We start from the raw sequence: 72,089 nt of genomic DNA, 5'->3' as shown, positions 1-72,089 counted from the left end.
TTATTTACCTTAAATGTTTCAGTTGTTCCCGGGGATCGCTCATTAGTATGCAGATGGCTGTTGGTTTCAGTGCTGTCTGGGTTTCTGCAAGTTTTAATACACGGGAAACTTTGCACCTGCTAGTTTTTCCTGGCTTGACTGAATTTCCCTGCATTCTTTGCGGATCTCCATTTTAAGTCGGGAAGTGGCCAACCCAGGTGGCTACACGTTGCCCCTGGATTTTGGGCATGCTGCTCGGACAAAATTCCAGCTTGTTTTACTGTCTCATGAAATTAATGATGTAATCGGTCGTACTTAAAAGACGTACAAGCAAAAATTGCATCTGGTTGCTGGTGATGCTTTAGAAGGGGTTATGGTGCGGAAGGTCAAAGCTAAAATGCAAAATATGCATTCTCTTATTTTAAGAAACTTGCTCAGATGTGTTAAAATAGTCGCAATAAAAGGGCAGCACGGTGGGGCAGTGGGTTAGCCCTGCCGCCTCATGGCGCCGAGGTCCCAGGTTCGACCCCGGCTCTGGGTCACTGTCCATGTGGAGTTTGCACATTCTCCCCGTGTTTGAGTGGGTTTCGCTCCCGCAACCCAAAGATGTGCAGGGTAGGTGGATTGGCCACACTAAATTGCCCCTTAATTGGAAAAAATTAATTGGGTACTCCAAATTTTTTTTTTAAAGTCGCAACATGCAAATTATTCACAAATAAATTTAGACTATCACATAATAATAAGCATCAAAATAAAGAATTTTGAAAGTTAATGGCTCAGTTGGATAGTAATCAGCATGCCTGTGTTTTTCTGTATTAAACCTGTGTTTCATATCCATTATTGTTTTGTCTATGAACAGACTGAATCATTTTTATATCACTTTCAGCTGGGGTGTCCTGAGAGTTTCAACATGCGGTTCACTGACAATTAATAAGGAGTTCAATAGGAAGATGAGCATAACACCCCGCTTCCTAATCAGGTCCCCTGTCGATGCGGTGCAAATTAGGAAGATCAAAATCTAACGAGGCTCGTAATTTGCCGCACACACTCTCATTTGCTTAAGCCTTTATTTTGTAAATTAAAACGTTTGGTTATTGAGAGAGAAAAAAATGAATCAAAACTTTTCAGGCTGAATATTTCCAAAAAGCATTTTCCGTGACTAGTGGTCAGAGTCACCTGGTGGGCAGATTGTGTGATTACAGTGTGACTCGAGTACAACACTTGGACAATTTCCATTTTAAATGTAGACGTAAGAAATTGTAATGTGAAAAAGTTGACACCGAGGTTGGATGAGAAACCGTAATAACAGGAAGTAAGATTTTGTGGCGGCAACGTGTACTCAATAAGATATAGCTTGTGAAGAATTTACAAAGACATGAGCATCATGCTTTCTCCGACAGCGCTACCTAAAGTATAATCAGTGACCTTAGTTTAAATGAGATGGAAGTCCCAGGCAGACTGTAAGGAATCCATAAAAGTTAATCACCAGGCATAAAATGTAATCTTAAGAGAGATCAGTGAGATTCATGCCATTAACAGCTATTCAAGAATCAGAATAGTACAGCACAGAAGCAGGCCATTTGGCCCATCGAGTATAAGCTGGCACTTAGAGCTGGTTACTTGATAATGGAGAGGTACATTTGGGAAATGGCTTACATAGTGCCCATATTCAAAAAGGAGACAGCTACCAACCCAATGGTTCCACTTCCATTGCGTTTGAAACAATCTAATCAATTATAAGGAATGTGTTGGTGGGATGAGAAAAGGGGTGGTGCTGGATTAGGAATTGCTTTTGGAATCATCACTGTTTCCAACTTACATCAGGGATCTGAATTCAAAAACTCAGTCCAAATTGGCCATATTTAAAAATGATACTAAACAGGCAGAATTGCAACAGACAGGAGTTACAGAATTGGATAAAATGTATATTTCTCTCTCTTGGGCAGTCCCTCAGCGTCAAGGATGACGTGTTTCCACTCCGGGGAGGTGGGTTCTGCGGTGGCTGAATAGTCCGATCCTGGATCCGCAGGCTCTGCAACAGGTTTGGCAGGTGGTGCTTGATGAGGTGGGTAGGTGGGAGGCTCTGGATTCTGCGCTCTCCTTCCGCTGTTTACGCTTGGCCTTGACATGCTCCATCCTACAACACTCGAGGTGATTGGTGCCTTTGCGGATGCTTTTTCACCAGCTTGTGCATTCTAAGGCAAGCGATTCCTATGTGTCGGTGGGGATGTTGCATTTATTTAGGGAAGCTTTCAGAGTGTCCTTGTAGTGTTTCCTCTGCCCTCCTTGACACGGCCGTTCATCCAACGGGAGGAGTTCTCTTTATTCTCCCAGGTACATAACGTATACACCCGGATCGACTTCTTTGTAGTGGGGAAATCAGTGTTCCAGGGATAGTAAGACCGGAATACTCCGTGATCGTAATCACCGACCACGCTCCACATTATATGGATGTGAGGTTGGAGACAGGCCGTGCCCAACGCCCCACATGGAGGTTGGACATGACCCTCCTGTTCGACGAGGCTTTCTGCGAGAAAATATCACAGGCCATAGATGAGTATATTACTAACAACCGGAATGGGGAGGTCTCACCCTCAACATTCTGGGAGGCGCTGAAGGCTGTGATCAGGAAAGAGAGGGCGGCTAGGCAACAGCTAGTAGACTCCATGCTGGAGGTGGATCAGTGATACTCCGCGGCCCCGACCATTGAACTCCTGTCGGAGAGGAGGAAGGTATAAATGGACTCCACGAGGAAAGCAGTGCACCAACTCTGCCAGGCACAGTGGACCTTGTATGAACACGGATACAAAGCCAGCCGCCTGCTGGCTCACCAGCTGAGAAAGCAGGCAGCCACGAGGGAAATAGCCCAGATTAGAGACAGCAGAGGCAAACTAGTAGCGGAGCTGGAAAAGGTCAATGAAGCATTTGAGGCCTTCTACCGGGGACTGTAGACATCCGAGCCCTCCGAAGGTGACTTGGGATGAAGGAGTTCCTCGATGGACTGGACATGCCAGTTGTGGGGGAGGACAGGAAACCAAGGCTGGAAGCACCATTAAGAGAAGTCACGGAGAGAATTAACTCCTTGCAGGCGGGGAACACGCCGGGACTAGATGGTTTCCTGGCAAACTTCGACAAAATACTCGCAACGGCACTGCTCCCGCACTTGCGGGAGATGTTCGCGGACACGCTGGCGAGGGGCACCTTGTCACCTACGCTAGCACAGGTCTCAATCATGCTGATACCCAAAAAGGACAAAGACACAACAGAATGCGGTTCCTACAGGCCCATTTTGCTGCTCAATGCAAAAATACTGGCCAAAATCTTAGCCAAGCGACTGGAGTACTGCATACCAGAGGTGATGGCAAAAGACCAGATGCTCTTTGTTCAGGGTAGACCGCTAACGTTGAACATCAGACACCGGCTGAATGTGATAATGACTTAATCCGGGAGAGAACACCAAAGGTAGTCATCTCTCTGGATGCAGAAAAGGCCATCGACAGAGTCAAATCGAAGTTTTCGCTGGAGCGATTCGAGTTTGGAACAGGGTTCATTCACCGCCTGGGTGAAACTCTTGTACAACACCCCCAAGGCGAGGGTTCGGACCAACACCACCAGCTCTAAGTACTTCCAGCTGCACAGAGGCACAAGACAGGGATGCCCGTTGACCCCGCTGCTGTTTACCTGAGCGATTGAGCCACTAGCGATTGGGCTCAGAGCCACAAAGAATTGGAAGCGGATCCGGAGAGGAGACAGAGAGCACAGAGTCTTGCTCTGTGCAGATGACCTGCTCCTCTATGTCGCGAACACACAAAGCAGCATGGAGGGAATCTTGGAGATCTTGGAAGAGTTTGGAGCCTTCTCAGGCTACAAACTCAACCTGAGCAAAAGCGAGATCTTCCTGGTGAACCTGCAAGGGAGAGGGACAGAGCTGGAGTGATTGCTACTTAAACAGGCCCAAAACAAATTCTGCTACCTAGGGATCCAAATCGCACATGAATGGACACTGATCCACAAGTGGAACCTGACCAGGCTGGTGGAGGAAGTTAAAAAGGATCTGCAGAGGTGGGACATACTCCCACTCTCCCTGGCAGGGAGGGTTTAGACAATCAAGATGAATGTACTGCCCAGGTTCCTCTTCCTATTCCGATCCATATCAATCTATTATCCCAAATGCCTTTTTCAACTCAGTGGAAAAAATGTTCATGCCGTTTATCGGGGGGGGGGGGGGGGGGGGGGGGCGCAAGAAAGAACCCAAGGATCCCCAAAAAAGTCCTGCAAAGAACAAGAAGCATGGGGGCCATCTCAAACCTGCATTATTACCGCTGGGCGGCAACAGTGGAAAGAGTAAAGGGATCGACAAAGGAACCGGAGGTTGACTGGGTAAGAATGGAGGACTCCTGCACGGGGACATCCTTCTGGGCCCCTGGCCATGGCAGTCCTCCCATCCCCACCGAATAAGCACTCAACGAGCCCAGTAGTGATAGCCACACTCTGGTCGTCGAACCAACTATGGCAGCACTTTGGTCTAATGGAGATATCCATTAAGGCCCCCATCTGCAACAACCACAGGTTTGGGCCAGCCAAAATGGACACCACCTTCAAAAGGTGGAGACAGGACAGGGGGGACGTTGGCAGTAAGGGACTTTTACACAGACTGACAACACTAGAGGAACTGACAGAGAAATTCCAACTGACCGGGGGAAACAAATTAAGATACAGGCAAATTAAAAACTTCCTACGTAGGGCAACAAAGACATTCCCACAGGTGTCACAACAATCACAATTCGAGGACCCATTTGAAGTGGACAACCTGGGGGAGGGGGGACATGTTGGGACCTGTGTGGGCAACTATGGGAAAGGCATGCTCTCCACTGGACGAGACAAGGGAAAAATGAGAGGAGGACCTCTGGTTGGAAATAGGGTGGGCACTTGGAGCGAGGCACTGCACAGGGTCAACTCCACCTCCACTTGCGCGAGGCTAAGACTCATGCAGTTTAAAGTAGTACACAGACCACACTTAACCAGAACATGAATGAGCAGGTTCTTCCCAGAGGTGGAGGACAAATGTGGACGGTGCAGGGAGGCCCGGCCAACCACGCCCACATGTTCTGGTCATGCCCCAGACTTGTCGGGGTTTTGACAGCCTTCTTCGAGGCCATGTCCAAGGTTGTGGAGATGAGGGTGGGGCCGTGCCCGAGAGTGGCAGTCTTCAGGGTATCAGAACAGCCAGAACTCTTTATGGGGAGGGGGGCAGATGCCCTAGCCTTTGCCTCCCGAATCATAATCATATATGACTTATTGTCACAAGTAGGCTTACATTAAAACTGCAATGAAGTTACTGTGAAAAGCCCCTAGACGCCATCTAGGTGTAGCCATCTGGGATGACCACTTACAAAGGAAACATAGATGCTTGCAAAGACTCAAGGGAAATATGGGCAATACAGGATTCAGGCAAACTCAGAGCCTAAATGTATATTTGCTAACAGAGAACCAGGCAGTATCGAAACCCCCAGCCAATTTGCATTCTAATGGCCCATTTCCCCAGGACAAAGGCTGGTACTCAGGTATCAGATACAATTCCAGACACATCGGCGCCACTCCCTTCACCCAGGAAGCCCAAACAGCCAAGGTCAATGGCCGCTCAGGACACGCCGAGCCATCAAGGCACCCACCCCTTTATTGGCTCAAATCGAAGGCAGTAATCGAAGCCTGCCGAATTATTGGGTCCAAAGCTAAGGACCGCCCAAAAGAGCGCAAAGCCCAAAGGATAAAGAGAGACACTGCCATGTGTTCGATCTCTTTTAGCCCTGGCACATCGGCACTCTTCGGCCCGGCCTATACCTGAAGCCAACTGCAGCACCACGACCAGAAGCAAGTTCAAGATCAACGATCGCTCCCAGACGGATGAGCTCAACAGAATCAAAGTTACTTCTCCAGACCCAGCCACTCCAGATCCGAACAAAGGCCTTGTTCCTCTGCCAAAGCCGGGTGCCTGAAATTAAGTACAGGTTGTTGTAGAGTTAGGTGTAATTTAGCTTGTAGCGTTTTTATGTTGCATGTGTGAGTTAATCTTGTGTGTAAATAAACTCTTATTGAACTTGAACTAACTGACTGGTTGGTGGGTCTTTGATCAATATCCAGTTGACCCTTGTGGTGGTATCATTTGATACTTGGCGACTCTGAAAGCAATATCCTCATTAATAACGGTCAGACTAATATCTGACTAAAGTAGATACCTCAGACTTGGCAACATTATCGGCGTTTCCGAGCCGAATTAGCAACATTATTGGTGATGCTGATGGGATAGTATTCCACTCATTAAAAGAGCAACACCGGTGCCTGTTCGGGTACATAGAGGGAGAATTCAGAATGTCCAAATTACCTAACAGCACGTCTTTCGGAAATAAGCGATTTACATTACATTACATACATTACTTGTGGGAGGAAACCGGAGCACCCGGAGGAAACCCACACAGTTATAGGCCATTTCGCCCATCGAGTTTGCACAGGCCCTTGGAAAGAGCACCCTATCCCTGTAATCCAGTAACCCCACTCAACCCAACCCAACCTTTTTGGACACTAAGGGCAATTTAGCATGACCAATCCACCTAACCTGCACATCTTTGGACTGTGGGAGGAAACCGGAGAACCCGGAGGAAACCCACGCAGACACGGGGAGAACGTGCAAACTCCACACAGACAGTGACCCAAGCCGAGAATCGAACTTGGGAGCCTGGCGCTGGGAAGCAACAATGCTAACCACAGTGCTATCGTACCGAAGAATCCTGCTCGGCTGACGATCGGCAGCACCACCCAAAGCTGCGGACTGGCAGTCCGACCAATCAGAATTTCTCCAAATGGAGAAAGTTAAATTCACCATCCGGGGGTCGGAAAAGGGCTTCCACAAAACGTGGGAGCCATTCGCCAATCTGTTCCAAAATCTGTTTGTGGCAACAGCCAATAAGCCAAGGGGAAGGGAATCCACAGAAGAACCACAGGCACAAATGGAAAGAGAGGGGGAGTGGAGAAGGAGGGAGGCAGGGAACAAAGAGGAACAGAACCCCACACAAGCAACCTAACAGGAAGCAGCATACATAGCACTACGATACCCCAATGGGTCTAGGTTTGATGAACCAACAAACAAAAAATTCACCTGAGGAAGGAGCTGCACTCCGAAATCTAATGATTCCAAACAAACCTGTTGGACTTTAAGCTGGTGTTGTAAGACTTCTTGCCATTTGCGATTGATGAACAAATTCAGTGTCAGTTTAAAATATTTTTTGGGAGGTTCACTAGACTCTGTTGTGACAGACACGGATACAGCATATTTATTTTGGGAAGAGATGGGTGCTGTGCAGTGCACAAGCAGTGCTCCCAGACTATTCTGTCCTCATTTTATTTGAGACACCATAGTGGCATCAACTTGAGCGAAGGGATCCTGATCAGGGACAAAGTTTACTTGGTGGTCTTCCTCACCATTGGCAACTCACTCGTTTTTCTCTGACTATGCTCCTGTGAAGTAGCTAGAGGCATTTTACTACTTTAAAGTCGCTGGAGAAAACTATGTTGTTGAGTTTGCATCTGCAATTTCCGAGAGCAGCACATAGGAGGCATTCAAACCCTTGATGTAGTGCTGATCCCTGGGATCAAAAGTCTGAGTTATGAAGATAGACTGGTAAAATCTGCACATTCCAGTCTGAAAAGCGTCTGATACACAATACTATGGAGGTATAAAAGCATTTATGGCAATGGGATAGGCAAATCAAAATATTGTTTCAAATATTGTTTGAATTAATTAGCTGAGGAAGGACAAAACATTATAATCTAATAAAATATAAATTTTGAGCTGATATAAATTATTTTTCAAAGTGATTAATCAAAGCAAAACCCTGGAATTTTAAAGGAACGTTTAAAAGCTGAAGTGAGGGTTTTTCCAGCTGTTTCCAGATTGATCAACTAAATTTCTAGCTATCCTGTTACGGCAAGCAGGCAGCTGCTAATTTGGAGACATGGATAGGCCAGGTGGCCCTGGAGAAGCATGCGGTCTCTGCCAGCCATGGAAGGCCTCACTTGTACATGTCCACCATCTCCAGGGCCATCTGGGCATGGCCAAGGCTGCAAAAGTGTGACAGGAAGACAGAACAACTGTTATAACCTGCCTGATTACCATTGGCTGGGGACTAATGACAATCCCACAATCCTGTGGGAGTATGAGCTTCCCCAATGAGGTGGGGGGGGGCAGAGAAACCATTAGCAGACTCCCTGTATAAATAAAGCTGTCCAGTTTGGAACCAACCAGGAAGGAATAAGCAGCAAGCGAAGTTGCTGCTGCTGTCGTATATATATGTTATTGTAAATAAATGTTATCTCTTTGTATCCTTAAAACTTGTGTTGGATTCTTCGTGGCCCTCACAAACCTGGCGATGAGGGTTAAAGTGAATAGCTGTCCACACTGCTGAAGCCACCTCCCTGGATTTTTGTTGGATACAGGTTGGAAGTTGTTTTCTATTACACCATGCCTCTGTACGGACGTTTGGATGTTTTGATGCTGCGCTGGAAAACTGGAACCAGTACGCACAATGGATGCGTTACTATTTCTGGGCAAACAATATCACCGAAAACGAGCGCCAGGTGGTCATATTGCTCACCGCCTGCGGCCCGCATACATTTGGGGTGATTAGGAGCCTTACGTACCCAGCTGCACCGGACACCAAAACGTTTGATGAACTTGTGAATTTAGTGGGGCAACATTTTAACCCAACCCGTCCACGATAGTTCAACGTTACCGGTTTAATACTGCTGAGAGGACCCCAGGAGAATCCCTTGCTGACTTTCTATCCAGGCTACGCAGGATTGCGGAGACTGTGACAATGGTGAGACCTTGTCAGAAATGTTACCCAACCGTTTGGTTTGCGGTATTAACAATGCGGCCACCCAGAGAAAGTTGTTAGCTGAGCCAACATTGACTTTTCAACAGGCCATTCAAATAGTATTGTCCCGAGAGAGTGCAGAACGAGGAGTGCAGGAGCTACAGGGAATGGAGGTGCATGCCTTGGGGTGCAACCCCTTCCATCCGAAAACGTCCCCCCGCACTCCTGCGGTACCTTGGGCGAGGCGACGTCCGGATCGACGCCAGTGGCCGTCGGACATTCCTCCCCAAAGGGAGCCTTCTCCATAACCAATGGATGAGGAGCCATGTCCCTGTCAGACTTGTAGGCGCCGACCCCGTCGCAGACCCCTGTCCTGGGGGCGCCAGAGGCGCCGTCGTTCCGACCGAAACTGGGACCAGCCCAGGGGCCGTACCTTTCATGTGGATGAACCTGCGGCGACTACTCCTGAGGACGTGGAGACGGAGGACGACTGCCTGCAGCTGCATTGTGTGGCAGCTCCCCATGTGGCCCCCATTAAGGTGACAGTAAGGGTCAATGGTCACCCGCTTGAGATACAGTTGGACACTGGCGCAGCGGTCTCCGTGATCGCCCAGAGGACATTCGACCGCATCAAGCAGGGTATACAGACCCTTACATTAACCGACACACAGGCCAGGTTGGCCACCTACACGGGGGAACCATTGGACATTGCAGGAACTACGATGACCCCTGTTATTTATGGACGCCAGGAGGGGCGTTTCCCACTTATCGTGGTGCGCGGCCATGAGCCCAGCCTGTTGGGTTGGGACTCGTTGCGCCATTTGCGGCAGCACATCCTCCAAACAGTTTCTGGAGGGTTGACTGAGGTGCTAGGATGATACACAGATGTATTCCAGCCCGGTTTGGGGAAAATAAAAGGGGCCGTAGCCCGTATCCAAGATGAACCAGGAGCCACGCCGCGCTATTTCCGGCCGCGCCAGTGCCTTACGCCTTGCTCGAGAAGGTAGAAGGGGAGCTCACTCGTTTGGAGACTTTGGGTATCATCAGGCCCGTCTGTTTCGCTGACTGGGCAGCACCAATCGTACCTGTAATGAAGCCAGATGCCACAGTTCGCTTGTGCGGCGACTATAAACTTAGTGAATACGGCTTCCCGACTCGACCGATATCCAATGCCTCGCATAGAGGATCTCTACGTGAAGCTTGCAGGCGGACTCTCGTTCACAAAATTAGATATGAGTCACGCCTACCTGCACTTGGAGCGGGACCCTGCCTCCCGACCATATGCAACGATTAATACACACCGGGGCCTGTATGAATATACACGGTTGCCCTTTGGAGTATCCTCTGCCTGCGTTATTTTTCAACGCGTTATGGAGGGCATTTTGAGAGGTTTACCGGGTGTCGCTGTCTACTTAGATGACGCTTTGATCACAGGGACGTCGGAGCAGGAACATTTGGAAACTCTGGAGGCTGTCCTTAGACACGTTTCGGAGGCTGGAGTCCGTTTACGTCACACAAAATGCGTATTTCAGTCAAAGGAAGTAGTCTACCTGGGTTATCGGGTGGACCGCGAAGGTTTGCACCCCGTCGCAGAGAAGGTGCGCACGATTCAACAGGCCCCTGCCCCGACTAACACTTCGCATCTTCGTTCTTTACTCAGCCTCGTAAAATATTACAGGAAGTTCCTCCCCAATCTGGCAATTATGCTGGCCCCGTTGCACCTTCTGCTAAAGAAAAATCACACCTGGGTTTGGGGTCAGCCGCAAGAAACCGCTTTCCGGCGGGTAAAGCAACAATTGTCGTCGTCTGGGTTACTAACCCACTATGATCCTGGAAAGCCTTTGCTCGTCACATGATGCATCCCCGTATGGTATTGGGGCCGTCCTGTCCCACAAGATGGAGAACGCGGCCGAGTGGCCGATAGCTTTCGCCTCCCGCACATTGACTGCAGCGGAGAAAAAGTACGCGCAGATCGAGAAGGAGGGCCTGGCAGTGGTCTTTGCAGTGAAACGTTTCCACCAGTACTTGTATGGCTGCCACTTCACTATCGTGACTGATGATAAGCCTCTGCTGGGACTTTTCAGAGAGGATAAGCCAATACCGCCCATTGCTTCCGCACGGATCCAGCTCTGGGCTTTGTTGCTCGCTGCATACGAGTATTCTCTGGAGCACAAACCAGGAACGCAGATAGCGAATGCCGACGCACTGTGCCGATTGCCTTTATCGACCGGCCCCATGTCGACCCCCACGACCGGGGAGGTGTTTGCAACCCTAAATTTTAAGGACACCTTGCCTGTCACGGCATCACAAATCTGTGAGTGGACCCAGATGGAGTCAGTCCTGTCAAAGGTTCGGCACATAGTCCTGTGTGGTGGGCAGCATAGACAGCTCCCAGGCGAGTTGCGGGCATTTTTCTCCAAGCTGTCAGAATTCAGCGTGGAAGACGGCATCCGCGTGTGACTGTCACGGAAAAAGGACAGGAGCAGATACTAAGAGACTTGCACAATGGGCATCCAGGAGTGACCAAAATGAAAATGTTGGCCCGGAGTTATGGCTGGTGGCCAGGCCTCGACACCGACATTGAGAAGGTGGCCCAAAACTGCTCCATTTGCCAGGAGCCGTGCCCCTACATCACTGGGAATGGCCAGGGTTGCCTTGGACGCGCTTGCATGCGGATTTTGCCGGCTCTTTTCTAGGATCCATGTTCCTTCTATTAATCAACGCCAGTCTAAATGGCTAGAGGTGCATAAGATGCTAGGCACAATGTCCTGTGCAACAATTGAGAAGATGTGTTTGTCTTTTACTACGCATGGCCTCCCGGAGGTGCTGGTCACGGATAACGGCACTCCATTCACAAGTTAGGAGTTTGCGAGGTTCATGAAGATGAACGGCATACGCCATATCCGCACTGCCCCTTACCACACCGCTTCAAATGGGTTGGCGGAGCGCGCAGTGCAGACATTCAAACGAGGCCTAAAGAAGCAGTCTTCCGGGTCAATGGACATGAGACTGGCTCGCTTTTTGTTTTCGTATAGGAACACCCCCCATGCGGTGACTGGGGTAGCTCCCGCAGAACTTCTAATGGGCCGGAGACTTTGCACCCGGCTTAGGGTTTTCCCGGACATTGGCGCAAAAGTACGCCGCACACAAGAACGGCAGGGACATGGTTTTTCTCGGCACCAGCTGATTCGGCAGTTTGCGCCCGCTGACCCAGTGTTCGTTCGGAATTTTGCTGGTGGTGCCCAGTGGGTCCCTGGCGTAATCTTTCGCCAAACGGGCCCTATATCTTACCAGGTGCAAGCCCAGCGCAAACGCATTCGGTCCAGAAGACTTTCCCTCCCAAAGATTCCCCGCCCCCGGTGCTCATTTCTACAGCCACAGAGACCAGAGACAATGGAAAGTATTCCTCACAATCTTCCTCTGGTGCCTCACTCAAAGCCTGCGCAGGTCGTTACAGAACCGCATGGAGATAGAGACACCGAGATGACGGAGGCAGCAGACTCTGACTCCGAAATGGAGACACAGGACGCATCAGAGGGGGAATACTCGGGCCCGCGGGCCATGGATGTACGACCGTTACGCCGTTCATCACGGTAGCGCCGGTCTCCATCTCGTTACACGCCACCCGATCCAGCGCCTCATGCAAATGGTGTCTGGCCTGCGGCAAAGCGAGTCCTGCGCCCTCCTTTGCCAGGGTCTTCGGTGGATTCCTTGGACTTTGGGGGGGGGGGGGATTTTATAACCTGCCTGCTTACCATTGGCTGGGGACTAATGACAATCCCACAATCCTGTGGGAGTATGAGCTTCCTCAATGAGGGGGGCGGAGAAACCATAGCAGACTCCCTGTATAAATAAAGCTGGCCAGTTTGGAACCAGCAGGAAAAAGTGAGCAGCAAGCGAAGTTGCTCCTGGATATATATATGTTATTGTAAATAAATGTTATTTCTTTGTATCCTTAAAACTCGTGCTGGATTCTTCATGGCCCTTACAAAAACAACCAACCTCACAGAGCCATACCAAAACATTGGCTTGTGAATGGGGACCTTAAACAAGATTTGGGCGGGCACAGACTTGTCTGCTGCTCCTGCAGTGTGGCTGAAGATCGGAACCCTGCAGATGTTGTCTGACCTGTTGAGCATTATTTACTTTCATCATTGAAAAAAAATTGGCAATTACCAAGAAAGTAATGTTACCCCATTATTAAATGTCATGGCTCCTAATCTCTACTTGACTCAAACCTTCGTGCCCAAAATATTAATTCATGAGGATTATTGCAGAGGAATACATTGACTAAAATGTATTCCAATAACATTGCTGATGGTTTTTTTTTCTGGTTAGTGACGGGACCTTTGGTTGTCTTGCTGGTTGGCCTGATGCTGTGGGAAGCTGTAGTTTCAATGAAACGAACAGAGACCGCGGTGAAACAGTTACTGCATTCCAAGAAAGCACGTGCTCCTGTCATTTCCGTGCCAGGCAGCCGCCCCGCCGCGCTATCGCCATTGGTCGCCTGGCCTCAAAGCCGGCGCATGCGTCACAAAGGAGCGGCTGTCGCTGACGTCAGTGGCGGGCAGCGCGCGCTTCCGCCGCCCCCAGATGCAATAGGTTCCGGGCACCACTCCCTCCGCGGAGGGGGGAGGTAAAGAGGCTGGACTTTCCAGAAATTACGTCACGGCATTTCCCCACCGCAATTGTGAAACTCGCACCATCCCCTCACGCAGGAGGGAGGATAGGCAGCTTGGGCGAAATCGGAATCACGAAAGCGGCATCCCCGCGTCGTTTTCGAGGTGTTTTGCTCGCCGATTTGCAGTGTTTTTGTGAGGGTCTATATTGCCGCGGGGATCGATACGGCTCGGAGCTGTGGGTTGGGTGGCGCGCACTGCGCCTGCGCCGCGCCAGCTGCCCTTTTTTTTCCCCATTTTATTTTTTGTTGGAGACAAAATGGCGGCGAGTGAGGGGATTCTGATCGGGGACAAGGTTTACTCGGCCGTCTTCCTGACCATCGACAACTCGCTCATCCCCGAGGAGAAGCTCTCGCCCACCCCGTCCATGCAGGATGGCCTAGACCTGGAAGTAGAGACCGACCTGCGGATCCTGGGCTGTGAACTGATCCAATCGGCCGGGATCTTGCTGCGTTTACCGCAGGTGGGTATCGGCGGCCGGGCGGTGGCGGTGGGGCGGCCGCGCCTCGTTTCGTCCTCGGCTTCCATCTCGCTAAAACTCTGCCCATTCTCTGCCCCGCAGGTGGCCATGGCTACGGCCCAGGTCCTGTTCCAGCGCTTCTTCTTCTCCAAGTCCTTCGTCAAACACAGTTTCGAGGTGAGTCCCCGCGGGGAGGGGGAGGGCCTCTCGGCGGGCCCGCCTGCCCCGGGAGGGCCTGTTTGGGCGTCTTTACTTTGTTCGGGCCCGGCAGAAACCTGCTGCAAATGGAGGGTAGGCCGGGTGGTTAATCCAAGATGGAAGCGGCCTTGCGGCGAGTGTTCACCTGTCCCCTCCCCGAGAGAGAGCCTGCCCCGGGCGTGTTCCGTTTCTAGCTTTCTCTGTCAACACCAGGGTTCTCACTAACTGTAAAACTTGTGGAGTTTGGATTACATTTTCGCCGTAACTTGCTGTGTGATATATTGGGGAATTTCCTGTTCCACCGCTAAATTTGTATAACATTGGGTGTGAGCCAAGCTGCCCCATTCAATTGCATCATGTCTGGTCTGATTCTTAACTCCTGCCCGCCTGGATTCCATAAACTCGGTGCCCATCTTAATTCCATTTTTGCAATTTTCAATTGATCACTTCATTACAACTTCTTGCTAGGGTCGAGAATGAGTTCCAAATTTTGATGGCATTTTGTGTGATGAGGTGCTTAATGAAATCGCTCTTCCATGTCCTAGATTAATTTTCAAGTTAATACCCTCCTTCCCATCAGAGGAGACTAGTAGAAAGAGAAAATACTATCAAGTGTGATAGGATGGTGGTGATGGATTCAGTTATGCCTTTTGAAAGGAATTGGATCCATACCTAAAGATAAACACACAGGGTTACAGAGAAAAAGGGCAGTGGAGTGGAACTAATTGAATCACTCTTGTGGAGACCTGTTACAGACTCTATAGGCTGAATGGCCTTGTATGCTGTAATTGTTCTGTGATAATATAGCTACTTTGTAATCATAAAATATGTCATAGATCATCTTTCACTTTAAAACTAACAGGTGCCCTGTCATCAGGCGGTCATTAGCGTGACAGTGGCTGGCTTCAAATACTTTTGCTTTTCATCCTCTTAAGGGTGGGGTGGGGGGGACCCTAAGCTATTAAGCAAATCCTCGTCCAGTTAAACTTCATCCTCTAACCATGCTTCAGATTCACAACAATGCAATGCCATGAGATTTGTTTTGAGATGTATCCCATACCTGTGCAATGTTTTTTTAAAAAAACATTAAATCATGTTGCGATATTTGTCACAACAAAAATACACCATGTAGTCTCTGATCAAATAGTGCTTTTTCTGTTGCATGGTACATTGTCCCTGTTAAAAAGTAATCCACTGACCCATGTGGATAAACATGGCAGATCAGCTGGTAATAAAAATTGATTATTTTTCAGATTGTTGCAATGGCTTGTATCAATCTTGCATCAAAAATTGAAGAAGCTCCTCGCCGTGTGAGAGATGTGATAAATGTATTCCATCATTTGCGTCAGCTAAGAGGCAAAAGGTAAGCCCTTTTCTTCAACTCCAGTGTTTGGTGATCAAAAAGCATTCCTTAACATGCCCAAGCTTTCAGGAGTCTTACAAATCAGTTGCACCTGGTCTTCACTGTTGGCTGAGTGGGGAAAATCGTGATGTAATGAGCCATGCAGACCAGGATGGCCCCAGGTTCAATTCTTGGCCTGTGTGGAGTTAGCAGATCTTAGTACCATCGGTGCTACACTTGGTTACAATGACCCAGTGTGTTGGGGAAGGATGAACTCACATAATCCATTACTACACTAACTCCCAGTGTGTTGGTGGGGAAGGATAAGCAGGAAGAATTCCATACTGCCCAATAATTCCTGCTGGAAAATGTTCAAGGGATAGGCTGCATTTAAGTTTCTGACCAACTCGTCCGCTAACGTTCATTGTCTAAGCTTGTGGGCGAAGAGTAGCCACTTTTTTAAAGTGGTGTAAGTGATCTATCACAATGAAACCTGTGCTTTGGGGTGAGTCATAATCTTTAAAAACACAAAATTTGGATGGGGAACAAGCTCAAAAGATAGTCAGCGATGACCAGTTGATCTGACTAGAGGGAATTTTACAACTTTAAGTTTAGCTTTTGCAATAACACATTAATTTTAAACAGCAAACTAAAATAGAGAAACTAAGATAAGTTAGGGAGTCATAATATATTTGAGTTGTACTGTGTCAAATTGATAGCTGTAAGACATCAAATTAAGTTGAAAGGAGATATTTCTCCTTTACCTTAATACTGTGAAATAAGTTAGGTAAGAATGGCATATCACTGTTATTAATGAACTTTGTTCTGTTGTGATCAGGTTTAACTACACTTTTAGCACTATGCAGGAGTGTTGCTGTTGGAGGGAGGCTGGTTTTCCTTCTGTAGATTGCGCACTCCTTGTATAGTTTAAACAGCTCCAGTCTAAAATGTGGGTCTGCGATTCTGCCAACAATGTAAGTGCAAGGAGGGAACACACAAGCATTGGTCTTTTGTGACCCAAACTATGGCACCAAATATAAAAGTTCCTTTTAGTTAGCTTGCAAAAATGCTGACCTGAATCTAGAATTTGTTAATTGGCCAAGTAGATGAGAGCTATGTAAAAGGAACTAATGGCATTCTGGAGTTCACTGGAGCGTTCGTGTCGTGATGCTCCTTCCCATCTCAGAAGAAGGCAGTCTGGAAACACTGGCACAAGACAACACGTAACTAGATAAATGGCAGTATGAATCTGTGTAGAAGCGTCGAGCTGAGCCTGACTATTTAAATCTGCTCCGAACACATTACCACTTCAGTCTGCATATGTAGTAAAAAACAAAATATTTACAAATATTGACTTCCTAAAGTTTGAAGATCTGTAAGCAATTGCATTCTAATGCTCTATTTTGTGAATTTGTATTTTTTATATATCGGCTGCTTAACTGAAGCTAGTAAAAATTTTACTTAATTGGTGAACCACCGAATTGTGTAAATAAGATAATCTTCAGAATTTTAAATTCTATGGTAACCTGTTGTATCACAGTTGTGGGCAAAGGGAGAAAGTTGACCCCTTTTTCTCCATATTTATTGGCTTACTGATCCACCAAGAAGAATTCTTTTGTCAAAAAAGGAATAATATGACAAACCATAATTTCACAGGATTTCTGATAGATTCAAAAAAATCATTGATAGAGAATGATTAGTCTTGAATAATACACTTTGTATATGAAAATCGGGATGCTTCTTACTGTAATCAATTTTACTAATGTGCATTAAGTTAAAATACAATATTGACTTTTATTCTTTTTTCCCTTGCAACCAACCTAACAGCGACCAACTACATTTACCAAAGACTGGGTGATGTGGAATGGTACGTAAAGATGAAGCTGTCGACATGGCAACAGTGAAAATAAGAAGTGCCGTTTGATCCCGATGGAGAACCAGTGCTCTTTGAACGGGTCACTGGAATCGGGGGCTTTGGAAGGTTGGGCACAGCACCATTAAAACCTAGGAACTCCTGTACTTGGTTCTCAGCTTTTTGTCTTTGCTGTCCAGGTGGTACCATCGCATTTTTGCCTTGGCTTTTTTATAACTATTTACTCAATGACAGGGAGGTTAGTATGTTTCTTCAGAAATTTGAAGCTTGTAAAAAAAAACATTGTTTTTTTGAATTTATAATAGATCCTTCAAAAGCCTGAGCTAGTGAAGTATTGTTAGAGATAGACCAAAATGTTTTTTTTTTTTTCATATTACTCTGCTTAAGCTTTAGAACATGGTTTTTGAAAGTAAGGGTAGAATTGTGATAAATTGAGGAATTCCTGTTAATGGAAAAAATGCCCCAGCGTTTGCACTTCTGTAAAAAAAAAAAAATTGCAGTGTGGTTATAGGATAGTTCTCTTATTTTATAAGTTCTTTTAGAAATGGTGGTTATAATAGTCCAAAATACTACAAGTGGATTGTGCTTGTGAAAGTGATTTGTGGTGACAAATTCTGACTAGCAATTTTCAACCTTTCAAAACCCTTGCTAAGTTTCACTTGGATATTTAACGATGCCAGCTGAAACCTAATTTGGTTCAAATTAAAGCCTTATCTCTGAGTGAAACATCGGAGTTCAAGGCTCTCTCCAGGACTTGATGGTGCAATCTAGGCTGATGTCAGTGTGATTTTTGAGGGAATGCTGCGTTGTTAGGTGATGCCTTTTTGATGAGATGTTCAACTAAAGTCCACCTTTAGGCTCAGGTAATTGCAAATCGCATTTCCAACAAGTTCTTCTAACAGTCCTGTGGAATCTTTATCAAATACCTAATGTTTACAACCCTTTTTTGTTGGGGGTTGTCTCTTGTGTAGTACTTTTCCGTCACCCAGCACCAGACATAACAGTTAACTTTGGCTGTTCCATCTCATTATTGTATCGTTGAATTTTGCTGCTTGTACTGGCAGATGTTTTGCACGCCGTTTGCACTTTCTAGGGATTGGGTGATTAATTGCTATATAAATATGTCTTTAAGATGCATTTACTCCATGACCCTAGTGCTGGTGCAAAGTAGTTTTACTGCACATTGACCCTGCAGCTGAAGTTCAACTTGGAGCCAGACTTCAATTGACACTGGAATAAGAGAAAGTGGGATTTTTTTTGGGGGGGAGGGGCACCACATTCTGCTTTAAACCAGAATCAGTTAGGATTTTTTTTACACTGGCACCAAACTTCTGTAAATGCACCCATATTTTCTTGGGGGTGTCTAAACTAAAGGAAGACTTTCCAGCCGTACAAGCCCAATTGCTCTTGCTGTAGTGTGCGTTTGGATAGCTGAATCTACTAAATTGAACTTTGTTGCCTTGGTGTCTTGGATTTGTTCATGGCACATAACTGCCAAAAGTTGATAAGTCCTAACAGCACTGCTGAAGAAACAGTGCTAGTTCTTATTAAACAAATAGACCTCAATTCAAATTGGTTAACCAACACCATCTAAAATAATTGGCTAATGCCTGGAAGATCGTCGGCAACTCGTCGAACAACAGGGACAATGCAATAGCACTTGGCTTTGGAGTAAGTAAAACTTAGCCTATGATCTTGACGCTGGTGTCCGATAATGGTAAACAAATATAAATGTGGTATCAACACGAGAATTGAAACACATTTCCTAATTTACATCAGGCCAGAATCAAAATTGGAAACATTATATCACAATACATTAAAATTTTGGAAGATTATATTTGCAAATAAACTCACGTTTGCAATATTAATTGGCAAAATAGTCATTGTGACTAATCAGTTGGTAGTGTCCCCCACTAAAATAGTTCTTCCAAGTGTGCTCTTACGGCTGAATATTTTAATTGTCAGTGAAGAGCAACACCAAATTTACTGCATGGTGTCAGGAAAAATAGTTTCATGCTTTTAATCCAACACAATATAAACAGCATTTTTAGCAGACAATTGCGTTTTTGTTATTTCCCAAGACATTTTGCAGGGAGTGACTAAATAGTCACTAATGGTTAAGGGATAGGACAAGTATATGCAGATGTCTTTTACTCCTTTATTTTACGTGCCGTTATTTTTTTAAAAATATACTAGGCCAAATGCGCAGGAGTTTCAGAATGCAGAGAAGATGTAAGTTGCAATATCAGATTATTTGCAGTCCAGCTCGAGGCATGAGGAAATGTAAAACGTGGTTGTACAATGCCACCAGCTGGGAGGGTGTAATTAATGCATAGCAATTTCACATGGGCAGTTTCCACTATAAAATGTACACCCCAGTTATTAACAATGGGAAGTTCACACCGGCAACACAAAACAAGGTCTTAAAATATTTTTCTAAGATAATCTGGATCATTATAGTGACAGGTAGATGAATGAATTTGCAGTTCTCGAAAATTGATTTTAAAATTCACCGTACATGCTTGTGATGGGTTTTCTCACTTTAAGTGACTTAATTGGTGATAATAACCCTGTGGTCCCTCAAAAATAAACTAGGCCTTGAGAGGTCGTGTATTTTGATAGATGCTGGCCATGGAGATAACTTCCAACCAAGTGACTTATTTTTTCCTCATCAGTATTCATTTTTCCAGCAGTGTATTCAGGAGCAGTAACCAATTCCGGCCAATGATTTTTTTTTCCCCTTGTACGTGCTTACCCTGTTGAGTCCACTTGTAGCAAATGCTGTCCTGGTTGATCTCTCGCAAGGTTTTTACCACAGAACTGCTGGTCTATTTTCTGAGTACTTCATGGAGGCAGCAATTTCATCAACTTTCAGAATTTATTTTGTCAAAAAAGAATAGTGGACGCTCATCAATCAGTAGTAGATTGCTAATGGAAATCTGGAGAAGATGTTGGATGACTGATAAATCTGTAAGTGGGAATGCTACTTGGGAAATTGCTTATGTTCATTAATCGCATTAATCTGTGTTTGAATGTTCCACCATTGAAACTTCATTTTCTAGTTAAACCGTTCAGTTCAAAAGGTCAAGATTCTACAGCATTGACGTTTCATTTAATACCTTGTATCTAAAAATTATTAGTGCACTACCGTAATTGTTTATCATGTTTAATTTTATGAATTTAAAATACTTGGTAAATGAGTATTTGGAAATAAACTTGGCCAATTCCCAAAAACCAAAGAGAATATTGTAAATAATGTGACTCAAAGGCAATTAGGGATGGGCAATAAATGTTGGGCTAGCCACCAAAGCCCACGTCCCTTGAATTTAAAAAAAAAAAAAGTAAAATCAATTTGACACAGCGTTTCACTATTTTGTGAATCCAAATGTTTAATATTTAAGTAGAACATTCATTTTCATACTAATCAATCATGTCACCCTTAACAGTTAATGCTTTAGCATTTAGAAACATATTTTGGACAAGTGTTCTTGTGAGTACTATAACCGGTTCAGGCAGTTGGACCTGACTGCCCCTCTATCTCGGCCGGGTGTCCCTTGAGAGGGAGCATGCATCGTTCTCGGGAACCATCAAGGTCTTCCATGCCCATTGGGCATCTCAAGGACTGGGGTGCCATATTGACCCTTTTAAACACATTTTAGCATGATGTTTTAAGTTTCATTTTTAAAAAACTTAAGGCAGTCCCCTTTATGGGTCAGTTTATTTACTTTAGTTTATTTGGTTTAATCAAAATGGTTGGGATTCCCAAGCATTGAACTCCAATGCTCATATAAGGCAATTTTTCCAGAGGAGCTGTGTTATAAATGGGGAGAGGCCTGATGCTCTGTTTTCACCAAAATAAGCCTGAAATTTGTACTCTTTTCAATTATAAAAAGTTATAAGACACAAGATTCACTAGGTAAAAGTTTCTTAAAGCAGCAACCAAGTGCCTTGAATCAGGGAGATGGGTGACACAGTACTTTGATTAACTTGTTCACTGGCATGTCATATAATCAAAACCTACACTGTAAATACGGAACAGTATCAATTTATAAATGTTGTAAGTGCTGTTGGTTGCAATTTAAATGGTAAAGTCGAGGACATGTTATATAATTAATTGGATGCATTTGTAACATCCGCTGTTGGCCCCAGCAAAGAAAAAAAATTCCAACTGAGAAGATTAGAGTCTACAGATCAGGAGTACAGGAAGTCTTCTGTGGAGTTGTATCATGTAATGTAGAAATGTGGGTTGCATGTGGTTGGGATAAGAAAAAGGTATAAAATGTGGGCACTGGAATTTACTATTGGTATATAGTAATATATCTGAGGAAGGAGCAGTGCTCCGAAAGCTAGTGTTTGAAACAAACCTGTTGGACTTTAACCTGGTGTTGTAAGACTTCTTACTATATAGTAATATACTAATAGTAAAATAAATACAAACTTATCCTCTGGTTTTGGATTTGCTAATGTGTATAAACTTTGGTGGCTGTGTTTTTTTAATATTTATTTGTTGTGGGACATGGGTGTCGCTGGGCCAGCATTTATGCCCATCCCTAATTGCCCTTGAGGGGGCAGTTAAGACTCAACCACATTGCTGTGGGTCTGGAGTCACATGTAGGCCAGACCATGTAAGGTTGGTAGATTTCTTTCCCTAAAGGACATTAGTGAACCAGATGGGTTTTTACAGCAATCGACAATGGTCTCCTGGTCATCATTAGACTTTTAATTCCAGATTTTTATTGAATTCAAACTTCACCATCTGCAGTGGCGGGATTCGAACCCGGGTTCCCAGAGCATTACCCTGGGTTTCTGGTTTACTAGTCCATTGACTATGCCACCGCCTACCCTGTTCAGTAACTACGTGCTCTCTGTGGCATCTTCATACTTTCATGTAGATTTTGGGCAGAAATATATAAAATTACACATAGTAAAAATTACTAAGTTTATGTTTCATAACCACCTTAAAGGTGCTGCCTATAAGCGAAGGAATAATAAGACTGCCCTGAAATCTGCCAATGTTTGGCGGTTGATTATCCTTTATAGTATAATAACTTACAAGTTAGTTAGTTTAGATGCAGTGAGCATCAATAAATGTTGAATTAAGATTGACTTTAAATTTATCTCTCTGGGGAGGTGGATGGAGCCGGTACGATAGCGGCATTTAAGGGGCATCTAGACAAATATATGAATAGGGTGGGAATGGAAGGATACAGACTCCGTAAGCATACGGTTTTAGTTTAGGCAGGTACCATGGCCGGCGCAGGCTTGGTGGGCCGAAGGGCCTGTTCTCTCTGCTGTATTGTTCTTTTGTTCTATTACCCAATTAGAATATTCCAGTGCTTATTGATGCATACATCTTGTAAAACATTAATAAGCTTAAGTTCTGAAGAAGGAAACATCTGCAAATGCACCATCCTATTCTGAAGTAGGTCGTTGATCAGCAGTGTTACTGACTTGTAATTGGAAGTTAGCCTTGGTAGAATAGAAATGAAATTGCCAATAAAATAGTGGGAGTCATACCCATCTACGGAAAATAACTTGTCAAAACTAATGTTATTGATATGGAAATACCATTAAACATTACCTTCAGTGGGGCTAATTATATCATGGATTGGTTGGGAGTAGGACCAGTATATAACAAGTATTGGGACAAGAGTTGCAATTTGTTGAGCGCCAAGATATTCAGTTCAGATCTGTAATATATTTAAGTCATCCGATTAAGCAGGTACTGCATTTAGGCATGTTGAATTACTGTATGTTTAAATCTGGCATTCAACAAGCCCTATTGATTTGAGGAGTATGAATAAAATGCAACTATACCTTCTAAAGCCACCATTAAAGAGGCAATAAATACAATTCTACACCATTTTTTGAATTTGGATATGACGGGACTGGGGTAGACCATTGTAGGTGAGTAGAAACTTGCCTTTTGAATAGATGCTTGTTTTCAGAGAATGCCTTTTTTAAAGACTTGCAAACGTTTGGCCTTGAATCAAAATAGTACCTAGTTTATTTTCTCAGTTGCTTTTGAAGTCTTTGTTTTAAATAATGCAGTAAGCAATTTAGACATCAGATAAGTCCGTTAGATTCTAAATTTTAATTTTTTTTTTACAGAATCTTTTCATTGGTTTTAAAATGATATTGAAAAAAGACTTGGTTGTGTAGTTTTGTGAGCAGATTGGCATCAGAAGAACAAACAAAACATTTTAATAGTTGTGTGACGAGATTACCATTCTGAATGGAGTTCTGTACATTTTGTGCATCTAAATTATATCCAATTGTCAGGTTTTAAGAAATGTGGTCTTCATTGTAGCATAATAGAGCATGGTGTTGGTTAAAATGTGAATATTAAGAAAATGCTCATGATTTAGCTTTTTGAAGTTTAGGTATGTATAATGTTCTGTGAATTCTTGACAGAAATTGCTAACCATCTATCTTTTTTAATGACCTTATTTTCTTGGATAGGTTCTACTACTCTAGAATATTATTTCATTCATAACTAGTGGTAACTGCTAAACAGGTTGTTCAGCATATTTGCTGTATAATTTTCAGTTTGAAATGGACAGCACAAGACCAAAGCTTTGGAAGCAGTTACAGGAGTTTCTTCTGGTTGGTTGGAAGGGGAAAAAATGTCCCTTGTAGAGAATTAGAAGAACGAGCTAGTTCCGAGTGTTTTTGTTTTAGACTTGCAAATAGTTTTGATTTTTTTAAACCAGGACTCCAACACCACTGATACTTGATCAAAACTACATTAACACCAAAAACCAAGTGATCAAAGCAGAAAGGCGAGTGTTGAAGGAATTGGGATTTTGCGTTCATGTAAAGCATCCACACAAGGTAAGTGTGCAGACAGTTGCATTTTACTCCTGTAGATCTGGAAGTTGTGTTTTAAAATAACAATCTAATTCTTTTCTCCCTACTAGATAATTTTTATGTATCTTCAAGTGCTTGAGTGTGAACGGAATCAAACACTTGTCCAAACAGCCTGGTAAGTTCCTGCTTTCACTATGTAAAGCCAAGGAAACTATCTGAAGTTGAAATAATATTTAATATATATCAAATTCACTGAACTAAAAATTGACGATTGGCATTCTAACTTTTGTAATTGTATCCATACAGAAACGGGTACAGACAATTCAGTGTAACAACTTTTTTTTAATGGTGTGCGTTTGTACTGTAAATTCTTGATGAACATGATCCTGTAATTTTTATATACTGTTTTTCATGGCTTGTTTGTTCACTATCATAAAGGAGAACTCAATTTAACATTGTTCTTTTTTCTACTCTTTTTAATTAAAGGGTAGTCCATGATGGTAAGTCATAGAACTCAAAGAACTCTGCCCTCTGAACTGCTTCTCAACTACATGACCTCAGGATGGCCTTTGATTGGTTGCCCCTTCAGCCAATCCAGTGCAAGCTCTCATCCGAGACAGCTATTCACTGCAGTGGTCACAAAACATCTGGCAACATCATCTAGTTCTGGCGGGGTTTTGAAGGATTTGTATTGACTTTTGGAAATGGATGTTCACCACATGTACTTGCAATAACTTAGATTATATGTCTAATGTTTCTAGTTGACTTAAGTTTTAGAATGTGAATTTTTAAAGCATGGTGAAGAGAAGCAACTCAATCTTATCAATTGCTACACTATACTCTTAAGTATTTCACATTAGCATAAAAGAATTTGCAGGATTTTAGATTATTTTACCCTAACCTTGACAAACTTTGCAGCCAAGAATTCTCTGGATGCTTCCTATTTGGATTTGTTTATTGTCATGTGTACTGAGGTACAGTGAAAAGTATAAAAGTAAGCGGCTCAACAGATCATTAAGTCCATGAAAAGAAAAGGAAATAAAAGAAAATACATAATGGGGCAACACAAGGTACACAATGTAACTACATAACACCGGCATCGGGTGAAGCATACAGGGGTGTAGTGTTAATCAGGTCAGTCCATAAGAGGGTCGTTTAGGAGTCCGGTAACAGCGGGGAAGATGAGCTCACTACTAGGGGGAACGCAGATGTGGTTATAGGAATCTGAATTATTCTGACACAATTGTGCTCAATTGTTTAATTCATGTCTCACCGTTAAGTCACTTAATTTGTTTAGTTTGTAAGTTGGTGGGTTGCATCTTGAACTAGTTCCATGTTTGTTGACTCTTAATTCTGTTTCTCTTATTGCATACAGCTCTGCTACCAGAATTGGGGTTGGATGTAGTATACAGAATGCAGGCTTGTGATCTCAATCTCAACTAAATGAGAGATGTTGTTTCTGATTCTAACTTTGTCTGACAAATAGTTGAGTGGGTAATGGGTTGTGAATTTGGCCTTGCTGTGTATCTATCCCACTTGATCGTGGGTGTGCTCTTATAGCATGGAGTTTTATTGTGAGGTCGTCATCTACCATAACTGCTTAATGTTAATACAAGTTATGGGATTTGAAAGCTAAATCTCAGTTCATAATTGAAACTAATCAAGGCCAGGTGCATTTTCTCAAGTCCAGCTACATGGAGCCAGTTTAAATTGCATTAGTTTAACAAACTTCCTTAAAAAATGTGCAAGTTGGGCAATGCTTATTGTGAATATTGAATGATGGGTACTGAATGTTGATATGACTTTCAGTGAGTGCAGCAGTTTACAACCAATACTGTGAAAGCTTTAAGGGAAACCCCATGTTTAGACAATGTGAAGTGTAAGGAATGGGTTTGTGCTGCATAGGACAGGCTCTAGTATAGATGCATGGAAGCTTTGGATGCATTGGAAGCAGAAGTTACTACTTATTCAACCAGTCTCTATTGTAACACCAGACTAAGACTGGTAGTTATCCTCAGCTTTAAAAATGTTCTGCTGAAAAATGCTATTTGCTTTGGTGGCTATGTGGCTCCAACATTCTGCATCCTAACCCATTCCACTTTATATCTCAAGTGGTTGCAGCTAAGACTGCAAGTCATCCAAATTTGGCCTATCCATTCTGTTCTGGGGAACTAAATATTTTGAACACTGGAGTCAATGAAGTGGGTGTTAATAGAATTTTACCATTTATTTTGCTGCTGGCTAAACTTGGAGTGAATCACATAATAAAATGAGCCTGCTTTCAAATTGTGATTTAAAATGAGGTCAAACTGGTCACTTTACTTGTTGCTGTTCTACACCGTTTCTATTGGACTATTACAAAAGATCTGCCAGAAAGATCTTCAATGGAATATCCTTTTTGTATGCTGGTATGTTTTTGCAGAGAAAATGGAGGCATTTCTAACCCCTTCTAGATTAGTGCAATATTCACGAGTAAAATTCATGAATAATTGAAAACCCTTTTGGTCACATTAATTTTTACCCCAATTGTGATTTTTGACAAATTGAGGGTAACAAAATTAAAACAATAAAAGCTGTCAACTTTATTTTAAAAAAAACTTTTAATCCCTTGATGCAATTTGGATATTAAAAACACCCATTATAAATGTATGAAATCTGAAATAAATGTCCTGCAAAAAACAACCGCCATTTGAGAGACTATTTTAGATGTAATCCTTTAATGGAATTGGCATAATCACATACCTTATGAAGGAGCTCTTCCAGTCTGACTGCAGGTTCTGATATTGAGATATACTAGGAAATGCTGTATCATTTCCATTCTCTCCTGACTATTCATGAAGGCAGTAACCCATGTTAGGATATGATTCCATGCAGGTTCTGAAGCCAAGTTGCCAGTTTCGATAATGCAAATTCTGCAGTAAATCATAATGGCCATTGATCATGGTCACAGCTGAGCTCTGGCACTTTTTCTGGCCTCCCACTAGTGGCACAGAGTAGGAGCACTGCCAATGTTTTTCCTGGGGTGCTGGTTGATTTGTCTCCTGCCCATACTGAGGATGACCCATGTAATGTTTGTGCTCTATATGCTGCACTGCTGTCTCGTGATGCATTTCCTACTGTAGAAACTTAGGAAAACGCGAGTCATCGTGTAGTGCCTTAATGTATCCCAAAAGTAATGAATGTAGTGTTGATGTTTTCCCTTTGACTTGGGTACATTTTGTAGATATAATTCATTGTTCTGGTGAGGAGGCAGCAAATGCCAGGAGTAGGAATAAATTATGTACTTTCTCTCATTTATTCCATTATTCAGCTTCCAGAACGGGGACTGCATGTATCCTCTTTCGGAACCTGTCTGTTTAGCTTACTTTAGATGTTGCTTTTACTTGAAAGATGCTAGAGAATTTTAGCTGGATGTTTTGGAAAATTCCCTGCATGATTCATGCAAGTGTATTTATAAATTTGAAATGTGACTTAATGTGTATACATTGTGCATTCCACATTTCAAACAATACTTTTACTATTTGGAGGTCTGTGCTGAAGATATCAGAGGGCAAATTGTTTCAACTAAGAAAAAAGAACAATGTTCTGAGTCTCCTTTTTTTACTGTATGTAGTTTGAATTAATGGGCTTCTAATAACCCTGTCTCTGTCTTTCAGGAATTACATGAATGACAGTCTCCGTACAAGTGTATTTGTCCGGTTCAAGCCAGAAACTATAGCCTGTGCTTGCATCTACCTTGCAGCTAGAGCTTTACAAGTGAGTGGAGAGTGCCTGGTTTAAAGAAAAAAAACCATCTGGAATTATATATAACTTTTTCTACCAAGTTTTTAAACTGCTTAACTTTTATCAGCTTCTGATAATTCAAAATAGGGCTGTCTCAATTTTAACATCTGGTTTAATGACTGCCAAATTAAAAGCTCAAGATATTTTGCTGCATGCTAATTGGGAGGTAAAATAGTTCCTTGCTTTTGAGTCTTAACGCCTTCTAGCTGGAAACTTGATAAATCTAGATGATTTTCTATGGTGCAGCTCCCTGAGGTAAGGGAAAATCCAAGATAGGTAGGTCTCCACATGGTTGGCAACTAAGAATTTAGCTTGTGGTATTATTTATTAATAGACACTTACAATTCAATGTTGCATGCAATTATTTATTTGTATTGCTCAGCTTCGTTGTTTTTCTTTACTTCAGATTGTTTTACCAAATCGTCCTCATTGGTTTGTACTTTTTGGTGCAAAAGAGGAGGAAATCCAGGATATCTGCATCACCACTTTAAAACTTTACACTCGAAAGAAGGTCAGTTAGATGAGTAGTATTTAAATATCTTTTTTTCAGATTGCAAAACTATCCCAATTAGTTAAAACATTGGGTGTCCATTGTGTAACACATGTAACCTTTGGGCCTACGGCACAATCTGTTCCTGAAAACCACATTGTAAGTCAGAACCAATTTTCCCATAGGAACAATGGTATAAATGGGGGATTAGCTCCGGAACAAAGACCGGAAATCACTCCTGGCGAGTGCGTCAACTCCTTGCCCTGTCCTATCAAACAGCTGAGGTGACTTTTGAAATCTGCACAAATTGACTCAAGTTCTTTAGTTCGTGTGCAGTTGCCTGTTTAACTTTGAACTTCTAAGTCTTGAGTGCTCGTTAAATACACCATACGGGAATAAATGCATTAAAATTATAATACTTGTGCCAAAACAATTAACAGAAAACTAATTTCCAACTTAATACGATTGCTCAAAATGTCCAGTTCTTCAGATGGGCTGCGCAGAACATCAATGTGGACGTATGAGTACGCTGGTGTAGTGTGGTAAAGTCAAAATGGGGTGGCAATTTAAAAACATTGTAAGTGCCATTCATCGTAGCTGTAAAGTAGAGGATTGCCTATACTGTACCTGGTAGCTTTTGATTTGTTATGTTTCATGAACAACTATGTCTTAACAGCCTAACTATGAACATGTGGAGAAAGAAGTAGAAAAGAGGAAAGTTGCATTACAAGAAGCTAAATTGAAAGCTAAAGGACTGAACCCTGATGGAACTCCTGCTCTTTCCACTTTGGGAGGCTTCTCTCCAGGTTCTAAACCATGTAAGTATGTTGAAAGGCAGTGAAATGTTTTAATGTCGATTTTGGAAAGCCGAAGGATACTAACTTTCGCTTTTGTGTAATAGTTTGCTTCTCATTTTCAGCCTGTAGCACTGGCAAGCAGCAACGGGAAAGAGCCAAATGTGTATCTCCATGCCAATACACAACCTCTCCATTGGCAAGTCCTCTGCTCTGTCTCCTCCGAGTGACGTGCAAAACTGGGTCCCTTGTGGCTCTCTGCTAAAGCATCATAGGAGCTCCGAGGTGGTTTGACCTCCAGGCATGCAGTGTTCAGACCCAACAGCATGTGGACACGCTCTAGCACTCTTGAACCAATCATCCCGCTTTGGAAAGTTGAAGGCAAAGGAAATAAATCCTGTCACAAAATCTGGAGTGGAGTTCAAAGGAAGACTGTCTAAATATGAATTTTTCTGGCAATTAAGCTGGTGCCAAATACACTGGTGGGTGGCACTGGTTAGGGCCAGGGACCCAAGTTTAAATCGAACCTCAAGTGACTGGAATTTGCACGTTCTCCCTGTCTGCGTGGGTTTCTTCCAGTTGCTCTGCTTTCCTCCCACAGTTCGGAGTTGGGTTGTTTGGCCATGCTAAATTTCTCTCAAGTGGCCCAACAGTTAGGTGGAGTTATGGGGATAGGGTGAGGGATTGGGCCTAGGTAGGGTGCGCTTTTGGAGTTTCGGTGCAGATTCGATGGGCCAAATGGCCTCCTGCACTGTAGTGATTCTATGATGTAGTACTTTGCATTCACTTGGACTTGACTGGGGTGGTCCAGGCAGGGAATCTGACATTTGGGCAAACCCATGATCTCCATAAAGTTTGCCCAGGCTTGCACCCTGAAGATAAGGCACTAGTTTTGCTGCGGAGAATTATCGCTGAAGACCAGCTGAACAGAGTTAACTACCAAAGCATAAACCGTGGTCTTGTGAGACTGAAGGCTGCCAATATCTTCAGACAAATGTACATTAGATGTCCAAGCTCTCTCTAGTAAATACTAGGAGCCCAATCTCCCACTCTAAGATTGGCCATTGGTTTGCCTAGGATAGATAGAGCAACTCTTCGTGACTTAGAGATGTTGGTGTCCATTTGGTATAAAAATTGAGGCAAATCTGATGAATTGTAACTGGGGTACTTGACTTAGTTTTGTATTTGAAGTTAGATATACAGCTAAATATCCTTCAGAATTAAAGTAAGATCTAATATTTTGGTACATCAAATTCTGGAAGTGAATTTTTTTTGTTTTAGGTTCTCCCAGAGAAGCTAAAACTGAAGACAAGACACCTGGAATTCAGAATTCTAAAGCTATCAAAAAGGAACCAGAAGACCGACAGTTGAACTCTAAAAGCCCTTACAATGGGTTAGTAATTAAGTATTTCAGTGTATTTGGAGCTTAGTTCTGTCTGGTGCTATAAAAATTCAATCTTGCAGGGTAGAAGTGGCCCTTTGCATTTGTGCTGGCTCCTTAAGATCTAATTGGCCAGTACCACTCCCCACGCTTCATATAGCCCTGCAAATGTTTACGTGTACTTTTAAATTCTTGATTATGGTCATTGAGGCTTATGGCTGTATGCTCAAAATTGTTGCATTCTACTTCTAAATGATCCCTCTATAATTCAATAATTTTATCTTCCAAATTCTATAGGCTGAGGAAAGAAGTTAAGCAAAGCCGAAACAGTAGGAGTGTCAGCCGTTCAAGGTCACGAACAAGATCAAGGTCCCATTCGCCACGAAGGCAGTAAGTATTGAAATATCTGATTAGTGGGTATAAAATATTATAACCTGTGATATTGGTCTAACTATCATAGTCAAATCATTATGTTAATAAAAATACAGGAAATTAAGAAATGCGGCCCGAAAGCATTTTGGACTGATACTCTGGTATATGCTATAATTTGATTTTTCCGTTTTATAGCCAAACATGTTCATTCACCCTGTGCTTGGTGTTACTGTTTTATATGGGACCAAGTTGCAGTATGTATTTTGGTCCATAATTGGAAATTATTTATTCTGTTCCTATTTTTAAACTTGCATCATTAATGTAAACTTGTCGCTCGAATGAGTTGATCCCCTGTAACATTGCTTAGTGTCCTGTCTTCATGCTGTTGCACTTGTGTCTTTTGTCCCTCTAAATAGGGCTGGTGGGTGGTGTAGATTGTGGCAGGGCAAGAAAGCCCTTTCTGGTTTATTTGCAAGTCTCTTCTCTCCTATATGCATCTCTCTCTCTTCTAAATACCATGTTTTTAGGACACTGACCAAAAGATCTAGAAGTTGTCACCAGAACACTTGTCATTTTTTTTCCACTTCACAGCATGCAATCATACAACCTCTTTAGTTAAGTAAAAGTAAAATTTACCTCCAGCTGTTAACAAATTATTGGTAGAGTAGAGCAGAAAGTGCTGGAAGAATTAAAAAAAAAAAAAAAAAAATGACTCCACTGCACTGATGCTTCCAGATAAACTGCAAAATCCAAATTCCGGTTTACGTAAAAACTAGGCTTATGCAAGATTACAAAGACCTCAAAAGACAATTTGATGGAAAAATCTGATCAATTTGGATTTTTAACATTTTTTGAAACCTTGTTTTGAGCATTAAGAAGTTACTAAGCAAAACCGGTGGTTTGAAAATTTGTTGGACGCAATGGTCAGATTGTACACTAGGACACAGGTGAAACCTAAATATGGACGTAGGAAGTTATAATGTGAAAATTTAGTGCAAAACGCAATGAGTGTGCATGCATTCTTAATTGGGTGTATTCATTGGAATTCTGTTCTGTTCAAAGTAAGACATTGTGGGCCTATATAAGCCAGACCAAATGAGGGTTGCAGATTTCTTTCCCTAAAAGGACATTAGTGAACCAGATGGGTTCTGATGACAATCCATTAGTTCCATAGTCACCATTACTGATAGCTTTTTATTCCCAGTTTTATTTTATTGTATTTAAATTCCCTGGTTGCTAAATCTCCTGATCATTAGTAAAGACCTCAGGATTACTGATCTAGTAGCACAACCAGACAAAATACTCTGAATAGCCATACTTTACCCCAAACTATTCATTTTCTTTCTGGTAGATCAGATAACGAACACTGATATCAAATTTAAAGTAGAAGTAATCAAATATACTATACGTTTGCAAGTTTTAGTTCTGTCTTATAATTGTTCTGATAAATAGTTGTAGTCTCAAAATATAGCTTTTTTTCCTCCTTTTAACCGTCTTCCAGTTTTTACCTCGTTCGCTCTTGAGTCATGCTTGGGTAATTTTCTTTTACAGGCATTTATAGAGATTTATCTCAAATGGCCATTTTAATTATGAACCCAAGTGTTTGTAGGACAATCTGGTGTGTAGGAGCATCACCGCTCCATCCTTGATGATACTTGACTAATATTCAACTGAAATGTGAGCATGGTTACCTGATTGTCTCCTATCCTCATTCTCTATTCTGAGAACATTGAGGCTCATTATATTGCTATGGAGAGCATAATAGAAATTCTGGCCTTGTGTGTTTGCACTTGCTCTCAAATAATTTTTAAGTATTTATTTCCTCTGCCATCTTGACAAATCCCAACTCTACATTTCTGTTGGTGCTGGTTGTTTTGTTTTGCATTGGTTTAATTTTGTTTTTTATTTCCTTCAGTTACAATAGAAGAAGCAGATCTGGCACATACAGTTCCCGATCAAGAAGCAGGTCCCATAGTCACAGTGTGTCCCCTCATCGGCGTCACAATCACACATCACCACATATCAAGTCAAAATCTCATCGCAGTGAGGAAGCAAAGATTTCTATTAGGCATGGTCACAAGAGGAAGAAATCCCACAGTAGATCGCGCAGTCGTAGTAAATCCAGGGACCACTGTGATCTGGTGAAGAAACGACGGCATGAGAAGGATCACCATAGGGATAGGCATGAGCGATCACGATCTTATGAAAGATCCCATAAAAGCAAACATCACAGTAGTAGTCACTCAGGACACAGCAGGCATCATCGGTAAATGCTGAGAGCTAATTTAACAATAATGCCTAAATCGAATTACGTTAATGTGTAGTATATTGACTTGTAAATGATGCTTTTTATAAAGGGTTTGTTTAAAAGTTATTTGGTTTATGCAAAGATCATTAATGGAAAAACTAATGGGAAAGAATTTGCACATTTTCAGTAATATAAAAATACTTTATTGACTGTACAGTTAACCATGGACAAATTTGTGTATGCAGAGTTTTTCTCTATTCTACAGAATTTGAAAGGAGATTGCTGTAGAAATATACCTTATTTTTATACATTAAAATGGAAACTGGGTATATTTAAGTATGAGTTCATTTGTTAAAACTGTGCTGATTACTTTGTTGGACTGGTTTTTAGTCTGCATGTGGTCATACATTTTTACAGAAAAATAAAAAATTTAAAAAGGCTCGTGTATTCTGTGATTTGCAAGAAATCGGTTGGGTCAAGGTGGAGATCACCTTTGAAAGTCAATAAATACATTATTTTGCCCTGAACCAGTATATTTAATGAAAATAAATGTGCTAGATTGCAATTGAAACAGGGAGAATTACTTGTAAAATTTCCAATTCACTGCATTTAAATCCACGGAGTTTCATGCTATGTTGAAGCTGTGCATGTTGTACAGTTCTTGTGCTATGTCAGAATTTCCATTTGGAGCATTTTATTTTTGTTACTAAGTTCTTCAGTCCATTACATGCAAAAATACTGCTGATGCTCGGAATCTGAAATCTGGCAGCATTTTTTGTGTGACTGTTTTGCATCTATTTGGTTCTTCGGGATCTGAAGAAGTCACAGGCTACGTTAAAAATGCTACTTTTCTCCACAGTTGCTGTCAGATCTTCCACCAGTTTTCTTAACCAAAGCATTGCTTTGTTTCGTGAATGATTTGTGATATGAAATTCCTCTTGAAAGTGAGAAGAGGTAAGAAAGGGCAAGGCCTGAATGGTTTAGGATTTGCAAATGAGAGTAGCATTACAAAGGGAGTCCATGTATTATGCTCGTCTATGTTACCCATATATTCAGGTTTGTGTATCTTGTTGGGTTTGAATGTGGACGTATGCCAAAAACTACAGCTATTTCCTAGAGAGAGATTCAATCTTTGCCGCAGAAGGTTCCCAGTGACTTTAATTTCCCATTTCCAGTTACCACAAGCACAAATGAAATTGACCTGAATTGTAGCTTCAAGTGGCTGCCATGCCTACTTAATTCAACTGCTACCTTCATTGATTGCTACAAACATTACTTCATGTCCAGCCAACCTGGCAATTTGATCATTATAAACTAAGTAAACAGCCTCTTGGTGAACAGCTTTAAAATACTTTACATTTTATATTTCAACATGTTACATAATAGTGTGCTATCAGAACTGCATTTTCTAAGTTCGGTGATTATTATTAAATGGCTCTGCAACAAACTTAGAATCTGTTGCTCCCAACTCGGGACTGTAGTTGCAAGAAATGATGTTCTAATAGACTCATCAAATCCCAAAATAATTAAATGCTATATAAAGAGTTCTTTAAACCCCTAATTTGTCTTCAGCAGCCTGGCAGAACTGACCCAGCATAGCCAAAAACCTGATATCAAGTCAAGATTATCACTAAGCATAGACCTTTGTGAAGGAATGCCCATGATGGAGCCTGATGTCAACATATCTAAAACAAACTGATAGGGAGAAGGTAGCGAGTTGGAAGTTGTGCTTATAAGAGAATGTTGCCTGCCTGGGGCTGGAGTAAGAGGTTGAACATGGGTACCTGTCTCCTGAAACTGAATAGGAAAATGTAATTGAGTCTGGGCAGCACGGTAGCATAGTGGTGAGCACAGCTCCAGGGTCCCAGGTTCGATTCCCGACTGGGTCACTGCGGAGTTTGCACGTTCTCCCTGTGTCTGCATGGGTTTCCTCCGGGTGCTCCGGTTTTCTCCCACAGTCCAAAGATGTGCAGATTAGGTGGATTGGCCATGCTAAATTGCCCTTCAGTGCAAAAAAAAAATAAGTGGGGTTACGGGGATAGGGTGCCCTTTGTGAGGGCTGGTGCAGGCTCGATGGGCCGAATGGCCTCCTGTACTGTAAATTCTATGATTCTGCATCTGAGGAGGAAAGATCACATTGGACAGAGGGAATGGCTTTCTGGAGGTGGTACTATGCCGGCTTCAGCTGAATGCTTTTATCGCCCATTAACCTAAAGGTGGGTCTGGTAGTTTTGGCTTGATTTCTCCAGCAAGATTGAGATTACATCAAAGTTTTATGGTTATGGGCTATAGAGATCAAACCACCTCGCCTCATATTTCTGTGTGTTCAATCTGTGATCACTAAACCATGCTTTGCTGTTAAGAGGTTGGGTGTCTACTTGTTCTGAATCTGAACTGCTACACTCGTTTCTCAATAAACCTCAACTTGACTGAGTATCTGTGACCCTGATCAGATATCTCATCCCCTTTTCTACCACCAGTCCTTTCAGCTCCTGGTACTCCTTTACTGAACCCCTCTACCTTCCATCCTTTAAGATCCATTTGCTCACTTTTGGCTCGTTTTTCTTTGGTGTTTGCTTGACTGTCTCTGATACAATGGGACATATTTCAATGTTTAATGCTATATGAGGTTGTGTAGGTGGGAAACAAGAAAGGCGAAGCTCACTAGTGATGGTGTAGAAATGTTAAAAAGGAGACCCAGAAAAGCACAACTGTGGCAACAAATTATAACAGTCCTTCAGTTGTCAAGATGTGAAAACCATAAAATATGGTGTTAGGTAATTAAGCACAAGACGGAGGAACAGAAGTAAGCACAAGACGGAGGAACAGAAGTATTGTGCCCTCCTTAAATAAAGTAGGTAAATCAAGACCAAAGCAAAATACTGCAATGACGAAACTTGCTGGAAATCTGAAATGAAAATAGAAAATACTGGAGTTACTCAACAGGTCAGGCAGCATCTGACTAGAGAAACTGAGTTACTACTTCAGGTTGACGACCCAACAAAGTCAAATGATTTAGAAATAAAACAGAAGGAGCTAGGTAGGCTAAAATACCTCAAAAAAGAAATATTAAGGTTATTTGTCCTAGCATATTTAGAGGAAATTTGTATAGCTCCTGTAATCATTTTGAGGGAGATCACTGATACTGGAGAGATAGTGGATTGAAAATAAATTGGAAGATGCAGGTTAACTGAAACTAAATTAAGGGCAGCACAGTGGTGCACTGTGGCCTCACGGCGCCAAGGTCCCAGGTTCGATCCCGGCTCTGGGTCACTATCCGTGTGGAGTTTGCACATTCTCCCTGTGTTTGCGTGGGTTTTGTCCCCATAACCCAAAAATGTGCAAGTGAGGTGGATTGGCCATGCTAAATTGCCCTTTAATTGGAAAAAATGAATTGGGTACTCTAAATTTAAAAAGAAGTTATACTAAAGATCAGGCAAAATATGTATGCTACAGCAATTGAATGTTTAAAATTTAATGTCGTGGGTAAGCAAGTACACTTAGGATGGAAAATGGGTGACACTCCATGCTGAATAATGTTTTTTTTTTTTAATTTAGATTACCCAATTACCTTTTCCAATTAAGGGGCAATTTAGCATGGCTAATCCACCCTACTCTGCATATTTTTTGGGGTTGTGGGGGCGAAACCCACGCAGACACGGGGAGAATGTGCAAACTCCACACGGACAGTGACCCAGAGCCGGGATCAAACCTGGGACCTCAGTGCCGTGAGGCAGCTGTGCTAACCAGTAGGCCACCGTGCTGCCCTCATGCTGAATAATGTTAACCAAAAGTAAGACCAAAAATATTTAGACTCCATGCTTGACGTGTAACCAATTCAGATCAACAGTTCTGTTACTGGGAGACATTTAGATAGTGGGGGCAATACAGAAAAAAGTCACGAGGCTTCTCCCCCCGAGTGTCGAGGCTCAAAGTTATGATGACATTTGGCTTTCTAACCTCAAAAGCAACATCTGGAAGATCATATGTAGATGTACATGATCGGAAAATGGGAAAAGTAAATCTGGAATATTTTACATTTAGCTTGTAAAAGTAAGAAATCAGGCTCAAATAAACGGTTAGGGTGGATATCAGGAAATATTTTACAGGCACGGTGATCATCTGGATTAATCTGCAAGATAAAAATGGTGAAATCCCGAGAATCGCCAAAAGCAACAAGAGGGTTGAATATGTTCTGGATGTGTGAATTAAGATGACCGTCCTTCATAATGTGATTCTTTCATACATTTATCTTGCCCTGTTTGAAATACTGGAACTGCTGATGTCTCATCAACCCTAAAAGTTACATCACGTTGGTTAGAAACAAAACAAATCCTGCATATTGTGAATACCTGATTTATTCATGTTTTAGAAAATAGTTTTTAGTTCCGAAATTGAATTTTAAATGTAGATAAATGGAAATACAGTTTAGAAATTGGTGAATAGGCCTGGAGTAATCACCGCTCAAAGAGAATCCTGTGTTTAATTAATAAGGTCAGGGTTGGAAGTGAGCAAATTGAATGAACCTCCTGCTTTGGACAGGAAGTTACCGTTATTTCAATAAGTGTTTTAAATTATTTGTCTAGTTCTCAGATAAAAGAAGCTAAGTGCACCTTTATAACAAGGGGTTTCTTTATGGAATCAGTAAGTCTGGAACGAGGGCAATTAACTCCATTAATTACCAATGTGGTCCACAAATTCAAAGGGTTGTTTTGAAGATAAAAGGTAATTAGATTACATTTCTGTTTGGAACATCCTTGGTACGTCACATTGTCATGGAGATAGGTTGCAGGGAACTGCCGTTTTGTGTATGATTTATCAGTGAGTTTTTCTGCAACCAGGTTGGTGTTGTAGCCACGTAAAATGGCTGACTCCCGATTAGAATGGCCAAACCCCGATCTAAAATGGCGAACGGAAGAGGCTGATGGGAAAATCAGCCAACAGGACTCAAACAGACAGCTGCAGGTAAAACAGTGTATTCGCCTCTGGGGAAGTCAGTCCGGACCGATACCTGCAGCCATCAACATCACAACAACCCAGCCATCTGCATTTTAATCAGCCATCCCCGGGAACAATTGCTACACATTAGCAACATAAAGCCGACCCAGACCTTTCAGCGCCAGCGGGAGCTGACACAGAGGTAAACGACCACCCCTCGATCAAGGAATCGCTCCAGTATTGCAGAATATCGAACCAAGTGATTGGGACCAAGTCAAATCACTTGGAACCAGGTACAAGATCCGCCCCGAGAGGCGGGAAGCCCCTGGGGACTAAGAATAGGGGCCAAGTTCAACTCGACCCTTCTTCTCTCTGCACCCTTCGAGACCCTTGCTGAAAGAAAACATAAGTTTTACTCCAACGATCGCTACCAGATAGACACTCCTGACTATTGACATGTACCAGCTTTTGAATCCCGTAGGCTCAGAACCCATTCGAAAGGCCATTCGTTTCCCTGACCTGGTGGGCTATTTCCAAAGTTAAGTATTGGCCTGTTAGTGGTATGAAGTAGTTTAGAAGTAGAATTAATGTAAAAGTATTAATTGCTTAATGCTGAGGAAGTTGTGGATAGCACATACAGTGAGTTGGTCACACCGCAGATTAAAATTACTGAGGCAGATAGGGAATGGGTGACCAACAGACAGAGGAAGAGTAGGAAGGCAGTGCAGGGATCCCCTGTGGTCATCTCCCTCCAGAACAGATTTACCGTTTTGGAAACTGTTGGGGGAGATGGCTCACCAGGGGAAGGTGGCAGCAGCCAGGTTCATGGCACCGTGGCTGGCTCTGCTGCACAGAAGGGCGGGAAAAAGAGTGGCAGAGCTATAGTGATAGGGGATTCAATTGTAAGGGGAATAGACAGGCGTTTCTGTGGACGCAAACGAGAATCCAGGTTGGTATGTTGCCTCCCTGGTGCAAGGGTCAAGGATGTCTCGGAGCGGCTGCAGGGCATTCTGGAGGGGGAGGGTGAACAGCCAGCTGTCGTGGTGCATATAGGCACCAACGATATAGGTAAAAAACGGGATGAGGTCCTACAAGCTGAATTTAGGGAGTTAGGAGTTAAACTAAAAAGTAGGACCTCAAAGGTAGTAATCTCAGGATTGCTACCAGTGCCACGTGATAGTCAGAGTAGGAATGACAGGATAGCTAGGATGAATACGTGGCTTGAGAGATGGTGCAAGAGGGAGGGTTTCAAATTCCTGGGACATTGGGACCGGTTCTGGGGGAGGTGGGACCTGTACAAATCGGACGGTCTGCATCTGGGTGGGACCGGAACCAATGTTCTCGGGGGTGTGCTTGCGAGTGCAGTTGGGGAGGGTTTAAACTAATGTGGCAGGGGGATGGGAACCGATGTAGGAAGTCAGTGGGGACAGAAACAAAAGGCAGGAAGGGAGAGTGTGTAAAGCATGACCAGAGAAAGCAGGGCAGAGAGCAAGGAAGGTCTACATTAAACTGCATTTATTTCAATGCAAGGGGCCTGACGGGCAAAGCGGATGAACTCAGGGCATAGACGGGCACATGGAACTGGGATATTATAGCTATGACTGAAACATGGCTAAGGGAGGGGCAGGACTGGCAGCTCAATGTTCCGGGGTACAGATGCTATAGAAAGGATAGAACAGGAGGTAAGAGAGGCGGGGGAGTGGCGTTTTTGATTAGGGAGAACATCACGGCAGTACTTAGAGGGGATATATCCGAGGGTTCGCCCACTGAGTCTATATGGGTGCAACTGAAAAATAAGAAGGGAGAGATCACCTTGGTAGGACTGTACTACAGGCCCCCAAATAGTCAGCGGGAAATTGAGGAGCAAATATGTAAGGAGATTACAGATAGCTGCAAGAATAATAGGGTGGTAGTAGTAGGGGACTTTAACTTTCCCAACATTGACTGGGACAGCCATAGCATTAGGGGCTTGGATGGAGGGAAATTTGTGGAGTGTATTCAGGAGGAATTTCTCATTCAGTATGTGGATGGACCGACTAGAGAGGGGGCAAAACTTGACCTCGTCTTGGGAAATAAGGAAGGGCAAGTGACAGAAGTGCTAGTGAGGGATCACTTTGGGACAAGTGACCATAACTCCATTAGTTTTAAGATAGCTATGGAGAATGATATGTCTGGCCCAAGAGTTAAAATTCTTAATTGGGGCAAGGCCAATTTTGATGGTATCAGACAGGAACTTGCAGAGGTAGATTGGGGGAGACTGTTGGCAGGCAAAGGGACGGCTGGTAAATGGGAGGCTTTTAAAAATGTGTTAACCAGGGTGCAGGGTAAGCACATTCCCTTTAGAGTGAAGGGCAAGGCTGGTAGAAGTAGGGAACTCTGGATGACTCGAGATATTGAGACTCTGGTCAAAAAGAAGAAGGAGGCATATGACGTACATAAGCAACTGGGATCAAGTGGATCCCTTGAAGAGTATAGAGATTGTCGAAATAGAGTTAAGAGGGAAATCAGGAGGGCAAAAAGGGGACATGAAATTGCTTTGGCAAATAATGCAAGGGAGAATCCAAAGAGATTCTACAGATACATAAAGGGGAAAAGAGTAACTAGGGACAGAGTAGGGCCTCTTAAGGATCAACAAGGACATCTATGTGCAGAGCCACAAGAGTTGGGTGAGATCCTGAATGAATATTTCTCATCGGTATTCACGGTGGAGAAAGGCATGGATGTTAGGAAACTAAGGGAAATAAATAGTGATGTTGTGAGAAGTGTGCATATTACAGAGGAGGAGGTGCTGGAAGTCTTAAAGCGCATCAAGGTAGATAAATCCCCGGGACCTGATGAAATGTATCCCAGGATGTTGTGGGAGGCTAGGGAGGAAATTGCGGGTCCCCTAACAGAGATATTTGAATCATCGGCAGCCACAGGTGAGGTGCCTGAAGATTGGAGAGTGGCGAATGTTGTGCCCTTGTTTAAGAAGGGCAGCAGGGAAAAGCCTGGGAACTACAGACCGGTGAGCCTAACGTCTGTAGTAGGTAAGTTGCTAGAAGGTATTCTGAGAGACAGGATCTACAAGCATTTAGAGAGGCAAGGACTGATTCGGGGCAGTCAGCATGGTTTTGTGCGTGGAAAATCATGTCTCACAAATTTGATTGAGTTTTTTGAGGGGGTGACCAAGAAGGTAGATGAGGGCAGTGCAGTAGACGTTGTCTACATGGACTTTAACAAAGCCTTTGACAAGGTACCGCATGGTAGGTTGTTGCAGAAGGTTAAAGCTCACGGGATCCAGGGTGAGGTTGCCAATTGGATTCAAAATTGGCTGGACGACAGAAGGCAGAGGGTGGTTGTAGAGGGTTGTTTTTCAAACTGGAGGCCTGTGACCAGTGGTGTGCCTCAGGGATCGGTGCTGGGTCCACTGTTATTTGTGATTTATATTAATGATTTGGATGAGAATTTAGGAGGCATGGTTAGTAAGTTTGCAGATGACACCAAGATTGGTGGCACAGTGGATAGTGAAGAAGGTTATCTAGGATTGCAACGGGATCTTGATCAATTAGGCCAGTGGGCCGACGAATGGCAGATGGAGTTTAATTTCGATAAATGTGAGGTGATGCATTTTGGCAGATCGAATCAGGCCAGGACCTACTCAGTTAATGGTATGGCGTTGGGGAGAGTTATAGAACAAAGAGATCTAGGAGTACAGGTTCATAGCTCCTTGAAGGTGGAGTCGCAGGTGGACAGGGTGGTGAAGAAGGCATTCGACATGCATGGTTTCATTGGTCAGAACATTGAATACAGGAGTTGGGACGTCTTGTTGAAGTTGTACAAGACATTGGTACGGCCACACTTGGAATACTGTGTGCAGTTCTGGTCACCCTATTATAGAAAGGATATTATTAAACTGGAAAGAGTGCAGAAAAGATTTACTAGGATGTTGCCGGGACTTGATGGTTTGAGTTATAAGGAGAGGCTGGATAGACTGGGACTTTTTTCCCTGGAGCGTAGGAGGCTTAGGGGTGAACTTATAGAGGTCTATAAAATAATGAGGGGCATAGATAAGGTAGATAGTCAACATCTTTTCCCAAAGGTAGGGGAGTCTAAAACTAGAGGGCATAGGTTTAAGGTGAGAGGGGAGAGATTCAGAAGGGCCCAGAGGGGCAATTTCTTCACTCAGAGGGTAGTGAGTGTCTGGAATGGGCTGCCAGAGGTAGTAGTAGAGGCGGGTACAATTGTGTCTTTTAAAAAACATTTAGATAGTTACATGGGTAAGATGGGTATAGAGGGTTATGGGTGAAGTGCGGGCAACTGGGACTAGCTTAATGGTAAAAACTGGGCGGCATGGACTGGTTGGGCCGAAGGGCCTGTTTCCATGCTGTAAACTTCTATGATTCTATGCTGTATATAATAAATTGAGCGTTGATTTAACTCTTACTAAGCGGTGTGTTGGATTATTAATCATTACTCGGACTTGAACCACGTGGCGGTATCAGAAAGATAGCTGGCGACTCGAGCAAAGGTGACAGAATTAGAGCAAGTAAACTAAGGCTAAAACGAGCAACATTTTGGCGACATCCTGACGGGAACTGATCTAGAAGTGGAAAACCACTCCGGGAGAACCCAAGACATTTTGAATTAGAATCCAATTGGAAACAGAAAACCACAAGTGTTCAAGCAGTCCTGATTAATTGTCATAATTCGGAAGTGTGTGTATGCATGCATAACTAACAGGGCTATAAGGTAAAACTGATAGATTTTTGTTGCATCAAAACTGTCGGAAGTCTATATTTTCGGAAATTAGTGAAAGCCGTACCCGCATCTACGACACCGCCTTAGCCCTCTGTTCCAAATTTAAACGAAGCGGATAGGAAAGATGGCCATGCAGGCAATGCAGCGCCTCATGAACCCTGAGGAATTTGCGGTCGCAGCGACCAGCAGCAGTAGAGTGGGACAGTGTCCCATTTGGGAGGAGGAAATCCGGAAATATCTCAAGGGCAAAGGATGGCCCCTGTGGAATGATTTCTGCGATAATGACGAATCAGGTCCCGGAAGTATAGGGCATACTTGGTGGGAGAACATGAGTGAGATACATAAAAAGAGCTTAGCGAAAGCTCGCAATCGTGTCCTGTTTGGCACAATTGCGAGGCACAGAGGAGGTCGTCAGGACGCTCCGCAAAGAAGTAGAGGGCATACATCGGATGAGTAAAGTCGATGTGAGCGAAGTTGACAGAGAGAATTTAGAGTTAAGGAGGAAATTGGCAGCAAAGGATGAAGAGGTGGCTGACGCCAAACAGGATCACCAGTCTTGTCTGGCACATTTAAGCAGTTTCCAATCACAGTACGAAAAGGCCTATCAGGACACGCAGCGTGCAGTCCTGGTAAGGAAAGAGACAGAAAAGCAGGTGGAGACGCTACAGAAACAATGTAGTGATCTCAAGGCAGCCTTGAGAGCACTCCACGCTGCCACCACAGAAAAAGACAGAGCACCATAGATCACGCAAAGTGCCGGGAGCAGATTGCAGAGCTGCAATCACTGCTTTCTGTTCAGAAAGGTTTTCAGGAAACCTTTGGGGAAAAGTTAGACCAGGAAGACGGCCCTGATTGGGAAGAGTTACAAGAAACAGCGTAGAGCTATGTTCAGGGAACATGTGCGCAGGGAAAGTCCCAAAGGAGAAAAGCGCCCCAACCCCCCACACAGCAGGTAGTTCAGGCTCCAATGAACCCTGTAACCACCCACCGCACAGCCATATCGGACGATGCGGAATATCTATATTCCACCCCCTTAACAGTGACCCAATTACGGGACGCGTGTGCAAAGATCACACCGTTCCTCCCCGCCGCAGACCCCCACCATTTCTTTGCCACAGTTAAACATCATACGGCCTGGATGAAAGAGAGCATGTAAAACTCATGGTTCTAAGTTTAGATCCGTCGGTAGCAGCAGCCCTTCCCGACCCACAGAATGTAGGAGGAGGCACCCTTGCAGAAATGCATACCGCAATCCTGGATGTGATCGGGTATAACCGGGGTGACCCCGTAGATGGCCTCAATAAATGTAGGCAGAAGAAATCTGAGCACCCCACAGCGTTCGCAGGACGCCTGTGGATTCACTTCGCAGCCGTTTTTGGAGACGTAGTCCGTGCCCATTGGTCCCCAGACAACATGGCCAAATGGACCCGCACCCTTATCTCCCATGCCACAGATGCAGGACAGAATGCCTGTACTAGTTATGATCCCTCCGAAGAGGCCCATAATGAGAAGTGGGTAGTTAAAAGATTGTCCCGCGTTTGGGAGCAATCTGTTCAGAGTAAACCCACAGCTAAAAACGCCGAAAAAAAGCAAGCCCCCGCAGACATGCAGGCAGTAAAAGCAACACATCACAACTCCGCCTGGGTAAATGAGGGAAAGAACAGCCCCCCACCCAAGTCACAAGAATGTTACAACTGCGGACAGTTGGGACATTTTGCAAAAGAGTGCAATGGCCCCAAAAAGCCACAGAGAGCCCAACAGACAGGCACTCTGATTAAGAAAAAGGCAGAGCCCATCCATAGCGTTAGCGCCCGTTCGGATCAGACGGACTTGACCGAAACGGACTGACGGTGTACGGGCTCCCCCAGTTGGGTCTGCGACACCCTTTGGGATAGGTCAGGACGACCCGTAGTCGCAGCGAAAATTCGGGGACAGCCTATCGAATTTCTTTGGGACACAAGAGGGTTCTGCACCACCATAAATTCCTCCACCCTATTTCAAAAAGACACGTGGCCACTATCACCCTCAGCGGCTTTACAGGCCACTCACAGCAGGGGCACATCACAGTCCCTGTACCCATTCAAATAGGAACCATCACCACCAAACACCCGTAGTTTTAGTAGACCTGCCCCACACAGCAGAACACATTCTGGGAATTGATTTTATGAATTCCCACCACCTATCATTCGATGCAGTCAACCAGTGTGTCTGGAAGATGGCGAAATCCGCTAGAGCCCCCGCAACGCTCAACTTAGGGGAATACGTGAACAAAATTAGCGCAGTAGGCGAATTTTGGTTCAACCCCACCACGCTTAGCACGGACAAGCAGGTTAGGGCAGTCCTGCAAAAGAACAGGGCAGCATTCGCGACCCACAAGCACGACTGTGGACAGATGACTGGCTCCGTACAAGTAACAGGACCTGACCCAAGACCCCAAAAACAGTGCGGATTTCCCCGAGAGGCAGAGGGAGAAATCCAAAAAGTTATAGAGAGCTTATTAGAGCAGGGCGTACTTAGGTCAGTAGCCTCCACTAATAATGCCCCGATTTGGCCAGTGAGAAAGCCCGATGGATCATGGCGCCTGACCATTGATTTTTAAAAAAAATATATATTTTATTAAAGTTTTCAAACACAATTTTTTCCCTTACAAATCAACAAAAATGGTAGCATGATACCTGCTATATAACATTGTTTAAATAATATAATAAACTAACCAAATAACACAAAGTAATGCTCCCCCATCCCCTCTCCCCATCTAGAACACAAACAATTTACCCCCCCCCCCACCCCGCCCACCCCGGGCTGCTGCTGCTGGCTATCTATCTTCCCCTAACGTTCCGCTAGATAGTCGAGGAACGGTTGCCACCGCCTGGTGAACCCTTGAGCCGATCCTCTCAGCGCAAACTTCATCCGCTCCAGTTTTATGAACCCCGCCATATCGTTTATCCAGGCCTCCAGGCCGGGGGGTTTCGCTTCCTTCCACATGAGTAAAATCCTACGCCGGGCTACTAGGGACGCAAAGGCCACAACATCGGCCTCTTTCGCCTCCTGCACTCCCGGCTCATCCGCTACTCCAAATATAGCTAACCCCCAGCCTGGCTTGACCCGGACCTTCACCACCTTCGAGATCATTCCCGTCACTCCCCTCCAATACCCCTCCAGTGCCGGACACGACCAAAACATATGTGTGTGGTTCGCCGGGCTTCCCCCGCACCTCCCACACTTGTCCTCCACTCCGAAGAACCTGCTCAACCTTGCTCCCATTATGTGTGCTCTATGCAGCACCTTAAATTGGATCAGGCTAAGCCTGGCACACGAGGAAGAGGAATTTACCCTGCTTAGGGCATCAGCCCACAAATCCTCCTCAATCTCCTCCCCGAGGTCTTCTTCCCATTTTCCCTTCAGTTCGTCCACCAGCTCCTCCCCCTCTTCTCTCATCTCCCGGTATATCTCGGACACTTTGCCCTCCCCGACCCACACCCCCGAAAGCACCCTGTCCTGGATCCCTTATGTCGGGAGCAGCGGAAATTCCCTCACCAGTTGTCTCGTGAACGCTCTCACCTGCATATACCTAAAGGCATTTCCCAGGGGCAGCTCATACTTTTCCTCAAGCGCTCCCAAACTCGCAAACGTCCCATCTATAAATAAGTCTCCCACTCTCCTGATTCCTGCCTGGTGCCAGCTCTGGAATCCTCCGTCCAGCCTCCCTGGGGCAAACCTATGGTTGTTCCTGATCGGGGACCACACCAAGGCTCCCAGCACACCCCTCTGTCGCCTCCATTTCCCCCAGATACTTAATGTTGCCACCACCACTGGGTTCGTGGTAAACTTTTTCGGGGAGAGCGGTAATGGCGCCGTCACCAGCGCTTTCAAGCTCGTCCCTTTGCAGGACTTCATCTCCAACCTTTTCCACGCCGCTCCCTCTCCCTCTATCATCCATTTACGAATCATCGCCACGTTGGCGGCCCAATAGTAGTCGCCCAAATTCGGCAACGCCAGTCCCCCTCTGTCTCTGCTACGTTGTAGGAACCCCCTCCTTACCCTCGGGGCCTTCCCTGCCCACACGAAGCTCGTGATGCTCCTATCTATTTTTTTAAAGAAGGCCTTAGTGATCAGTATAGGGAGACATTGGAACACAAATAGGAACCTCGGGAGGACCATCATCTTAATTGCCTGCACTCTGCCCGCCAGTGACAGCGGCTGCATGTCCCACCTTTTGAAATCCTCTTCCATTTGTTCCACCAGCCGAGTCAGATTGAGTCTGTGTAAGGTTCCCCAGCTCCTGGCTATCTGAATCCCCAGGTATCGGAAGTTTCTTTCCACTCTCCTTAGCGGTAGGCCATCTATCCCTCTACTCTGGTCCCCAGGGTGTATCACAAAAAGCTCACTCTTTCCCATGTTAAGCCTATATCTCGAGAAATCTCCAAACTCCCTCAATATCTGCATGACCTCTGTCACCCCCCCCCCCCCCCCTCCCCCCACACTGGATCCGTCACATACAGCAGTAGGTCATCCGCGTAGAGTGACACTCGGTGTTCCTCTCCCCCTCTAACCACCCCTCTCCATTTTCTGGAGTCTCTCAGCGCTATGGCCAGTGGTTCAATTGCCAGCGCGAACAGTAATGGGGACAGCGGGCATCCCTGTCTTGTTTCCCCTGTGTAGTCGAAAATACTACGACCTTTGCCGATTTGTGACCACACTTGCCTTTGGGGCCCCATAGAGGAGTTTAACCCAGCTGACAAACCCCTCCCCGAACCCAAACCTCCTCAGCACCTCCCATAGATACTCCCACTCCACCCTATCAAATGCCTTCTCTGCATCCATTGCCGCCACTATCTCTGCCTCCCCCTCTGCTGGGGGCATCATTATCACCCCTAATAGCCGTTGCACGTTGACATTCAATTGTCTCCCCTTTACGAACCCTGTCTGGTCTTCGTGCACCACCCCCGGGATACAATCCTCCATTCTCATTGCCAGCACCTTTGCCAGCAACTTGGCGTCCACATTTAGCAATGAGATCGGCCTACAGGACCCGCACTGCAGCAGATCTTTATCCCGCTTCAAGATTAGCGATATCGTCGATCCGACATTGTCGGGGGTAGGGTCCCCCCTTCTCTGGCCTCGTTAAAGGTTCTTACCAGCAGCGGGGCCAACAAGTCCACATATTTTCTATAGAATTCAGCCAGAGAGTGGTGGGTCTGTGGAATTCATTGCCACAGAGGGCGGTGGAGGCCGGGACGTTGAGTGTCTTTAAGACAGAAGTTGATAAATTCTTGATTTCTCGAGGAATTAAGGGCTATGGAGAGAGAGCGGGTAAATGGAGTTGAAATCAGCCATGATTGAATGGCGGAGTGGACTCGATGGGCCGAATGGCCTTACTTCCGCTCCTATGTCTTATGGTCTTATGGTCTTATGGTAATTCCACCGGGAACCCATCTGGTCCCGGGGCCTTCCCTGCCTGCTTGTTCCCCAGCCCCTTGGTAACCTCGTCCACCCCAATCGGCGCCCCCAGGCCTTCCACCTCCTGCTCCTCCACCCTCGGGAACCTTAGTTGGTCCAGAAACTGCTGCATCCCCTCTTTTCCTTCCGGGGGTTGGGACCTATATAGCCTCTCGTAAAAGGTCTTAAACACCTCGTTTATCTTGCCTGCTCTCCGCACCGTGGCTCCCGTTTCATCCCTAACTCCCCCTATCTCCTTCGCCGCTGTCCTCTTTCGCAGCTGGTGGGCCAACAGGCGACTCGCCTTTTCCCCATATTCATATCTCATCCCCTGTGCCTTCCTCCACTGTGCCTCTGCCCTCCCTGTGGTGAGCAGATCGAACTCCGTCTGGAGTCGTCGCCTCTCCCTGTATAGTCCTTCATCCGGGGCCTCTGCATATTTTTTATCTACCCTCAAAATCTCCCCCAGTAGTCTTTCCCTTTCTTTGGCCTCCGTTTTCCCCTTGTGAGCCCTGATGGAGCTCAACTCTCCCCTGACCACCGCTTTTAGTGCTTCCCATACTACTCCTACTCGGACCTCCCCGTCGTCGTTGGCCTCCAGGTATCTTTCGATACATCCCCGCACCCTTCCACAGACTCCCTCATCCGCCAATAATCCCGCATCCAGTCGCCAGAGTGGACGCAGCTCCCTCTCCTCTCCTAGTTCCACGTCCACCCAGTGTGGGGCATGATCTGAAACAGCTATGGCTGAATACTCAGTTCCTTCCACCCTCGAAATCAGTGACCTTCCCAAAACAAAGAAATCTATCCGGGAATACACCTTGTGAACATGGGAGAAGAAGGAGAACTCTTTGGCCATCGGCCTAACAAATCGCCACGGATCTACTCCCCCCATTTGGTCCATAAACCCCCTAAGCACCTTGGCCGCTGCCGGCCTTCTTCGGGTCCTAGATCTAGATCTATCTAACCCTGGGTCCAGCACGGTGTTGAAGTCCCCCCCATTATCAGGTTTCCTACCTCCAGGTCCGGGATACGTCCCAGCATCCGCTTCATAAATCCCGCATCATCCCAATTCGGGGCATATACATTAACCAACACGACCTCCATTCCCTGCAGTCTGCCACTCACCATCACATATCTGCCTCCGCTGTCTGCTACAATGTTCCTAGCCTCGAATGACACCCGTTTCCCCACCAATATGGCCACCCCCCCTATTCTTTGCGTCCAGCCCCGAGTGGAACACCTGTCCCACCCATCCTTTCCTTAACCTAACCTGGTCCGCCACCTTCAGGTGCGTCTCCTGAAGCATGGCCACGTCTGCCTTCAGTCCTTTTAAGTGCGCGAACACACGGGCCTTCTTAATCGGCTCATTTAGGCCTCTCACGTTCCACGTGATCAGCCGGACTGGGGGGCTGCCCGCCCCCCTCCCCTGTCGACTAGCCATCACCCTCGCTGGGCCAGTCCCACGTCCCGGTTCCGCGCACCCACTCATCCCCCAGGCGGCGCATTCCCGCCCCGACCACCTTTTCTTTTATCAGTTCCTTCTCGATCTCCGCAGCAGCAACCCAGTTATTCCCCCCCTTCCCCCCCCCCCCATCCCCCGCTAGACCCCCATCTAGCATGGTTACTCCACTCCCCCCATATTGCTTCTGAAAGTCAGCTGACTTCAACTGACCCCGGCTTCTCCCGCTCTCTCCTTGACCCCCCCCCCCCGTGTGAGGAACTCCCATCCACCTTACGCCTATCTTCCCGCCATCATCATTCTGACGTGGGAACAAGAAAAAGAAACCTCGTGTTCTCTAGAGCCGTCCCGCCCCTTATGGCGCAGCTCCCTCTGCCGCCCCACTCCCATTCCCCATCCCCCGCCTGAGTCTCTTCTTCCCCCCCCACCGGCGCCCACATTTCTCAATGTCCCCCCCTCCCCAATTTACATTTCTATATACATCAGCATTGTCGTTTCCCCTCCAATATCAGTCCCTCAGTTCTGATCCAGTTTCTCATTTTTAATGACGGTCCATGCTTCTTCTGCCATTTCGAAGTAGTAATGCCTCTCCTGGTGCGTGACCCACAGTCGCGCCAGCTGCAACATCCCGAACTTCACTTTCTTCTTGTGCAGCACCTCCTAGGCTCGATTGAAGCTCGCCCTCCTCCTCGCCACCTCCGCACTCCAATCCTGATACACTCGTACCACCGCATTCTCCCATCTACTACTCCGTACCTTCTTGGCCCATCTCAGAACCGCCTCTCTATCATTGAAGCGGCGAAATCGCACGATCATCGCCCTAGGTGGTTCTCCCGCCTTTGGTCTCCTCGCTGGGACCCGATGGGCCCCTTCCACTTCCAAGGGGCCCGAGGGGGCCTCAGCTCCCATTAGCGAGCGTAGCATCGTGCTCACGTAAGCCCTGCCGTCAGCTCCTTCCACTCCCTCGGGGAGACCCAGGATCCGGATGTTCTTTCTCCGTGATCTGTTTTCTAGGACTTCAATCCTTTCGATGCACTTCTTATGGAGCGCCTCGTGCGTCTGCATTTTGACCGCCAGGCCCAGGATCTCGTCCTCGTTGTCAGTCACCTTCTGCTCCACCACACGGAGCTCTATCTCCTGGGTCTTTTGTGTCTCCTTAACTCCTTCAATTGCTTGTAGCATCGGGGCCAGCACCTCCTTTTTTAGCAGCTCCACACACCGTCTTAAAAATTTGTCTTGGTCCGGTCCCCATGTCGCCTGGGCTCCTTTCTTCCTTCTGCCACTGCCCTTGAGGATTCTTCGCGATCTGGCCGCCGCCGCCAATATTTTCCTTTTTCGCTGGGGGGGGGGGGACTCCCTGTTGTCTCACCCCACACCGGGTTTTGTCCCGAAGAAATTCCCCGTTGGGGCTCTTAAAAGAGCCTGAAGGTCCGTTCGAGCTGGAGCCGCCGAAACGTGCGGCTTAGCTGGTCATCGCCGCAACCGAAGTCCGCCTGACCATTGATTATCGGGAGCTCAACAAAGTCACCCCCGCAGCAGCCCCCACCGTAGCAACAAGTCCCGAGACCATGCTCAAGCAGGGACTCAATTCCCGCTACTTCACGGTTTTGGACATCAGTAATGGATTCTGGTCCATTCCATTGGCAAAGGCGTGCCAGTACAAATTTGCCTTCACCTTTAAAGCACAGCAGAACACGTGGACATGCCTGCCACAAGGCTTCCACAATTCCCCCTCCATTTTCCACCGACAGCTGGCAAATGGATTAGCAAAATTCTCTCGCCCCGAATGTCTGGTACAGTATGTGGATGATCTACTACTGCAGACAGACACTAAGGAAGAGCACATTGAGCTTCTGTCCGAACTCCTGGAACTATTACATACAATTGGTTGTAAAGTCAACCCCAAAAAGGCCCAGATTTTGAAAGAAAAAGTGGTATATTTGGGAACAATTATCACGCACGGTAAACGCGAGATCGAACATAAAAGAATTGACTCGATTGCTAAATTGCCCCTTCCCCAGAACGTTTCAGCCCTCCGGTCGTCTTTAGGACTGGTTGGCTACTGCCAAAACCACATTAACAGTTTCGCCAGCAAGGTAGCACCCCTCTCAGACCTCCTAAAGAAGGGAGCCCCCTGGGAATGGCTTCTGCAGCATACGGATGCTGTGGACTCTTTAAAACAGGCACTCCTAGCCGCCCCCGCACTACAAGTTCCAGACCCGCTTTCCCCTTATGCCATAGAGGTAGCGACCACAGACTGCACCCTTTCGGCCGTGCTCCTCCAGGAACGGCACGACCAATTAAGACCCGTAGCTTATGCCTCCTGACTTTTAGATGCTGTGGAGCAGGGATTTTCAGCCTGTGAGAGGCACCTGCTCGCAGTTTTCTGGGCAGTCCAGTACTTTTCATATATTACCGGACTGAACCCCATCACCATTCTGACCGAACACACCCCCACCCAACTTTTACTGGACGGACGACTCAAGGACGGTACCGTCAGTCAAATAAGAGCAGCCAGATGGACCCTTCTCTTGCAGGGACGGGACATCACAGTAAAACGGACAAAGACACACACCTACTTAGCCGACAATTTACAGTACCCCGGAACCCCCCATGAATGTGAGATCATCTCTCCACACCATAACACAGGCCCCTTTATCGCTAAAACACCCCCCAGAAAGATAGTAAATTCATCTCAGAGCCCCCCGCACACGGACACGTGTGAACCCATTAAGATTTATGTGGATGGATCTTCCACAGCCTTAGATGGGCAGCGCATAACAGGTTGCGGGATCTATGTTGAGGACGCGCAGGGACGCGCCCTCGAGGAAATAGCGTTAAAAGTACCCGGACACTTAGTCGCGCAGGCAGCAGAGCTTGCGGCCATTGCATACATAGTTGAGCACCCAGATTCCTTCCCCAGCCCAGCAGACATATACTCGGGCAGCCTCTATGTCTGTAACAGCCTTACGGAATTTCTACCCCTGTGGGAAGCAAGAGGATTTGTTTCCGCAGATGGAAAACCCCTCCCCTCAGCCCCATTGCTCCGCCATATTTTAGGAAAAGCCCAGAACAGGACTTTTGGGATCATAAAAGTCCGCAGCCACCATCATTCCTCCCCCCCTGGAAATGTAAAAGCCGACGCACTGGCTAAGGCAGGTTCCAGACATGGATATTTTTGGAAATCCCCCGAAAGCGCGCCAGTGAGTGCAGTTCAGGTCACACAGACTAGGATCGAGGATCTAGTAGAGGCCCAGAAGGAGGACAGCAATCTCACGGAGATTGTGAAAGGAAAGTTTCCAGCCTCCTACGAGAGGTTCAGAAATACACTGACCACACATGACGGTGTGGTGTTAAAGGACACCCTTTATGTAGTTCCTGAACAGGACAGGAATCAATTGATTTGTTTGTTCCATGATGGTCATGGACACCAGGGAATCGATCCCACTACAGCCCATCTCAAACAGCTTTGTTGGTGGCCAAATCTAAAGGAAGATGTAAGCCATTACATTGAAAATTGCCTTATCTGTGCGCAGAATAACCCCGACAGATAGAACATAGAACATAGAACGATACAGCGCAGTAAAGGTCCTTCGGCCCACGATGTTGCACCGAAACAAAAGCCATCTAACCTACACTATGCCATTATCATCCATATGCTTATCCAATAAATTTTTAAATGCACTCAATGTTGGCGAGTTCACTACTGTTGCAGGTAGGGCATTCCAAGGCCTCACCACTCTTTGCGTAAAGAACCTACCTCTGACCTCTGTCCTATATCTATTACCCCTCAGTTTAAAGCTATGTCCCCTCGTGCCAGCCATTTCCATCCGCGGGAGAAGGCTCTCACTGTCCACCCTATCTAACCCCCTGATCATTTTGTATGCCTCTATTAAGTCTCCTCTTAACCTTCTTCTCTCCAACGAAAACAACCTCAAGTCCATCAGCCTTTCCTCATAAGATTTTCCCTCCATACCAGGCAACATCCTGGTAAATCTCCTCTGCACCCGCTCCAAAGCCTCCACGTCCTTCCTATAATGCGGTGACCAGAACTGTACGCAATACTCCAAATGCGGCTGTACCAGGGTTTTGTACAGCTGCAACATGACCTCATGACTCCGGAACTCAATCCCTCTACCAATAAAAGCCAACACTCCATAGGCCTTCTTCACAACCCTATCAACCTGGGTGGCAACTTTCAGGGATCTATGTACATGGACAACTAGATCCCTCTGCTCATCCACACTTCCAAGAACTTTACCATTAGCCAAATATTCTGCATTCCTGTTATTCCTTCCAAAGTGAATCACCTCACACTTCTCTACATTAAACTCCATTTGGCACCTCTCAGCCCAGCTCTGCAGCTTATCTATGTCCCTCTGTAACCTGCTACTTCCTTCCACACTGTCGACAATACCACCGACTTTAGTGTCGTCTGCAAATTTACTCACCCACCCTTCTGCGCCCTCCTCTAGGTCATTGATAAAAATGACAAACAGCAACGGCCCCAGAACAGATCCTTGTGGTACGCCACTTGTAACTGAACTCCATTCTGAACATTTCCCATCAACCACCACCCTCTGTCTTCTTTCAGCTAGCCAATTTCTGATCCACATCTCTAAATCACCCTCAATCCCCAGCCTCCGTATTTTCTGCAATAGCCTACCATGGGGAACCTTATCAAACGCTTTACTGAAATCCATATACACCACATCAACTTCTCTACCCTCATCTACCTGTTCAGTCACTTTCTCAAAGAACTCGATAAGGTTTGTGAGGCATGACCTACCCTTCACAAAGCCATGCTGACTATCCCTGATCATATTATTCCTGTCTAGATGATTATAAATCTTGTCTCTTATAATCCCCTCCAAGACTTTACCCACTACAGACGTGAGGCTCACCGGTCTATAGTTGCCGGGGTTGTCTCTACTCTCTACTCTATGCCAAAAAGGCCCAACTCAACCACACCCGACCCGTTAACGGCCTCTGGACTAACCTCCAGATTGATTTTATAGGTCCATTGCCCCCTTGCAGGAATGGCTATAAATATGTACTTGTGGTCATAGACACATTTACAAAATGGGTGGAAGCATTTCCAGCCCGCACAAACACTGCGAAAACCACAGCCAAGATCCTAACCCACCACATCTTTACAAGATGGGGACTCCCACGAGGCATTGAATCGGGCCAAGGTTCTCATTTTACGGGACGTGTCATGCAGAACGTCCTCACGATATTTGGCATCACCCAAAAATTCCACATTGCATACCACCCACAGTCGAGTGGTATCGTGGAGCGCATGAATCGGACCCGAAAAACCACCCTCAGAAAAATGATCCAGCAGAACAACACCACTTGGGACTCAGTCCTCCCTTTTGCGCTGATGTTTTTGCGTAACACTGTTTCCACCTCCACAGGTTACACCCCACACACTCTTATGACCGGACGCCCCATGAAAGGGACAGAATACTTGTTAGGTTTGGACCTGACCAGCCCCGAAGTAACGGCCGTCACACACGAGAAAGCCGTGGAGCAATTAGTTGCAAATGTAAAAACGGCTCAGTTAGCTGCCGCAGTAAAATTGGGCACCAAGAAGAAACAGAGCAAGGCTTGTTTCGATAAGACAGTGCATGCAACGGAGTACGATATCGGCCAGCAAGTGATGCTGTCTGTATATAACCCCAGCACATTCCTGTCACCAAAATACTCGGGTCCGTATTCCATTGCTGATAAAGTAAGCCCATCCGTTTACAAAATAAAGTACCCCAATGGTAAGACTGCGTGGTTTCATATAAACCAGTTAAAGGCTTAAGGAACACAGTCGAACCACGCACACCACGTCATGCTTGACGCACCAGACCACACCCCGCCCACAGCCAACGTAACCCGACCAACCCCCACCACGTCCAGCCCAGCCACGGACTCGACCTCGACTCCACCCCCGAAATATATACTCCGCCCCGGAACGCCCACAGACTGCAGCAGCAGAGACAGCGACTGTGACTCGGACGATAGCCATAGCACGCCTCCCTACTATCCCCATGCAACCGGACCCACACCCAGCGACTCCGACTTCGATCCAAGTGATCCCTTCCTGATCACTTTTCTAAATAAATCCCACCACCGACCACCGGACCACACGGACGACCCCGACTTTGTCCCCACACAACTCAACACAACTTATTGGCACCGTGACAACTCCTACAGACTCGTCCACAACGACGAGAGCAACCCCAACTCACACCAAGCAGCCCTTTCAGCCCTAATCCACTCCAGAGTTTGGCACCCGGGAGAAGGTGACGACCTCGGGTCTGACTCCCAAACCGCCAACCACTTTGCGACCCTGTTCGCAACCGAGAACTGAGGTGTCCTCATGATGTTTTAAAGGAAACGCTTGGGAAAAGTGTTGTCCTTCCTGATGGAACCTGCAGAATGTTTTATGTTGTTAGTAAGTTTGTTTAATGTTGTTTGTCCGACAGGAGAATTTTTCCACACGCTTGTTCAGCGGAACTAACGTATCTGCAGCTACCTGGTCAACAGACCACACGCTTGTTCAGTGGAACTAGCTTTTCAGCCGATACTTGTTCGGGTATCAGACGCCCGATTGTAACTGCCCTTCTGGTTCGACGGATAGAACCACTATGGCAGCCCCACCACGATGACTACATTTTTGCTCGTTCTTGTCGGTTGCTCAGGCAGTGGAGAAACGGCATGAGACCCGCCCTGCCTGGGGATCCCCCCGCTGGTCAATCACGCTCGGGTAGGGGAGATACGGCATTGGTAGCCATCCTGCCCGGGGACTCCATCCAAATCTTACCCGTCGCGGCCCATACGCACCTCATTTTACATTTTTCATTTCAAAATGTTTTTGTTTGTTTAGGTAACCTTTAGGTTGCCGCCATCTGCTATTTACATCCTGGAACAGTGGGATGGTAAATCAGCACTGGTTCATGATTGGGAAGTGTGCTGTGTCCTAAAATTTGCTTTTGAAAAAAAAATGAGGGATACACATAGTGTCCAATTATAAGGGAATAATTGGCACCAAAGGACAGACACACTAGCATACCGGATATTAAACAAAGATAGTTACAGATACTATGCTTGTTTTACAGAACTCCAGAAGCTCCAGGACCGGAGAAAATAAAGAGAACACAAAGAAAGAAAAGGAAAGAGGACAGCCATGAGGACTTCCTTCATCGTGATCAACATTTTATTTTTGGACATTTGGTTGCGCGTGAACGCGAACCCCATGACTTCAAACCTCCCAGCCATTAATGTTTCACTGCCCCGCAGTACCCAGAGTCCAGTCACCAGCGACACTGCATCATCCTGGTGTGCCAAGTTCATAACCTGGTACTCCCTGTCCTACGTGATCGAAGCACTGTTAGTGTTGGCAATACTCTGCTGTGTAGTGCAGACTATGCGCCTACGTAAAAAGGAGAGCCTACCGCGCTCGAACCCCGGTATATAGGATCAGATCCCCTATATTCGGTTATGACCAGACCTCCGACCCCCGCGATCTATAATGAAATAATAAATTGCATTCACTTGCGTTTATTGCTGTAAATAATGAGATGTACAAAACTTTTCATGAAAAACATTGTATGATCCTGAGCTTGACTGCCAAGCCAGGAAAGATTATGGAATGATGTGATTTTGTTGTATGCTTGAGGAAGGTAGGATAATGAAATGTTTAGCGAGGGTAGTATAGTAAGGATAAATTAGAGGTTCCAAGTTTGTTATTTTGTAATGCATGCCCCTGTCTGATATAGCGCCTTTAGAATTGTTAGTTAAAAATTTTTGTGCATAGCTATGGTCAGAGCAGAGGCCATGTAGGAGGTGTCCCCCCCCCCGGTCAGGGAATGGAAAGTAACAAATTTATGTGATCCTTCACGCTTCGCGTTAGGATCACAAGGAGGGCATGTAGCCATGTAAAATGGCTGACTCCCGATTAGAATGGCCAAACCCCGATCTAAAATGGCGAACGGAAGAGGCTGATGGGAAAATCAGCCAACAGGACTCAAACAGACAGCTGCAGGTAAAACAGTGTATTCGCCTCTGGGGAAGTCAGTCCAGACCGATACCTGCAGCCATCAACATCACAACACCCCAGCCATCTGCATAGTAATCAGCCATCCCCGGGAACAATTGCTACACATTAGCAACATAAAGCCGACCCAGACCTTTCAGCGCCAGCAGGAGCTGACACAAAGAGAGGTAAACGTCCACCCCTCGATCAAGGAATCGCTCCAGTATTGGAGAATATTGAACCAAGTGATTGGGACCAAGTCCAATCACTTGGAACCAGGTACAAGATCCACCCCGAGAGGTGGGAAGCCCCTGGGGACTATAAGAATAGGGGCCAAGTTCAACTCGACCCTTCTTCTCCTCTCCGCATCCTTCGAGACCCTTGTTGAAAGAAAACGTAAGTTTTACTCCCAACGATCGCTACCAGATAGACACTCCTGACTATCGACCTGTACCAGCTTTTGAATCCCGCAGGCTCAGAACCCACTCGAAAGGCCATTCGTTTCCCTGACCTGGTGGGCCATTTCCAAAGTTAAGTATTGGCCTGTTAGTGGTAGGAAGTAGTTTAGAAGTAGAATTAATGTATAAGTATTAATTACTGTATATAATAAATGAGCGTTGATTTAACTCTTACTAAGCGGTGTGTTGGATTATTAATCATTACTCGGACTTGAACCACGTGGCGGTATCAGAAAGACACCTGGTGACTCAAGAGCAAAGGTGACAGAATTAGAGCAAGTAAATTAAGGCTAAAACGAGCAACAGTGTGTAAGTCCTTAATTCAGAAGGCAAAGACAAATGATTTGCCAAGAGCTGTGGAATAGCTATGAATCAGGAGATTATGACTATTAGAAACAAAGGGCGAAATTCTCCGGAAACGGCGCGATGTCCGCCGGCTGGCGCCCAAAATGGCGCAAATCAGTCGGGCATCGTGCCGCCCCAAAGGTGCGGAATGCTCCGCATCTTTGGGGGCCGAGCCCCAACCTTAAGGGGCTAGGCCGGCGCCAGACGAATTTCCGCCCCGCCAGCTGGCGGAAAAGGCCTTTGGTGCCCCGCCAGCTGGCGCGGGAATGACATCTCCGGGCGGCACATGCGCGGGAGCGTTAGCGGCCGCTGACGGCATTCCCGCGCATGCGCAGTGGCGAGTGCCCCCACGGCACAGACCCGTCCGCGGATCGGTGGGCCCCGATCGCAGGCCAGGCCACCGTGGGGGCACCCCCCGGGGCCAGATCGCCCCTCGCCACCCCCCCCAGGACCCCTGAGCCCGCCCGCGCCGCCTTGTCCCGCCGGTAAGGTAGGTGGTTTAATCTACGCCGGCGGGACAGGCATTTTAGCGGCGGGACTTCGGCTCAGCCGGGCCGGAGAATCGTGGGGGGTGGCCCGTCAACCGGCGTGGCGCGATTCCCGCCCCCGCTGAATATCCGGTGGTGGAGAATTCGGCAACCGGCAGGAGCGGGATTCACGCCAGCCCCCGCCGATTCTCCGACCCGGCGGGGGGTCGGAGAATCTCGCCCCAGTAGTGTGTATAAATTTCAGTTTAAGTCACTGGAGGAATTACGAGTGAAGACAAGGCTTGAGTTCAAAAGACTAAAAGGAATTTGTGGAAAATGTTTTGAGTATATCCCAAGAATCTAAGGCTTTAAGAACCTAATAAATGGCCAAAGACTATCTGGGGACAGTCATAAGACTATCTGGGGACAGTCTTAGTGGAAAAAGGAAAGCTCAGTTGAGGATTTTAAACCGTTAAATCCTGGGGGTTGATACTTTCAGTAGGTAAATGGGGTTTTGAATTCCTCTTTAAACGTTGACAGTCTCGACGGTGAACAGTACATAAATTTCAGTTTTCAGAATGGGTAATGGTATTGTATTTACACACACGTGTGTCTGTGTAAAAGCTACGCTCATACTCCTAACTGGAATTTAAACTGATCATAAATTCCAAGCCAACAGCAGCCAGAAAATCACTGCAATATTTCACCAGGTGGCAGTATGTTCTTTCAGTTTTTGCAACTTTAATCAGGAAGTACGCTCTTTCAGATATACAATGGGCAAACAGTATAATAATGACTTACAAATATATCAGTGAAAATATCAGCAAATCCAACTGTAGTCCAAGAGGAAAATATCCATTGTCATCCATTATACAATGGGCAGCAATTTGTTTTAAAATAAAATGGGGGTGACATTAGTCTTGCAAAATGAGTGATAATGAATCGGTAGCCTGTTTGATTGTTGACTGGCAGACTCGGGTTTCAGTATGAGAAATGAAAAATAAGATGGAAAGAGGCCACAATGTGAAGTTGGAAAGAAAAGTCGGTGTGAAGGAGAAGGCTGAACATAACATTGAATGCAACAGTAAGGCCACAGGAATTGACTATCACACCTGTATGTTTGGCACCCTGAGTTCTGGTTTGAGTGAAAAATGACATCCACGCTGTGCACATGCACACTTCCAGTGCAACCTGTGTTGGATCTCATCTCGGTGAGAGCATCAGTGCGGGTAGTAGAAGCTTGCCCTAGTAGTAGAGTAGGCAGTTATTGACATCACCTCTAAGCTCCAAATACTGCCTTCTCTTAAACGTACACAACTGAAAAGGTGTCCAGCAGCAAGAAAGGCCCCACTAAATGGATCTTCAACCATTTCCAGCTCAGTTGCTGATTGATTTCTACTGGCTCTTGCTGAATTTGTAGAAATGATGTGCGTTTTCTACAGTTGTTTAAAGATAGGGACGTCTGCATGGAGTGCAGTTGCACATAGAATCATAGAATTTACAGTGCAGAACGAGGCCATTCAGGCCATCGAGTCTGCACCGGCCCTAGGAAAGAACACCCTACCTAAGCACCGGCCCTTGGAAAGAGCACCCTACCTAAGCCCTCACCTCTACCCTCTCCCGGTGAGCCAGTAACTCCACCCAACCCTTTTGCATACTAAGGTCAATTTAGCATAGCCAATCCACATGGCGACAGCTTTGGTTCTGACTTCAGACCACTTCATCACAGTCACAAACGCTCATTTACCACCATCCGTGGTTCAGAGGGAAATTGAGCAAAAGTAACAGAGGAAGATGAGCTGCTTCAAGAGGGTGACGGAGGGGGAGAAGGGGGTCTCAGTAGGAGATCTCATTCTCCCAGGATCTTCAGCGAGGTTCAGTTTGTGCAAAATCTCTGTTTCACTAAAGAGGTGCTCACTGAAACCTGCCACCTATTTCAGACAGACCTGCAGCCTCAGAATAGGGTGAGGACGGCACTGCCAGCGGCTGTGAAGATGACCATGAACCTCTTTGCGTCGGGATCCTTCCAGCCTGGATGAGATGATTGATGCAGGTAGGGCAGTGGATGTTGTCTACATGGACTTCAGTAAGGCCTTTGACAAGGTCCCTCATGGTAGACTAGTACAAAAGGTGAAGTCACACGGGATCAGGGGTGAGCTGGCAAGGTGGATTCAGAACTGGCTAGGCAATAGAAGGCAAAGGGTAGCAATGGAGGGATGCTTTTCTAATTGGAGGGCTGTGACCAGTGGTGTTCCACAGGGATCAGTGCTGGGACCTTTGCTGTTTGTAGTATATATAAATGATTTGGAGGAAAATGTAACTGGTCTGATTAGTAAGTTTGCAGACGACACAAAGGTTGGTGGAATTGCGGATAGCGATGAGGACTGTCTGAGGATACAGCAGGATTTAGATTGTCTGGGGACTTGGGCGGAGAGATGGCAGATGGAGTTTAATCCGGACAAATGTGAGGTAATGCATTTTGGAAGGGCTAATGCAGGTAGGGAATATACAGTGAATGGTAGAACCCTCAAGAGTATTGAAAGTCAAAGAGATCTAGGAGTACAGGTCCACAGGTCATTGAAAGGGGCAACACAGGTGGAGAAGGTAGTCAAGAAGGCATACGGCATGCTTGCCTTCATTGGACGGGGCATTGAGTATAAGAATTGGCAAGTCATGTTGCAGCTGTATAGAACCTTAGTTAGGCCACACTTGGAGTATAGTGTTCAATTCTGGTCGCCACACTACCAGAAGGATGTGGAGGCTTTAGAGAGGGTGCAGAAGAGATTTACCAGAATGTTGCCTGGTATGGAGGGCATAAGCTATGAGGAGCGATTGAATAAACTCGGTTTGTTCTCTCTGGAACGAAGGAGGTTGAGGGGCGACCTGATAGAGGTCTACAAAATTATGAGGGGCATAGACAGAGTGGATAGTCAGAGGCTTTTCCCCAGGGTAGAGGGGTCAAATACTAGGGGGCATAGGTTTAAGGTGAGAGGGGCAAGGTTTAGAGTAGATGTACGAGGCAAGTTTTTTACGCAGAGGGTAGTGGGTGCCTGGAACTCGCTACCGGAGGAGGTAGTGGAAGCAGGGACGATAGGGACATTTAAGGGGCATCTTGACAAATATATGAATAGGATGGGAATAGAGGGATACGGACCCAGGAAGTGTAGAAGATTGTAGTTTAGTCGGGCAGTATGGTCGGCGCGGGCTTGGAGGGCCGAAGGGCCTGTTCCTGTGCTGTACATTTCTTTGTTCTTTGTTCTTATAGCTAGCATCTCTCAATTTACTGACTGCAGGCAATCTTTCTGCCAGAAGAGGGCAGTATATTTCAATCCCACTGGCCAGAAAGAATCAGCCAGAGTGTGCATGTGACTTTGCCAAAATAGTGGGCTTCACCATTGTGGAGGTGCCATCAACTACATACATTTGGCTTTGCAAGCACAATGTGCAGGTTAGGTGGATTGACCATGCTAAATTGCCTCTTAATGTCTAAAAGTTAGGTGGGGTTACTGGGATGGAGGCCTAGCTGGGGTACTCTTTCAGAGGATCGGTGCAGGCTCAATGGGCCGAATGGCCTCCTTCTGCACTGTAGAGATTCTATAATTCTATATAAGGAGGTCACATCTCTACAATTTTCTTTCAAATGCATCATGTCTGGCCTGCAGAACAGAACTGGCAGCAAACCTTGCTCACCAGTGACTCTCCTGCATTCTTGCCCCCAAATCCTGCTGTTGCTCACTCCTGCTGGGTGTTTCACCACATACGTTACAACTTTACCTGACTGCCTGTCATACGCGGAGAACCAATGTCTGTACTCGTTCCTGAGAAGGATGGCATGTGTTGCAGTGAATCCTCAGGAAGATTGTCCTGCAAGGTGTCTGCATTGAGGTCCAGGGATGGAGAAGGACCCAGAGGAAAGCACACAGGGATAAATTCCAGATGGCACTAAGGAGATAGAAGGCAAATGGGAGAACTGATGAAAGTAAAGCCAAATGTATGGAATGTAAAGTGAGGGAGGAGCCTGAGAGTAGTTAAAGAAAAAGATAAAGATGGATCAAAAATTAAAATTTTAGATCAGGAAAAGGCCAGCTTTACCAAGCTGACATGTGAGTTGGCAACAGCGGACTATAAAAAGTGACTTGAAAATAAATCAGCGTTAAAGCAGTTGGCTGCATTCAAGGAGATACAACAAAGGATTCAAAATAATTATGTTCCCACAAAGAAAAAGGATGGGACTCCTAAATATAGACCCTCCTGGATGTCAAAGGGCACTTGGAGTAGGATAAGACAACAAAAGAAAGCATTGTCAGGCCCAAGAACGCAATGCTCTAGAAAGCCTTTGAGGTACCCTCAATAATGATGCTTAGAGATTAAACTGTAAAGAAGGCTTTATTAAGCTAATAACTATGCTACAGATTTGGAAGAGAGCTGACTGCTATACAGACCATGAGGCAGGCCTTTATGTATGGCTCCCAGATGGGCGGAGCCAGAGGCGGAGTCCCCAGGGTTCCAAGCCTGGTCTTAAAGGGGACATCACCTTACATGATGATAAGGCAGTAACCGTTCATCACATTCACCCCCTGTTTAAAAAGGAGTCCGGCGGGGGTGAAGTGCCATCATAGGTCCATCCGTCTCGGCGGCTGGATCGTCCTCCTCGATCTCCTCAGTTCGGGCGGTGGTGCGGCGGGCACGGACGTCCCGGTTGAGGGCACATCCGGGAGCACAGCGGTTGGAGCTTCGGTCCGGGTCAGGGCAGAGGAACTAGGCAGGGCCGGGGGTAGCGGAGCCGGCGCCGGCGGGGTGTGTAAAGGGGGGCGCAAGGGGGGGCGCACGGTAGGAGCTCACCAACGGGTGGTAGGGCCGGAAGGGGGTGTGTTGTAGGGGGCGACGGGTCCTGCAGGGGAGCGGCGCGGGAAGGGGCGTCTGTGGTGGAGGATCCAGCGGGCGCCAGATCCCGGAGGGAAACTGTATCTTGCCTGCCGTCGGAGTATTCCACGTAGGCGTAACTGGGGTTGGCGTGGAGCAGTCGGACCTTTTCAACTAGGGGGCCCGTTTTATGGCTCCTCGCGTGCCTCCGGAGAAGAACAGGTCCCGGAGCCTTCAGCCAAGGTGGAAGCGAGACCCCGGAGGTAGACTTCCTGGGGAAGAGAAACAATCGCTCATGAGGGGTCTCATTTGTGGCCGTGCAGAGGAGTGACCTAATGGAGTGTAGGGCATCGGGTAGGACCTCCTGCCAGCGGGTGGTTGGGAGATTTCTCGACCGCAGGGCCAGAAGGACAGCCTTCCACACGGTCGCATTCTCCCTCTCCACCTGCCCGTTTCCCCGTGGGTTATAGCTGGTCGTTCTGCTCGAGGCGATGCCTTTGCTGAGCAGATACTGACGCAGTTCATCGCTCATGAACGATGTACCCCGGTCGCTGTGGATATAAGCAGGGAAACCGAACAGGGTGAAGATGCTGTGCAGTGCCTTAATCACCGTGGCTGAGGTCATGTCGGTGCAGGGAATGGCGAATGGGAAACGGGAGAACTCATCGATCACGGTGAGGAAATAGGCATAACGGTTGGTGGACGGGAGGGGCCCCTTGAAGTCCACGCTCAGTCGCTCAAAGGGGCCCGAGGCCTTCACGAGCCGAACCTTGTCTGGCCGATAGAAGTGCGGTTTGCACTCCGCACAGACCTGGCAGGCCCTGACCATGGCCTTGACCTCCTTGGTTGAGTAAGGTAGGTTGCGGGACTTGATGAAATGGACGAGCCGGGTAACCCCCGGGTGGCAGAGGTCATTGTGGATGGCTTGCAGGCGGTCCTCCTGCGCGTTGGCGCATGTGCCGCGGGACAGGGCATCTGGGGGCTCGTTGAGCTCCCCTGGACGATACTTGATATCGTACGAGTACGTGGAGAGTTCGATCCTCCACCTCAAAATTTTATCGTTTTTTATTTTGCCCCGTTGCGTGTTATCGAACATATAGGCGACCGACCGTTGGTCGGTGACGAGGGTAAACCTCCTACCGGCGAGGTAGTGTCTCCAGCGCCGCACAGCCTCCACAATGGCTTGTGCCTCCTTTTCGACTGCAGAGTGTCGAATCTCGGAGGCGGTGAGGGTTCGGGAGAAGAACGCTACTGGTCTGCCTCCTTGATTGAGGGTAGCAGCCAGGGCGATGTCTGATGCATCGCTCTCTACCTGGAAAGGGATGGTTTCGTCCACCGCGTGCATGGCGGCCTTGATGATGTCGGCCTTGATGCGGTTGAAAGCCAATTGAGCCTCAGCCGAGAGGGGAAAAGTGGTGGTCTTTAGGAGTGGGCGGGCTTTGTCCGCATACTTGGGGACCCACTGGGCGTAATAGGAGAAAAGCCCCAAGCACCGTTTGAGGGCCTTGAGGCTGCGGGGGAGAGGGAGTTCCTTAAGGGGGCGCATGCGGTCGGGGTCGGGACCTAGGACCCCGTCCTCCACGACATAGCCGAGGATGGCCAGCCGGGTGGTGTGGAAAACGCATTTGCCCTCGTTATAGGTCAGGTTAAGGGCTCGGGCAGTCTGGAGGAACTTTTTGAGGTTAGCGTCATGGTCCTGCTGATCATGGCCGCAGATGGTGACATTGTCCAAGTACGGGTATGTAGCCCGCAAACCGTACTGGTCCACCATTTGGTCCATCGCCCTTTGAAAGACGGAGACCCCATTTGTGACACCAAAGGGGACCCTGAGGAAGTGGTAGAGCCGGCCGGCTGCTTCGAAGGCAGTACAGGGGCGGTCTTTTGGTCGGATGGGGAGCTGGTGGTAGGCAGATTTGAGGTCGACCGTGGAAAAGACTCGGTATTGGGCGATCCGATTTACCATTTCCGCGATGCGAGGAAGGGGGTACGCATCAAGCTGCGTGAATCGGTTTATGGTCTGGCTATAATCCACGACCATCCGTTTCTTCTCCCCGGACCGGACTACCACCACTTGCGCTCTCCAAGGGCTGTTGCTAGCCTCGATGACCCCCTCTCCCAGTAAACGCTGGACCTCTGGCTTGATAAAAGCCATATCTTGGGCACTGTAGCGCCGGCTCCTGGTGGCGACGGGCTTACAGTCGGGAGTGAGGTTAGCGAATAGCGAGGGGGGTGCGACTTTCTGTGTCGCAAGGCAGCACACCGTGAGGGGGGGCAAGGGTCCGCCGAACTTCAGTGTCAGGCTTCGGTGGCTGCACTGGAAATCCAGTCCGAGCAGCAGGGGGGCACAGAGGTGAGGGAGGATATAAAATTTGAAACGGGTGTATTTGGCACCCTGGATCGAGAGATCCGCAATACAGTACCCCGTGATTTGTACCGAGTGGGACCCAGATGCGAGGGCTATGGTTTGGGATGTGGGATGGGTGCGTAGGGAGCAGCGCCTTACCGTTTCAGGGTGGATAAAGCTCTCCATGCTCCCGGAGTCGAAGAGGCATGCAGTGTCGTGCCTGTTGACCTGGACCTGCATCATGGAGTTCTGCAGGTGTTTTGGCCGAGTTTGATCGAGGGTGATCGCACCCAGTCGCGGGTAGTCGGAGTCGTAAAATGGCCGCTGCCGTTGGTCGCACGTGTCGGGTCGAGAAGATGGCCGCCGACCAGATGGCCGCTCCCATGATTCGCACGAGGCTGATGACGCGTCAGAAGAGGACGTGTCGGGTCGGTGCGCAGCAGCATTGCGAGGCCTGCGGGCCTGGGAGCCCGATTTTCGGGCCGGCTGTTCTTTGTTTTTCTGGCCCCTGGGTCTGGCCAGGCAGACCCTCGCAAAGTGCCCTTTCTTCCCGCAGTCGCTGCAGATCGCGGAGCGGGCTGGGCAGCGTGGGCGTGGGTGCTGGCCCTGCCCGCAGAAGTAGCAAGGTGTGCCCCCATGGGGAGCGGGTCGCCGCGTGGCGCAGGCCTGTAATACGGGCGAGTCTGAGGAAGTCCGGGGGGGCTGGCAGAGTCCGCGGGGTACGTACCCAAGTTATGTCGGGCCACCTCCAGCGAGGAGGCGAGCGTTAGCGTCTCCTGGAGGTCTTTTGCCCCGTTTTCGAGCTGCCGGATGTAGGTTGAGCGAATGCCGGACACGAAAGAATCTCTGATGTGCAGGTTCATATGGACTTCCCCTGTCACATACTGATGGTCACAGTCCCTGGCCAGCGCGGTGAGTTTCTCAACAAACTCGTCGAGCGATTCCCCCGAGCGCTGCCGGCAGGTAGAGAGCAGATGCCGGGCGTGCACCTCATTGACGGGTTTGACAAACCGCTTGCGGAGCAACTCAATCGCTTCCTCATAAATCGTCGCCTTTTCGAGCGTGGCGGAGATTCTGTGACTCACCCGGGCGTGGAGTAGACGCAGCTTGCGTGGCCCCAGGGTGGGAGTCTCTGCGGAGTCCAGGTAGGCCTCGAAGCACCACAGCCAGTATTTAAAAATTTCCTTTGCCTCCGGCGTTCGTGCTTCCAGATTGAGCTTCTCTGGTTTTAGGCCTGCATCCATCCTGAATCTAGTTTAGCCTAATAAATTGAGGTACCCTCAATAATGATGCTTAGAGATTAAACTGTAAAGAAGGCTTTATTAGGCTAATAACTATGCTACAGATTTGGACGAGAGCTGACTGCTATACAGACCATGAGGCAAGCCTTTATGTATGGCTCCCAGATGGGCGGAGCCAGAGGCGGAGTCCCCAGGGTTCCAAGCCTGGTCTTAAAGGGGACATCACCTTACATGATGATAAGGCAGTAACCGTTCATCACAGCCTTGGGGGAGATTGGAAAGTGCTAGGGTGAAATGAAAAAGTAAAACCAAGGAAACTCAAAGGTCATTTATAAAAACGTAAAGATCAAGAGGCTATCGAAGGAATGAGTAGGGTCAATAAGAGACCAATGTCAACTTGTGTCTTGTGGCCAAAGACATGGACATGATTCTTAATCAATACTTTGATCTTCTTTCACAAAAGTGGGGGGGGAGGGCAATGTTAATTAGGAGGTGAAATGGATGGGATAAAACATAGTGAGGGAGAAATATTAAGATATTTAACATCCTTAAGAGCAAATAAATGACCAGGTTCGGAAGAGATGCGTCCCATGCTGCTAAGGAAATCAAGGAAAGATCAGGAACTTTGACCATCATTTTCCAATCCTCTTTGGCTACAGGCATGTGCCAGAGGACTAGAAGCAGCTTGCACCTTAATATTGAACCATTGTTTAAAACAATACGGAAAACTATTGGAAAAATTCTGAGAGACAATATAAATTGCCATTTAGAAAGACAAAGGTTAATCAAGGACAGTCAGCCTGAATTTGCAAAAGGAAGGTTGTGACTGACTAACTTGATTGAACCTTTTGAGGAGGTAACAAGGAGGATCAATGAGGGTAGCCTGTTTGATATAGCCGACATGGATTTTAGCAAGGCTTTTGGCAAGGTCCTGGACGGCAGACTGGTCAGAAAGGCGGTCAAGGAGGTTTACAAGATACTTGCCTTTATTAGTTGAGGCCTAGGGCTGAATTGTCGCTCCTGAGTTGGGTGCACAGAATCCCGACTTGGAAGAAATGCCCCTGAACAGTCAGATGTTTTTGTTCGGGGGATGGGTACAAACTGAGGTTGCCGCCCTGGAAACAGTGTGGAGCCAGCCAGAACAGCTGCCGAATGTAGAGGTGGGCTGTTTAAAATTCCCACTTCAGTACTCTGAGAATTTGTCCCAGGCGTAATAACTTTAGCCCTCACCATTCACATTCCCTCACCCTCCCAAAAACCCCCCATGCCCACTCATGACACCTCATGCTTGTCACCCAATCCCCAACATCTTTCATACGCCATTTTGATTACAGCATGGAACCCTTCCAGATTTGCTCGAGTTTGGACTCAAAAGTATGAGAGGCTGCACTCAAATTGTATAAAACCTTATTAGATCTTATCTTCAATACTGCACACTGTTCTGGTCCCCGATTTACATGGTCACACTAGAAAGAGTGCAAAGAAGGTTCAGAAGAACTTTGCCAGGGCTAGAAAATGTTAGCTATGAGGAAAGATTGGAAAAGCTGACATTGTTTTCTTTGAACAAAGGATGCTGAAGTGAGGTTTAATTGAGTTGAACCTAGGTAGAGTGGATTTGAAATACCTTAAAGGCTAATATCCAGGACATAAATTTCAAGTTGTGGGAGCTAAGCAGTAATTTTTTCACCCAGAGGATGGTGAGAATCCCAAACTCGAGCCAGGATTTTCTGGCCTGATGTGCAACAGGCCCGGAAATTCTGACCCAAAGACTGCCCTCTAAACTTTACAGTCCCACCTGCGATGGTTCCCGCCACTGGCAGGACTGGGAAATCCAGGCCTCAGTGCCTGAAAGAGTAATGGAAACAAAAATCCTCTACACGCTTGAAAATACTTTGAAATGCTCTTGAAGCACTACAAGGATTTAGATATAGAGCTGGGTCTCTTTCAGCTGGCACAGCCATGAAAGGGTGAATGGCCTCTTTCTGTGCTGTAAATCTTTCTCTGTTTCTATGGGCTGAATTTTACCAGCCTCTAGTTGGAAAGAGTTGAGGCGAAGTGGGCTACTGAAATGCAAGGAAGCAACATTGGGATGGCTCTCTAACACAGTCCCACTGCCAGGTACGTTCCCCAATGGTGGGCTGTGTGCCAGATTGGCTGCCTGCTCGATGAAGGTGAGCAGCTAATAGAAGCTTTTAAGGCCCCAATTACAGGCTGTGTGCATTTTGCTGGTTGCACAGAACAAACAAAGAACAATACAGCACAGGAACAGGCCCTTCGGCCCTCCAAGCTTGCGCCGATCATGGTATCTGCCTAAACTAAAACCGTTGCACTTACGGAGTCCGTATCCTTCCATTTCCACCCTATTCATATATTTGTCTAGATGTCCTTTAAATGCCGCTATTGTACCTGTTCCCACCACCTCCCCAGGCAGCGCATTCCATATATTTACCACCCTCTGTGTAAAAAACGTGCCGCGCACATCAGTTCTAAACTTTTCCCCATGCACTTTAAATCTATGTCCCCAAGTACTTGACTCTCCCACCCAAGAAAGGAGCATCTAACTATCCACTCTGTCCATGCCACTCATAATCTTGTAGACTTCTATCAGGTCGCCTTTCAACCTCAAAATTACATTCACTCCGCACACTCACACACACACACTCATACCCTCACTCATTGACACACTCATGCACACATGCACTCACTCACTCACAGACTCCCTCACTCACACAATTCAGTCACTTACTCGCACACACACACACACAAGATGCACTGCTCTCAATGTTTCTTAGGCAGCAGCTTCCAAACCCACAACCTCTACCATCTAGAAGAACAAGAGCAGCAGCTGGAGGTTCCCCTCCAAGTCACTCACCACCCTGACTTGGAAATATATCGCCGTTCCTTCACTGTCGCTGGGGCAAAATCCTGGAACTCTCTCCCTAACAGCACAGTGGGTGTATCTACTCCTCAGGGACTGCAACGGTTCAAGAAGGCAGCTCACCACCAGCTGCAGCTGCACCTCCCCCATCCCAACCTTCCTCACATCAGCATATTAGGAGGCTGCCAGTGGCACCATGGCCCAAAGAGGAAACAGTGGGGTACAACCCCACAACCCCAAAGCTCCCCAATGGAGGGCTTTCCCCGCCCCCCTCCCTGTCCATCATGCACATCCCTCCCACCGATGGAAGGGCCTGTTAAACTCACCCACCCAATTTTTAAAATGTAATTGATTAATTGATTGATATTTATTGTCACATGTACCGAAGTACATTGAAAAGTATTTTTCTGCGGCCAAGGGAATGTACACAGTACGTACATTGTAGGCAAAAGAATAATCGACAGAGTGCATTGACAAATGGTACATCAACAAATAGTGATTGGTTACAGTGCGGAACAAGGGCCAAACAAGCAATGCATGCAGGGCTGGTTTAGCTCAGTGGGCTAGACAGCTGGTTTGTGGTGCAGAACGAGGCCCGAACAGGCGCCGGAATGTGGTGACTAGAAGCTTTTCACAGTAACTTCATTGCAGTAAGCCTACTTGTGACAATAAAGGTTATTTATTTATTTTTCGTAATTTATGAGCAAGAGTAGCATAGGGCATCATGAATAGTGTTCTTACATGGAACAGATCAGTTCGAGGGAGAGTCGTTGAGGAGTCTAGTAGCTGTGGGGAAGAAGCTGTTCCTATGTCTGGATGTGCAGGTCTTCAGACTTCTGTATCTTCTGCCTGATGGAAGGGTTTGGAAGATGGCAATGCCTGGATGGGAGGGGTCGCTGACAATGCTGTCTGCCTTCCTGAGGCAGCGGGAGGTGTAGACAGAATCATTGGGAGGGTGGGAAGCTTGTGTAATGCGTTGGGCTGAGTTCACCACACTCTGCAGTTTCTTGCGATCTGTGTGAGGCAGATTTTGAGCCATTTTGAGGTTCACTGTCAGTCGCCTGCCCACCTCAGCATGACCACCTCTTCCAGCATACTGCTGAAAGGTGAAAGCCACCAGCCCTTTGATTGGGTCTCTAGAAGCTCACCCACTATCCTTAATTAGATGTCAGGCCTGGAGGTGGCCAATTAGGAGGCCACCTTTTGGTAAGATCACCATGCTGGACCACTGCTGGCAAATGGATCCCCATTTGGTTCTGACATCGGGGTTCCAAACTCCATGGGGAAAGTTCAGCTTTCAGTTTCTAATTTTGTTCTGATTTGTGTCTCCCTCCCATGGAAGGATGCCTATCTTCCAATTGTTACTTAATTTGCTGTGAGCAATACTGAGACTCAACATGTCTCATGGTGGCACACCAACAGATCTATCAGCAGGGTTAGTCCTATAAGTTTTATTCAGTGTGTAAGTAATGCTTGCATATTTAATACTATCAGTTTAAGAGGTAGCTCTTATTGGATGATTGTTCAGTCGTATTCCCTCCATCAATGAAGTTGGTACTCCCAACTATGAAAATATAAAGCAAGGAAAATATAGATCCATGAA

The 72,089-nt window shown here is 46.3% G+C and overlaps 1 protein-coding gene across 5 annotated transcripts; it reads left to right on the top strand.

Annotated features, from left to right (window-relative positions):
* The first annotated feature begins 13,732 nt into the window (after window positions 1-13,732).
* On the top strand, window positions 13,733-33,718 carry ccnl1a (cyclin L1a). Of its 5 annotated transcripts, none has more exons than XR_011934493.1 (12): window positions 13,740-13,991; window positions 14,091-14,165; window positions 15,440-15,549; window positions 24,115-24,235; window positions 24,322-24,386; window positions 27,868-27,967; window positions 28,401-28,505; window positions 29,161-29,302; window positions 29,386-29,477; window positions 30,560-30,671; window positions 30,957-31,049; window positions 32,947-33,013. XR_011934493.1 is itself a non-coding variant. In XM_072474417.1 (11 exons), exons 1-11 carry the CDS (start codon window positions 13,788-13,790, stop codon window positions 33,299-33,301), a joined length of 1,482 nt encoding a protein of 493 aa, XP_072330518.1. In that variant the 5' UTR covers window positions 13,759-13,787; the 3' UTR covers window positions 33,302-33,718. The 5 variants fall into 5 exon arrangements, 1 of the variants encoding a protein (XP_072330518.1); XR_011934494.1 differs by having other exon boundaries at window positions 13,741-13,991; window positions 29,404-29,477; XR_011934495.1 differs by lacking the exon at window positions 32,947-33,013 and having other exon boundaries at window positions 13,733-13,991; window positions 29,386-29,760; window positions 30,957-30,986.
* The last annotated feature ends 38,371 nt before the right edge of the window (window positions 33,719-72,089 follow it).

Source organism: Scyliorhinus torazame, chromosome 14 (genome assembly GCF_047496885.1).
Source record: "Scyliorhinus torazame isolate Kashiwa2021f chromosome 14, sScyTor2.1, whole genome shotgun sequence".
NCBI classification, from domain to species: Eukaryota; Metazoa; Chordata; class Chondrichthyes; order Carcharhiniformes; family Scyliorhinidae; genus Scyliorhinus; species Scyliorhinus torazame.
Note: the sequence above shows the minus strand (reverse complement) of the source record. Positions and strands in the feature narration are given on the sequence as shown.

What these genes read in the sequence shown, in the direction of transcription:
- ccnl1a (XM_072474417.1), top strand. Translation starts at nt 13,788, where the DNA reads ATGGCGGCGAGTGAGGGGATTCTGATCGGGGACAAGGTTTACTCGGCC. An exon ending in ACACTTGTCCAAACAGCCTG is followed by an intron (nt 24,387 to 27,867) that starts GTAAGTTCCTGC and finishes TCTGTCTTTCAG; the next exon opens with GAATTACATGAATGACAGTC. An exon ending in CTCTCCAGGTTCTAAACCAT is followed by an intron (nt 29,303 to 30,559) that starts GTAAGTATGTTG and finishes TTTTTGTTTTAG; the next exon opens with GTTCTCCCAGAGAAGCTAAA.